General features: G+C 38.8%; 1 long non-coding RNA gene across 2 annotated transcripts; it reads right to left on the minus strand.

Annotated features, from left to right (window-relative positions):
- Nucleotides 1-21,319: 21,319 nt before the first annotated feature.
- LOC139437963 (uncharacterized) lies at nucleotides 21,320-37,968 on the minus strand. Of its 2 annotated transcripts, none has more exons than XR_011647831.1 (3): nucleotides 37,779-37,968; nucleotides 34,548-34,621; nucleotides 21,320-21,958 (listed from the first exon to the last, which is right to left on the minus strand). It is a non-coding gene; the product is annotated as an uncharacterized lncRNA (long non-coding RNA). The 2 variants fall into 2 exon arrangements; XR_011647832.1 differs by lacking the exon at nucleotides 37,779-37,968 and adding an exon at nucleotides 36,110-36,272.
- Between the last annotated feature and the right edge of the window lie 34,121 nt (nucleotides 37,969-72,089).

Genomic DNA, 72,089 nt, shown 5'->3' on the forward strand with positions numbered 1-72,089 from the left:
TTGAGCAGCCAAAGAACAAATAGATAAATGGGCCTTCCTCAAAATTAAAGCCTTCTGCACCTCAAAGAATTTTGTCAAGAAAATGAAAAAAGAGTCTACACATTGGGAGAAATTATTTGGTAACCATATATCTTACAGGAGAAATATCCTGCATTTATAAAGAATTCCTATATCTTGAAAATAAAAAGACAAGCAAATCATTTTAAAAATGGGAAAAAGATTTGAGCAGACACTTCTCAAAAGAAGTTATACAAATAGCTAAAAGGCACATGAAAAAATGCTCAAAATCACTAGCTACTAGGGAAATGCAAGTCAAAACACAATGAGATACCATCCTACTGCCATAAGACTGGCAGCTATCAAAAAATCAGAAGGCTACAGATGCTGGAGAGAATATGGAGGAATGGGAACTCTCATCCACTGCTGGTGGGAATGCAGAAGGACCCAGTCATTCTGGAGGACAGTTTGGTAGTTTCTCAAAAAACTAGATACAGATTTACCATATGAACCAGCAATTCCACTGCTGGGTATATACCCAGAAGATCTGAAAACAAGGACACAAACTGATATATGCACACCGAGGTTCATAGCAGCACTATTCACAGTTGGCAAAAGTTGGAATCAATCCAAATGCCATCAAGAGATGAATGGATAAATAAAATGTGGTGTATACATACAATGGAATACTACTCATCTCTAAGAACAAATACCCTACAAACACATGTGATAACATGGATGAATCTTGAGAACCTTATGTTGAGTGAAGCAACCCAGGCATTGAAGGACAAATACAACATGACCTCTCTGATAAGAAATAAGTAAACCAAGATGTTTCAGAGAGCTAAAGACTGGATGATATGCTTAAAGGAAGTTGGGGAGTAGAGAAAGGATGCAAGCTGACACCTACATGGGTGAAATCTATGATAAGCTGGAGATAAGTATCTCTACAGAGGAGGGATAAAATGGGGGCATAAGTATACCTTGGGGCAGGGCTTTGTGGGCATGAGGGGCCTGGAGATGAAAGGATGGATTAGATGACCCAATTTTTGGGGGGGACGGTAGGCAGAACATTTGAACATAGGAGACTGTCAGGTATGTGTTTGTAATTACAAATTAGAGAAAACTCTTTAGAAAATATACTATAAAAGGTTATCTGTTCAAGATGCTTAAAGGGGGAGGGCTTCTGACACATGGAAAGCTTCTAGGGAGAGTGTAAGGGTTCATTTTGTAATAATGGTTTATACTATTGGGTGGAGACCCATACAATGAGGGTGAAAGTATACCCACATCCTGGGGAGAACTGATGTTCTCAAATAGAGGAAATTTTATCTCTTGAGAGAATTGGTGGCTCCCAGTGGGTTAGGGCACTCGAGTATATCAAGCTCTCAACACTGTTGCAAGTATCTCTGAATATGGTCCTTCATGTAATGAAGATTGATTGTCACAGTGGGCCCTGAGGGGATGGGGAAAAAGGTGTTGAATAGATGGAATCTGTGTAACTGTGGGTCAATGGAAGTATTCCACAATATCATGCAATGATGGATATAGGATATGTTAAATTACACCAAAAATGTATTAAAGTCTATAGGCTAAAATATAAATGATAATGTAAAACATAATATAACTAAAAATTTAGAAAATTGTATAGTCTAAAATATAAACCATAATGGAAACTCAAATGGAATCATGTTTGAAAGCTATTGTTTCAATATCTGTACATGAGCTGCAGCAAATAGAATATGAACATGTAAAAAGATCATTGTGAAGGGACAAAGGGTTTGATGTTGGATATGTGGGAGTATCATATATTGTGTATGTGAATTACTGTAATCTAAAACTTATGTGAAAAGAAACTTAATAATTGGAAGAAAAAAAAAAGAAAGTATGTAGACATTGAGGAAGAAATTGAAGAAATTGCCTTGCCACGGTACATACAGGGCAACACATACAGCAGTGATGAAAAGCAAAATGTCAAAACAAAACTTTTTCAGTTTTTCATTTTTTGATACTCCAATTTATTCTTCCTTTATTTAATTTTTCTAAATTAGTATATATTCTATATCTCACCTTTAAACCCATCATTATATTCCATTTTGCTATTTATGTAATCTGGCAAAATATTAGTCTTCCTTTTTAAATAAGTTTTGGACTACAGAAGGGTTCAACTATGTCAGGGGAGGAACACTGGTGTGGTGTGTTATTGAAAGGGGGCACATGGTTGGGAGAGAGTACTCCAGGGTGTGTACACAGGGTACATGAAAATGTTTGGATATTTTCATAGTGGTTTCAGTTAAAAATGACAACTGAGGGAGTGTTAGTTCCTATCCAGGGGAGCTCTATCACATCCCCAATGAAACAGCAACAATACTCCAAGTGCAATGTCAAAGACCAATAAAGATGGACGGCCCAGCAATGAGCCCTTGATACTGATGGCTACAATTATGAGCTTGTGTGCCTGAAATATGAACTAGGTGTAGAGCTGCAGGGTGCCAAAGAGTTACCTCCTGAGGGCCTCCATTTTGCTCAAATGTGGTCATTAAGCCAGATTCAGCATTTAATGCATTACCTTCCCCCTGGCATTGAACATGACTTCTGAGGATGAACCTCCCTGGTGCCAAGGGATTACTACCAAGCACCAGTTGATGACGTAACTAGAAAAAGACCTTGAATAAAAGGGTCAGCTCATACCAGCAGAATATCTCAGCCTACATGTAATATCAAGTGTTAACAACTGCTTTTTGTCTTTGGATAAAAGGGGGAAATGGAAAGGACAAATGAGTTTATATGGCTATGAGTCCCCAAAAACAGTTGGGAGGTCATCAGAGCAGTAACGTTTATGCACATCTCAGCAGGGTCCCAGAGACAGCCAAAGTAGATAGAAACCCAGGTACTGGTTCTCCTGAGGGCTGCAGAGACGCTATGTTCATAGCAGATGGCTCTGGAATTCAGTGCCATGCCAGTTGGCCCTACTTTGAGTTTCTGTTGCTGAGTGAGATGGAGATGGACTCAGATGTGATCTTTCTACACATGCCTCTTCTGTTACTTTTACCAGACCTGTAGTTGACTTTGGGTTTCGGGTATACTCAGGAGACCTGAATCTCTGGACTGTCCATGTGACAGTCAGGCCCTGAGCCTCAGCAGGCTTGCAACTCCTACCCTCTGGTTTATTGCTCTTATCCTGGCCAGCTAACAGGAAGGTGAAGAAGATTAACCACCACACCAGGGAGCCACGAGTGCCTACAATTGCAAGCAGGAGAATTGCATCCATCATCCTTGTGGAATGTAAGCCCCTTCTTGATGTAGATGTGGACTGTACAGAACCTTCCCAGGGTCTACAGGATGGAGGAATAGGATATAGATTAGAGTTGACTTACTGGTGTTCTACCGGGGAACTATTGTGATTAGTAAGGGAAGAAATTGTGGTAGTGATGTGAAGAAAGTGGTCACGGTAGCTGCTGATGTTAGGGAGAAGGAAGAAAAGATATGATGTGGGTGCATTTTCAGGATTTGGAGTTGTCCTGGGTGATGCTGCAGGGACAGATGCTGGACATTGTGTGTCCTGCCATGGCCCACTGGGTGGACTGGAGGAGTGTAGACTACTATGTAGACCACTATACATGTGGTGCTGCAGTGCTCCAAAATGTATTCACCAGGTGCAGTGAATGTGCCACGATGATGCAAGAGGTTGTTGTTGTGGAAGGAGTGGGGTCAGGGTGGTGGGAGGTATATAGGGACCTGTTATTTTTTTAATGTAACATTTAAAAGAAAATAAAGAAAAAAAACTTCTACATATATTAAGCATCTATATTTCTTCTCAAAACTCCTTTTATCTCCTAATAACATATACAATTCCATGTGTTTATTATTTGTATTTAGTTTATATTAATGAGACCATGCAATATTTGTCCTTTTGTGTCTGGCTTACTTCACTTAGTATAATTTCTTCAAGACTCATCCATGTTATCACATATGTCCCAATTTCATTTCTTCTTACTGCAGCATAATATTCCATTGTTTGTATAGACCACATTTGTTTATCCATTCAATCATGAAGGGACACTTGAGTTGTTTCCATCTTTTGGCAATTGTGAACAACTTCGCTATGAACATTGGTGTGCAGGTGTCTGTTCATGGCCTAGTTTTTAGTTCTTCTGGATATATTCCTTGTAGAGGAATTGCTGGATCATGTGACAGTTCTATATTTAGCTTCCTCAGGAACCTCCAAACTGTATTCCATGAAGGCTGCACCATTTTACACTCCCACCAACAGTGTAGGAATGTTCCTGTTTCTCCACATCCTCTCCAGCACATATTGTTGTCTGTTGTTTTTTTTTTTTTTAAATAATGGCCATTCTATGTGGTGGTAGATGATATATTGCTGTTTTAATTTGCATTTCCCTAATAGCTAGTGATATGAAACATTTATTCATGTGCTTTTTGGCCATTTGTATTTCCTCTTTGGAGAAATGTCTATTTAAATCCTTGTTCCATTTTTAAATTTATTGCTTGGTTTTTATTGTTGTGTTGTATGATCTCTTTATGTAGCATGGAAATCAAACCCTTATCAGATAACTGGTTTCCAAATATTTTCTCCCACTGACTTGGTGCCTTTTCACCTTCTTGATGAAGTCCTTTGAATCATAGAAATGTTTAAGTTTGAGAAGGTCCCATTTACCCATGTTTTTTTTTTTGTTGCTCGTGATTTTGGTGTAAGGTTTATGAATCCATCACCTACCACCAGATCTTGAAGATGTTTCCCTACATATTCTTCTAGAAGCTTTATTGTACTTCCTTTTATATTCAGGTCTTTGATCCACTTCGAGTTTATTTTTGTATAATATGTGAGATAGGGGTCTTCTTTCTTTTGGCTATGGATATCCTGTTCTCCCAACAAAAATTTTTGAATAAACTTTTCTTCCCCAACTGGGAGGGCTTGACAGGATTGTCAAAAATCACTTGGCCATAGATGTGTCTGTTTATGAACCATCAATTTGGTTCCATGGGTCTATGTGTCTATCTTTATGACCATACCATGTTGTTTTTACCACTGTAGCTAGGTAATATGATTTAAAGTCTGTAAGTGAGAGTCCTCCAACTTCCCTTTTCCTTTTGAAAATGTTTCTGGCCATTTGGAGACTCTTACACTTCCAGATAGACTTGATAATTGTGTTTTCCATTTGCTAAAAAAAATACTGGTGAAATTTTTATTTGTATTGCATTGAATCTGTATCTCAATTTGGGTAGAATTGACATCTTAATGATATTTAGTCTTCCAATCCATGAGCAAGAAATGTTATTCCAATTATTTAGGTCTTTCAAAATTCCTTTTTGCAATGCATTATAGTTTTCTGAATACAAGTGTTTTGCATCCTTGGTTAAGTTTATTCCTAAATATTTGATTCTTTTTGTTGCTATTGTAAATAGAGTGTTTTTCTTGACTTCCTCCTCAGATTGTGCATTATTCATGTAAAGAAACACTACTGATTTTTGCTTATTGATCTTATATCCTGACTCTCTACTGAAATAATTTATTAGCTCTAGCAGCTTTGTTGTAGATTTTTCAGGACTTTCTAGATATATAATCATCATCTGCGAATAGTGAAAATTTTAATTCTTCTTTTCCAATTTGGATGCCTTTTATTTCTTTTTCTTGCCTGATTGCTTTAGCTAGAAACTCTACCACTACATTGAAGAACAATGGGGTTAGTAAGCATCCTTGTCCTTTCCCTGATCTCAATCAGAAAGTTTTCAGTCTTTCACCATTGAATACAATGTTAGCTGTGGGTTTTTCTTTTATGGCTTTTATCATGTTGAGAAGTTTCCTTCAATTCCTATTTTTTTGTAGTATTTTTCTCAAGAAAGGATACTGTATTTTGTCAGATGCCTTTTCTGTGTCATTGATAAGATCATATGATTTTTCTTCTGTGATTTATTAATGTGGTATATTATGCTGATTTTCTTGTGTTGAACCAGCCTTACATGACTTGTATACAATCCACTTGATCAAGAAGGATAATTCTTTTAATGTGTTGTTGGATTTGATTAGCAAGTATCTTATTGAGGATTTTTGCATCTGTATTCATTAGAGAAATGGGTCTATAACTTTATTTTTCTGTAATAGCTTTATTTGGCTTTAGCGTGAGGGTGATATTGGTTTCATAGAATGAGTTTTGTAGCATTCCTTCTTGTTCAATTTTTTGGAAGAGCTTGAGTCACATTGGTATTAAATCTTCTTTGAATGCTTGGTAGAACTCACCTGTGAAACTGTCTGGTCAAGGGCATTTCATTGTGGGGAACTTTTTAATGACTGTTTCAATCTCTTTACTTGTGATTGGTTTAATGAATCTTCTATTTCTTTGAGCATCAGTAGGTTGTACATTCTTAGGAATTTTTCTATTTTATCTACATTGTCTAGTTTTTTAGCATAAAATTAGCATAAAATTGTTCATACTCCCCCTAAAATGAACTACAAATTCTAAACAGTCTGACTCATGCCTATCTATTCTCACTTCTCCCTCCTTATTGGAATCCAGAGCCTCTGTCTTCTTCAATGCACCTGTCAAATTTGGGGTCTATGCTCAGCTTGTCCCCATTCTTGTAAAATCATTTTCTACATCTATGTCCCCTTTCCCTTCCTAATCTCAATTCCTGCTCCTCCTCGAGGTATCTTCTCTAATTTCCTTACCATGGAAGGGTTTTTCTTATTGCCACATCCAGATTAGGGCATCCCATTCTATGTTCTCCTTGCATCCTGAATCGCCCTTCAAAGTCCAATGCCAACAATTGAACTATTCGATTAGACTAATGAGGACAGTTTCTGGCTCTATGGTATTCAATTTTGTATCTTCATGGAATAAATACTTAAGATGTATTAATGCAGACATGTTAAATGAATGAACATACACACACAAATGAAATGCACACATAGTATCACAATTTTATACATTCTCAAATGTATTCAATTAACATATTGATGTCTAGTGTGCACAAGGTGTTGTGCACAGGAAACATTTCCTCTGAAGACTTAAAGAGTAAAACTCATAATGCCATTTCATGTAGGGGTAAATTCATGTCCAGTAATCCAGTACTAGTGACTATAAATTGTACAGGTTAAATGTGATTCAGAAGTAGAGTGATTAAAAATCTGATCTCATCTTCCACTTTATTACTTCTAGTAAGCAAGTATATTGATTTTTAATGCATTCAGGTGAGAGAGGGGTACAAAAAATGGATTAATATGATACCTAAAATGACTGGACAAGAGCTATACAATGGTCCAATCCACCATTCATACACCACGTGGTTTTCACACCTGGTCTGTGCTATTTCCTCAATGAACTACTTGTTTCTGCCTGCCATTGTTTCTGCAGCCTCTAGTGATGGAAAAATGCTGTGTTTCTTGGTACAGAAGTCAGTTAAAGTTTATGTATCAGCTTGGTCTCCATGTCTTGACTGCGAGCACCTCTAGGGCTAGGGGCAACAGGGTATTCATCTGTGCATTTTTTGCACTGCAAACTATTCTGATGTTGGGGAATTATTGGTTTCTGAGTCCAAAAGCTGGAATCTCAGAAACCAAAGTTATGGACACCCAGTGTCCTACAGTTGTGGCCTGATCAAAGCTTTGCTCATTATTCAATCAAGTAAAAGTGAAACCTCTGAATTAATTTAATCTAATATGCCCAGAGGAGCTGACCAGTTCACAAACAAAATCTAACATCTATTTTTGGAATTCATAATCAATATCAAACTGCTACAATGTGTCCTGAAACAGAGCTTATATGTAGGTATTTATTATCCTCAAAATATAGCAATTCACATATGTGGAAAAATAAGGAATATTGCCAAAATGTTGTTGGATCTTTGCGATAACCACAGACAGAAGAAAGGAGGGAAACTTTTATCATGCCTTCCAGGATAATTAGGAAAAGGAAATTTATAAACAAAAAACTGAAAACCAAAGTGGAAGTCTATTCAAATGTATTTCAAACCTATAAAATTAACTACAATATGAGTATTCAATGTTATATTTAATGTAATGAAAAAGGACAAAAAAATGTAATTTAATGTTGAAAAGTTGGATAATGTGACTGTCATTCTCCTGCCATTATTAGAGAAAAAATGTGATTCACTTCTTTTTTTTATTGACTTTGTAATAATATTACATTAAAAATATATATATGAGGTCCCATTCAACCCCACCCCCCCACCCCACTTCTTAATTGGTGAAGGAAAATGCAAACGTGGTGTTGATTTTCTTCATGCCTTCTATTTACTGCAGGACAATATTCAGTTACAACTTAAGAAGTCTTAATGTCCACAGAATATGTTCTATACCATAATCCATGGTGAGTGTTCCTATCTGGTCTTAATAAAATAATATAGCACCTTGGAGCAAAGATGTAGCCTAGTAATGCAGCACTGGAAGCCAAGCTGGAGAAGATTTCAATGGCTGTCATGACCTTCCCCTTGGTGCTGTGGTAGACAGAGAGGAAACTGACCCAAACCCTTCAGAACACCAACAAAGGGGTCAGGCAGGTTCCTGGCCATGAAAGCTACATTGAAGCTGCAGAGGGCCAAGCAGCCCAGGAATCCCAGGACACAGTAGAAGGCAGTAGCTGAGCCCTTAAGACACTCAATGGTAATATAACCATGCTCATTGTGTGTATCTTTATCAATGAATGGGGGAGAGGTTCTGTACCAGATTCCACAGAGTATCATCTGGATTAGGGAGCAAATGGAAATAGCAAAGTTAGGTGCCCCTGATACCAAACACTGCCACATCCTTCTCCCTAGAGCAAGGACCTTGAATTCCAGAACCACAGTGATTGTTTTGGCCAAAACAGTGGGCACAGCCACTGCAAAAACAATTCCAAATGTGATTTGTCAGAAGATGCAGATGGCTGTGTTGAGATAATTGATGAAGAGCAAGGAGCATAGGAAACACAGGGTAAGGGAGATGAGCAGGATGTAGCTGAGGATCCTGTTATTGGCCTTGACAATGGGAGTGTCTTGGTGCTTCACAAAGACCCCAAGAATAACAGTAGCAAGGAAAGAGAAGCAAAGAGCTGTGCAGACCAGAGTCTACCCCAAAGGGTCTTTTAGAGGGAATGAGGTCTCTCATTGTTTGCATTCTGATGATCTGGACACTTCACACAGTGTTCTATATCTGGTGAGAAATGCAAAGTGTCATCAGCCCATGTTCAGTAATTCTCACTTATTCACGGGACCCAAAAGAATAACATTGGACAATTTCAGCCAAATTTGTCCAGCTTGTGATGATTTTAAATAACCATGTGCTTTAATGTGCTTGTTTTTCTTTCCCTAAACTTTCTCTTAGACCTCTGGCTTTCTTTTAAACATTCAGTCCATCAATTTGTTAACAGTGTAATTTATTTACTGTTGAGCTTCCAATCTTTTCTTGTCCACACATCGTATTTTTTCTAGTGGATTTTCTGCTTATCTTGTTTCTGTAGACAGTCCCTGTATACTCTTGATGTAATTCATTATTGACTAGATCTTTGTTAAATAATTTCTTCCAGATGTGGCTTGACCATTCATTGCCTAACAGAAAATAGCTGTATTAGTGTAATTAACATTCATTAAACTTTTCCTTTAAGGTTGATGATATATGATGATATATGTCTTATTTAAGAAATTTTCTCCTTTGAAAATGAAAACATTCTTCTCCTTTTTGTTTCTTTAAGGTTTTTATTTTTACATTTAGAATTACAATTTTCCTGATATTGATGAATTTGTATGTGACCAATTTGTTTTTAGATATGTCATTTGGTTCATTTTATTTCCTTTTCTATCCTTATGATGAAACAACATTATTGTGACTTAAAAAAAGAAACAAGTAGAATATGCACTCCCATTTCACTCTCTGTCTTGAAGTTTGTCTTAGCAAAGATTTTGCATTTGATTTCATAGGAATGATTTAATAAGTTGTCATAGCCCCATAAAGTTGTGATTGTGATAACAATTGCATTGACTCAGTCAATCAATTTGGAGAATAATGATATCATTACAATATTGAGTCCTTTCAACTATGAACATGGTTCATCCCTCCATTTATTTAGTTTTCTTTAAATTTTTCTCGATAACTTTATTATACAGAAGTCTTTCCAAACTTTCCTAAATATTATTTTCAGGCATTTAATACTTTCAAGATATTGCAAATATCATCTTTGTAAGATTCATTTTAGAAAGCCCTATGACTTGCATATTTAAGAAGCTTTTATATTACCCCTGTATTCAGACCATTAAACTGAGTTTATAAAATCTTCCAGATCTTCAACTTATGCAATAAAATCCTTTCCAAATTATGTCAATTTTACTTTATCCTTCCAAATAATTATTCCTTCCAATCTTTTTCCTTCCAATATTGTATTGGGAAGGATCTCCAGTGCATTGTTAGATGTGTTAATATTGAAGATTTTTGTTTCATTATTGATCTCCCAGTCATGAAATACTTCAATATGGTGTGAAATTTATGTTAGTTTTCAGGAAGTATCTTTTAAGAGATGAAGATGGTTCTCTTCTATTTCTACTTGATAAGGTATGCTTTTGTTGTTTGTTCTAAAATCACTGGTGGGCATTGAATTTTATTAAATATTTTCCTTCATTCACTGAGATGACGGTTTCTACTTTTCAGGGGGCACATATACTGAATTACTTTGCTTTGTCATGATAAATCCTCTTTGTAAAATATTGCTGGAATTAGAGTGCAGATTATTTTTTTATTATATATGAGCTTATGTTTAAAAAAGCTAGAAACCTGAAATTTCTTATTTTTTTATGGCCTTATAAGATTTTGATACAAATGTTAAGCCGTAATCATAAATGAATAGAGATGTTTTCCCATTTTTGTCCTATTCCTTGGAAGAGTTTGAGTAAATAAGTATTCTTTTTTCCTTGAAAGTTTGGTGGAATTCCCCAGTAAGGCCATTGGTCAATTTGAAAATTTATGAGAATGTTTTAAGCTATGGATTTAATAACTAAATAAGATACGAAACTTTTCAGATTTGTAATTTTGGGGGCATATTTTTTGGCAACTTTTATTTTTCTAGGAATAGGTGAATATCATTCATAATTTCAAATGTTTGGGCCTGTAATTATTTATGCTAAGTTTTATGGTGCAAAATTCTGCACAGAGGGCACATTCTTAAGTCCTGGTATTATTTTGCAATTTTTTGTTTATTCTTAATGTACCATTCTAGGGATTATTAATATTTTTTTCTAAATCTGCTGTTCACTTTGACATTTTTATCCTACGTGTATTGTCCTTTATTAAATTTCCTTCTTATATTTATTACTTTCTATCTTCTCTTTTCTTTAGGTTTTATTTGCTCTTATTAATTTTTCAATGAATAGTTAGTTCAGCTTTTTCATTTAAATATATGTACTAAATAATTTAAAAATTATATATTCTAGGATTATACATATTTTCTCCAAAGACAGCCTTAACTCTATCCCATAATAAGACTTTAAATGTAGCATTTTCAATTTCAAAAGATTTTTATAAAAACTTTTATATTATCTAAATTAAACAATAAGTTGTTGAAAATTATATTTCTTAATCTCCAAGCATGTGGGAGCTGCAGTTCATGGTTACAGTATTCTTTATATGCACATGTAGAACATATACTTGAACTTATCTTGTACTGATGTGTACATGGATCATTTTCCCAAATTGATTCACTGCAAGGTTATATCATTAATCTCAACACATCTTTAAAAAATGAAATAATAGTATTTTAGAAAATTAAACCACATATTAATCAAGAAATGAAAATAAGAAATTTCCCACAATAGATGTTATTCCAGTATGTAATATCATGAATATGCATGTAGTATCAGGAATATGTTGAATTTCAGAAATTATATTATGAAAGAAACATGGCATAAGATTTTCTCTTCCATTTCTATATCATGTCTCAGTCTCCATTCCCAATATTCTCTGTGAGCTAGTCACAGTGAACCTTTGTTTTCCAGTTCTCTGAATCTCTGAATACTACATTCAGTGGTGATTTACTTTTTGTCATTAATAATTCTGCCAAGAATTTATTGCCTTTCATTCATCTTACATAATACTAATGCTACTGTCTCTATGAAAAGCTCTGTGGAACCACTCAAACCTATGAATTTGCTGCCCCATAAGTTTCTGTACATGCACAAATTACAGTTTTAAGGATGGATACAAAGTGTCCCTATGTTTTGTCTCCTCAATCAGTTGTAAAATATGAGAGAACAGAAACTGAAACCCATTCATTGTGGGTGCATTATATTGTCCTCATGTGGCACACTTTAGAAATACACATTTCTAAAAATCATCACAAACTTTCTGAGCATCTGTTCTTCATCTCAGTGTAAGTCATGAAAATTGTTAAGATCCAAGCTTTTGATAAAATTTAAATATCCTTTCAAACAGGATGAAAAGCAGATACTTATAATACAATGTATTAGTTACAATATAAGGATGAAACATAGTTTACTATTATGGAGTCAAGAAAAGTGTTTCTTAGAGATGACTTTGCCAGCAATGGGTATAAAGCTTATCAAATAAGCTAGATAAGTGCAGAGAAGGGGTATCATATCAATGGAAAATACTATTGATTATAAAATTAAATTGCTAAATAAAGGAAAGATGAATTTTGACTCTGCAGTTTCCTAAATAATTTTAAATATCTTGTATGAGTGGGAGATATAAAGGAGAAGTGGAGACTTTCTTCTGGGCATAAACTTATCTGTCTCATTGGAAATCTCATTCTCTGGGCACACAGTACGAAGAGCAGGAGGCAGGCTTTACCTCCTGAGAGGTTTTCATGAATCCAGAAACACACTTCTCACTGCATTCTGAGTGGGGAGTCCAGGGAGAAAATCAAATACGTCTTAGTAACTGTGACTTTAACTCTCCAATAACTACAGTGTTAGGGGTATAGAATTATTCACAAATTTAAATTTTAAATACATAAATCAGTTTATTTGATAGGATACCATTTTCATTGTACATGTGAAATAAATAATATTTCATAAATATATTTTTGAATAAATGTGTTTTTTTCCATCCATTTGACAATGGGTAAGAAAAATTTTCAAATTGAAAGGTAAGTTGTTGAATACCCAGATGTGGCCATTTACTGAGCAGTAAGGAGGAAGTAACCCCCCATAAAGAGATTTTCTTTATGCATAAACTATGATGATTTGGTCATACTCACCTCTGAAAATCCTGCGTTCCACTCTATCATCTCCTCAGATACAAAATATTGTTGATTTTGTGACACATCTAAGGCAAATTGTCCTACCTTAGCTTTAAGACCAAAACCTTCTGGAAATTTCCAAAAGTTAATAATGTCAAACCAGGCATCCAATTTCCTTGCCTCATCCAAATTCATTTGCTCACCAGCAGGATTTTTAAATTGCATGTTCTTTAGAAATAGGTGCAGCTGAAAGAGACATCATTTTGTGAGGAAGTTTGTCCAAAGATTAAAGACAGAATATCCAAATTAGGGAGCATCCATGAACCTATGTGAACCCTGCTTCATAACACGATTTTATTATTAGCATCCAATAAAATAAAGAAATAAAAGTGAATGGAGGATAGATAGGGCAATATGGTGGCAAAATAAGGAGCTCCAAGTGTCAGCTTGTCCTACAGAACAGTTAGTAATAACGCAGAACTATCTAAGGCTTCTGTTTGGGGATCCCTGGAGACCTGTGGAGCATCTTGCAACATCTTTGAAAGAATGGAAGGAAACTGCTCATTATTAGATAAAGCAATAAAATAACAGGTAATAAAAAATGGAAAGAGCAATGAGCACAGTATTTTGCTGAGGATAAGATGGTTCAAATGGGAAATCCAAGAGAAAATGTGAATAGGAAATTTAATTGATAAGGCAGTTATCAAACAAATAAATACAACAGTCAATGGCTTTTCAATATTACAGAAATAGCTTATAAAAGCTTTTTGGGAAAATATGTATGATAGCAATAGATTTAAAATTTGTTGTGTCTCCTGTGAATAAGTTTATAAATCTCTATCAATGAATGCAAAAGTCTTAAAAACAGTATTGCAAAGATAGAACAAATCTATAAAATTTCTATAGAAGTTAACACAGGAGAAATATTGTATGATTGTGCTATTATGTTGTGCAAATTCATGGAGTTAATAATTAGAAAATGGAGTGACAGTACAGAATGAATAGTTGATGGTTAATCTTGGCAGAATTGTAAAAATGGTGCTTGTAAATTTTTGGAAATGAATAGAAATGGAGAATGCACATCATAGTGTTAGTAACTAGCAGAGTTATATGGATAAGATAAAGGACAAAAAGTAAAATATAGGAAAATGTATAATACTAGAGGATAGCTAAAAAAATTTAACATTGGGTTATAAAACATAGTAAAACCTCATGTGAAATATGAATATGGGTAACATTGCACGTATAAGACCATTTTTTACAAAATGTAAATATAAATAAACTGGATAGACAGAAATAGAAGAGCACCTAGGTATGGCATGGGAAGCATAGAAAGACTGAGAGGTGATGAGTTTTCCCATTATTTCCTTTTATTATTATTATTACAATTTCTGGAATAATGAAAATGCTCTAATAATTATTGAAGTGATAAACACACAACCATGTGATTATGCAAATATCATTGATTGTACCCTTTGGAATCGCATCAAAAACCTTTTTAAATTTTGAAACCTGTTCCCCTGAGGTTTTAATTTATCAGTTCATTAATTAGACCATTGGCTAAAGAAATGGCATTCACATAAATCTAAAAACCTAGTTAGCTTAAATACCTAAATGAATCAGAATCATGCTGGAGTGGAAAATGTCACACAGATCCTTCATCTTTTAAACTTGGCCTGTCTGGCAGCTCAAGGAGGCAGAGAGGATAACAAGCAGGTTATGATATAAAGATATTTCAAAGTATAACCAGCTGTCAACAGTAAGAAATCTGTCCATGCAAGTGAACCCCAGATATCTGTGGCATCTTTGTAGGAATATTAGCAATTATATCTAGGGGAAAGAATCATTAGCAGACCCTTACTTTGGGGAAGAGGTGCATTTTTCTATAACCTCCTAGCAAAGCCCTAATGTCAGTGGATTGTGTTTCTAAGAAATATAAATTCATCCACTGCTGGTGGCAGGTAAGGCCAGAGGAGAGGCAAGGAGAGGGGAGTTTGGTGGAGAAGGATATATCCCTTATGTTCCAGAATTGGAAAAGAGGAAGTCATGAGGGCTAAAATGAAGAAAAATAGAATAGTCTCACTTTCCTTTGAAAGGAAAAATCAGTCATAAGTTTAAGGACTAGCTGGGATGTGGGTGAGCAGGTAGGAAGGCATGGACAATAATGTGGAGCAGTTGATCCAGCCATCTGTAAATTGACTAGGCATCGCTCATCATAACAATGATGCAGAAAGTAATGAAAAAGGCACTTACTGTTGCAAATAGACTTCCTTGATAGGCTCAGCCAATCTAATGTATGTTAGAAATGTATAAAGGGGGAAAAGAAAACCCACAATAGTCAGATATTTATCCCTAAATACACTGGGTTTCTTTCTCTGGAAACAGGTAGGATCTGTTAATCTCCATGCAGAAAGGGAAGTTGCAGGAGCAGGAAATGAAAATCAATGGGTACATGTCAGGGGGATCTCTAAAACTTTTTGCCCTGGGGTTCTGCATCTGAGGTTCTGTGCCAAGGTGAAAAACAAGAGTTGGAAAATATGTTTTGGATTATCCTCCTTATACTTATGTGCTATGATTTCACCCAAGGCCATGGATAGTGAGGCCCCAGGGAACACCTTCTCTCCAGAAAGATTTAGTGCTATCCCTTGTCAATCAACCAGGCCCAATCAATAAACTGGTGCTCATTGCATCAGAAGGGTGTTCTGTCAAAAAGGGCTTATGTCAGTCAGGTTTTAGCTAAGGACATCCTGGAATCATGCACTCCATGGCCCAACAGAGGGATGGACAGCCTCACACAACTATGGTTCAGGTTAGGCAAACAACATGCCTCATAAGGTAAATAGAGATCTGCATACCATTCCTGTGATCAGAAACACCGATGATCCAATATCTCTCTGCCTGGGAAGCAGCAGTCTTGTGAAATTCAAAAATTAAAATTGGTAGCTTAAGGTAAATGCAAAAATGAAATTACATTTTTAATTCCTAAAATTTGACACCCTTATCTACTCCTTAGCCCCTGTAAACTATGTTAAAACCACAGATCAGCAAGTAATGCTGATTCATTTCTACACATACAGATAGTTTTCCCTAATATTTGCACTTGTATGGGAACATAGGGTTATGTCAGAAAAACTTAATTTTGTCACCCCAAAGCAGGGAACAGTAGTACCCCATAAACTCTTTACCATATCAAACATCAAAGACACAGGCAACACCTATAACTTTTTATTACCCTGGAGTGAAAAATGAAGTGCTTATGGCCACTAACTTGGAAGGGAATTTAAAGTTGTGCCCATCTCACAGACACATACACTTACAAGTTATTCAATTGTCAAGGCAGGAAGTTCTATGCTTTGGAAATACCACATCAAATGTACCTCCTCTGACTGTGGCCACTTAATGATCCTTGAGGCTGTTGATGGAGGGGTCCTATAACACTATAGAAATCAGAAAACATGGACAGACAAGTGGCTTTATCTCTCCGTCCCTGGTAGTAGTGAGGTTCATACATAACGCATGTTCCATTGTGGTTTTATTGCACTCATAGGTACTGGTAAGTTCATTACAATATTTGAGGGTATTGAGACAATTGTGTGGGGAGATGAATATTATGCTGAAGTTTATTGGGATGTATGTGATCCAAGTGATTTGAATTGGCAGAAAGAGCTCTCACAATGTAACTGTATTTTGCACCCTGCCAATGGGCCATACTTTGGAATTTATGCTCCCCAGTGAGACAGAGTTAGACTCATTTGTGGTTTCCCTACACATAGCTCTTCTGCCTTTTCTATTTGAACCTATAGTTAGTACTAAACTTGATAGGTGTATGTCCAAGAGACTTAAATCTTTGGGCTGTCCATGTGTCAGTTGTCCTTAAATCTCAACTGAGTTCCAGCACCTACTCTCCAGTTCATTGGACTCACCCAGGACGAGTATCAAGGAGATGATGATGGACCATATCCATCTCAGGGAACAGAGAGTATTTGAAACTGCTAGTCCTATTCATCAGCTCCATGGGATCTAAGACCCTTCCAATGAGAGGTGAGGTTAGCATCACCATCAGAGTATCCTCAGGATTGGGGAATGAAGATGGACTATAGAAGATTTATGGTTATTCCGCTATATATTTATTGTTATTATAGCAATGTAAGATCTTTTATCATTGAGGTGGAGACAATAGTCATCAGAGGCTCTGAGGGTAGGGAAAGGGAAAAACAGGTATAAGATGGAGCATTTTGTGGACATTGGAATTGTCCTGAATGACATTGCAGTGATGGATACAAGCCATTATATATTTTGTCATAACTTACTAAATTGTGTGGGACAGAGTGTAAGCTACAATTTAAAGTATAATCCACGCTTAATGGTAATGCTTCAATATGTGTTCATCAATTGTAACAAATCTACCATACTAACAAAGAATGTTGTTAATGTGGGAAAGTGTGGGAGGGGGAGGGAGTGAGACATATAGGAATCCCCTATATTTTTCATGGAACACGTATGTAATCTAAAATATTTTGAAAAAATAAAAAAAAATTTTAAATGTAACTAGTCATGCCCAACTGGCCCGCCCTTTGTTATATTTCAAGGATCAATGTCTCTTTATATAATTCATGATGAAACAAAGATGGCCATCTATGAAACTGAATTTCTTTCCTTTTAATTTTTGGATTGATGACTGAAATTTTGATTATTCTATTTTCCACCTAAGGTAGGAGTACGTGGAACCTTGTGGGATGAGGGATTGAAACTCCATGCATTGGCATGTGTCTGTAAAATATTGTATGCTTGTGGAGTAACTCATTTGGTCTGAGAGGGGATAAGTCTCAGAACTTGTGATGTAAATGTAACTCTTGAGGTCTCCTGAATTTGTTATGATTAAGGACAGGATTTTTTTAATGGAAAGGATGACTTCTGTTTCCATCCAGAATGGTTATCAAATTGTGATGGTTAGGCTAATGTGTCAACTCAGCCAGATAAATGTGCCAGGTTGTTTGGTCAAGCAAGCACTGGACAAATTGTAATACAAGGGCATTTATGGATTGTATTAGTCAGCCAAAGGTGTGCTGAAGCAAAATAGTAGAAATTGGTTGGCTTTTATAAAGGGTATTTATTTGGGGGTATTGGCTTACAGATACCAGGTCATAAGCATAAGTTACTTCCCTCAACAAGGCTATTTTCATGTGTTGGAGCAAGATGACTGCCAATGTCTGTGAGGGTTCAGGCTTCCTGGGTTCCTCACTTCCTAGGACTAGCTTCTCTCTAGGCTCAGAGTTCCTCTCTTCCTGGGGTTTGCTTCTGTTTCCTCTGTGAGCTTATATCCAGGGCTCCAGTGTAAGGCTTCAGTATTAAACTCCAACATCAAAACTCCAACATTGAAAACCCCCAACTCAGTCCTTTGTCATGCCTTTTATCTGTGAGTCCCCATCCACCAAGGGGTGGGGACTCAATACCTGAATGTCATAGCCCAAAGTCTTAATCATAACTTAATCATGTCTAGGTACAGACCAGATTGTAAACATAATCCAATATCTATTTTTGGAATTCATAACTTTGTCAAACTGCTACATGGACTTCAGTCTCTGGACTTTCATTGGAGCCCCTGGCTGCAGCCTGCCTGTGGAATCTGGACTTGTGCATACCTATAGTCATGTGAAAGACCCTTATAGAACCTCTACATTCAGCAAATATCTCTTGTTGATTCTGATTCCCTAGAGAACCCTGACTAATAGACACATCATTAACTAAACACCTGTGAAAAATCCTGAAATAATTCAAAGAAGGCACAGAGCAAATGAAAATATTTAGCCAGAGAAGCTTAAAATGAGAAAAATCCAAATATTTACATAGTTTCAATAAGTTATGAATAAGTTTCCAACACCAAACATCATTCTGACCAGTAACAACAGTCTTTTGTGAAAAAACCTATGGTATAAGCTGATTCCAAGTCTTCCATGATAAAAATAACATTGAAAAAATTTTCCTCCAAAAATGCTCTTTATACCATGGGATTCAATGTAAGTATTTCATATATAACAAACCAGTAGTTGTGATATTTGTAGATGGATGGTTACTTCCAAAGAAAAAGATGTACTCTTATAAAATGTTTGTAAAAATAGCAAAGTAGGTTATAAAATTCTACCCACAGAGTGGGAATAAAACTTGTTCCACATCAATCTGAATATCAAAGCCTTCCAATGTCAACTTACTTCAAAAGCCAATCATCACTAACAGTAATATAATGTAGGGGTCACTTCACTGTGCCCCAGTTACATATTGACCGTACAGTGTAACAAAGGGGTTGAACACATCAGTAAGCATTATGATGCCCATTTCTCATTTATTCAAAAGAGATGTTTTTTTAATCATTATTAAACTAATTGAAATCATCAATGACATGCAGATACACTAAATCCCAGCAAGGAACCTACTATGTTGGGAAATAAAGAGGTCATGCTTCAAACAGATACAGTGTTTGAAATACATTTTCTGGTCAGACAATTTACTTCAGAGGTCATTTGTAAATGAGGACAGATTTTGAACTTGGTTTCTAAATGAAACTTTTTTCAATTGTGCATAATATTGGTGAGATAAAGATAATTGTTCTTATTCACTTCTTTATGTTCTTCCAGAGGACAATCATATTGAATAAAGGGCCAGCAAAATGGGTACTCATTGCTTTCAAAAGTACTACAAAAATATGAAATAGTCTAATGACCAGGAGTTGATTGAAAGATAACATCAAAAACCTACTGTTGGGAAGTGGACTTGGCCCAGTGGATAGGGCATCCATCTACTACATGAGAGGTCCATGGTTCAAACCCCGGGCCTCCTTGACCCGTGTGGAGTGGGTCCACATGCAGTACTGATATGCACAAAGAGTGCCCTGCCATACAGGGGTGTCCCTGCATAGGGGAGCCCCACTCACAAGGAGTGTGCCCCCATTAAGGAGAGCCACCCAGCATGAAAGAAAGTGCAGCCTGCCCAGGAATGGCACCACACACACAGAGAGCTGACACAACAAGATGACACAACAAAAAGAAACAGGGATTCCCATGCCACTGACAAGAACAGAAGCAGACAAAGAAGACACAGCAAATAGACACAGAGAACAGACAACTGGGGCAGGGGGAGGGGAGAGAAATAAATAAATAAACCTTTCTTTAAAAAACCTACTGTTTCAGATTTTTAAAAAAAGAAATTTTCAATCTCTTACTTGAATTAAGTTCATAAGTAAAGAAATAATGGGGAAAACAAGGGATTCTAAAACATGCAAGACACTTATGAGAATAAAATAAATGATCTCCTTCTCTTACTCAGCTGTGATATATAGGTGTGAGTTTATATCTAATAGAGGTATGGTTTTATCATTATCCATTTTAGTTGCATAAATCACAAAAAGACTTCCAGCCAAGATGGCTGATAAGTATAACACAAACTCCAGAAATGATTTTTAGCAAAACCTGCTTCAGTATTTTCCAATGTGACAAAAAATTACTTGGGAAATGAATCTTTCTTTTTCTTTCTTTCTTTTTTTAAATGTCACACTAAAAAAACATGAGATTCCCATATACCCCTTGCTCCCCCTCACCCCACTCCTCCCACATCAACAATCTCTTTCATCATTATGGCACATTCATTGCATTTGGTGACGATATTTTGGGGCACTGCTGCACCACATGGATAATGGTTTACATTGCAGTTTACACTCCCCCCCGTCCATTCAGTGGGTTATGGCAGGATATATAATGTCCTGCATCTGTCCCTGCAATATCATTTAGGACAACTCCAAGTCCCAAATGCCCCCACAACACATCTCTTCCTCCCTCTCCCTACCCTCAGCAACTACCATGGCCACTCTCACCACATCAATGCCACAATTTCTTCCATTTCTAGCCACAAGAGTTCCACAGTAGAATATCAGCAAGTGCACTCTAATCCATATTTTATTCCTCCATCATGTGACCCTGGGAAGGTGATGTCTGCTACAGAACTGTTCAAGTAAATGAAGATTTTACGATCTTCAGCAACCAACTGTAATTACCTTAAAAATTCCTCTTTTCACTAGAGAAGATGCTTAATTCAAAACTAACTTCAAAAATCTACATGAGGCTTCCAGGTCAACGAAAAACAGTCAATGTGATTTTATTGCTCTGCTCCTTTAGCATGGGGACTAATGTGGAATGGCTTATTCCCATGGTGGATAGGCCATTCATTGCTACAATGAGATCTCAATTAAATAACAATTTAAAATTCCATCATAATAAGCAGGAATTCCAAGGATGATAGTTAAAAGGAAGAAAGGCTGATCGGTGTGGCATTCTTCATATTTACCAACAATACTAAGGCCCCTACATCCCAAATAGCTTTCTCTTAAAACTGTATCATGGCAATCATGCAGGTTTCTTGGAAGGCCAAGCAACATGATGGGGACCACCTGGCATGGAATTCATTCTCACTGAAAACACTTGGTGTTCTTCCATGGCCTGGGGTGGCTCCTCCAAAGTCTGGATCTCCAGTGCTTTAAGGGTGACAGCTGGGGAAGCAGCTCTGGCTTTCAGAATAGCCACCACCTCATTGGGATTTAAATTGGTCAAGTCTAGAGCATGGATAGTCAGCAGCTCATCACCACTCTTGATCCTGTCATCTCATGCAAGATGGCCATGAGGTGGCCCACTACTCACAAAGATGGGCAGTTCAGCACTCTTACTTTCTTGCCTCCAGCAACTGTCTTTCCAAAGGAATTCTGTGGCTCCTACCTGTGAAAGATCAGAATTTTAAAAACTATTCTTAAATATTTATGAATATCCTATCACTTGTTAGAGGTTCCTGTGTGCTGATTGAAGTAGAGAGGAGTGAGCATGGAAGGAGAGAGAAAGATATGAGGAAAACTGTTAGTAATTGATACTGCTCAGCCTGCAAAAAATGGGAGATGCATTCACTCAACAGAAAATAGAACCAAAAGGTGAATCTCAGAATGAATTTAAATGAAGTATATTGAGGTGGGGCAAGATGGCATCCAAGTGAGTACACCCTTGTCAACTCTCCTGCAATAAAACAGCCAAGTGGGGACAGAATTCTGCCAAGAGAGCTGTTTTGGAAATCCACAAGGCAGGATGTTTCTGGACATCAATCTGGAGAGAGTGCAACAAAAGGAGTGCTTGCTCAAGGTTTAAGTGTGGGTTTCTGACTGTTGAGCCCGAAGCTGTGGGAAATCTAAACCCTTCCCCTAAGGCTGCTAGCCACAGCATTCCCTGAACACCCCTGGTTGCATGACAGTGTTCCCAAGCTTCTTGTTCCACATACCCATGATCCCCAAACTTGCATTCCCAGAAGCTCGCATTCCCCAAACTCTGTGTTTCCATAACCTGTGTTTCCTGACCCTGTGTTCCTCAAGCCCACATTCACCCAAGCCCACATTCCTGGAACCCAGCACCCCCCAAAACTCCAGCATTCCCCTTTCCCACCAGTATCAGACAAACTCTGAGAGTGGGAGGGTTCTGCTGTGGTGCAGAGGGGCCTGAGGAATGCAGATTCAATTGTCTAACACCTCCTGCCCCTTTTTTTAGTGGAGCATGCCAGCTGTCTTGGGGAGATGCTAGGAAGAGAGGAGAGTTGAATCTGCTGAGAGAGGCTGATTTATCTAAACACCCTGGGATAAGGGAAATTCCTCTGGGAGAAGGCAGATTAAGGCAATTAACTAGAACTGTGCACAAACCTAAGGTAGGGGAAAAGTAGGAAATGCTTGGTAGGCTTCCAATAACATATTTAGGGTTCCCAGCAAGGTGTGGGTGCTCTCTGTCAAAGAGACTAGGAGTCATTATTTCCTGTGGTGATTTGGTTCACTAGGGTCCCATTTGAATCTCAGAAGGGAGCTCTCACATGGCCCTTCTGCTGCTCTGGGACGGAGGGAAGTGAGGAAGGGAGAAGGGGGGAAGGATAGACTACTAAGCAGTTTATTCAATTGCAAAGATGACTCCTTGCTTGAAGCCTTGTCTGGTCCTTTTTGCTCATTTGTTTCATTGACTTTCCTTCCTCTTTATCCCCCCCCCCCCCACCTTTTATTTTTATTTTTCCTTTTTTCTTCCTTTTTTCCTTTTTTCTTCTTTTTTGTATTAGGTGTTGCAGGCAGTGCTTCCTGTTTGCTGTGCTTCCTCATCCTTGATTTCCTCTTTTCTGTGGGTACTGATTTTGGCTACCAACACTATTCCCCTTCCTTTACATCTTTCTATCTTCCATTTCTGTTGTTTCTCTTAAATTCCATCTCTCTTTGTTTAGCTCCAGATTTTTCTGAGTTTTTATTTCTAGCACCTTTATTCTGTTTTCTATCACTCTTTATGTTATTGTCCTTTCTTTTCTCTTTCCCTCTCCTAACAACACAGACCAGATCTGAACATAGTAATCAAGAGATTAGAATTTGTCATAGAACTGTGGAATTTACCAAGAATTCAGAATATATTGAAAAAGTGAAAAATACAAAAGAAAATGTGTTTTATTGAGATCTTGAGTGCTCCAATCACTAAAAAAGTTTCAGAAAGAAAGAATACAGTGAATAACAAAAAAGTCCAAATTAGAAGAAATAATGGGGGAGAAATTTCCAAAATGTAAGCTTGATATTTTTCACTTGAAATGACCAATATGAGCTACTTTGTAACATAAATAAAAATCAGTCCACCTGTAGATACACTGGAATGTATTTGCAGTCTATGAAGATTTATCTTATCTTTTTTTTTTTTTACATCAAACACAGAGATCAGAATACCTACAAAGTACCAAAAGATTTTTTTAAAAATTTAAAAAGCTGGCTTTGGATTCAGTATTCAGGCAATGGAAAGAAACACTTAATTTCTAAGTAACATAGAAGGAGACAATGATGACAATGGGTACATCTTAAATGCCAGAAGTAATACAGTGTGGGAATTGTCACTTGTCTGTCACTAGCCCTTCCTCTCAATGAGGTTTGCATAAATTTCATATCCACTTTTGCTGTTGCTTAATTTGACTTTCCTCTATTCCCCTGCTGCTCTTGATACTGCCCTGTTTCCCACCTGCCCCTGTTCTGCTATCATGCATTTTGGAATTCAAGTGAAGTTGATATCCTGAAGTAGCTGCCCAATTTCAGACAAACATTTGCTCTACACCAGGTTTCTGATCACCCAGATCGCCTTCTCTTTCCTTTGCCTTGACCATTTGTGCCTGAGTTCATCCTGCTTTAAACCACCCATTGGACCCTGATGAAGGACATGACAATGACTTTCAGTAGAAATACTTTAGTCCTAGGCCAACATTAAAACTCCTTCAAGTTCTGACCCAACCAAACCCCTCTTTTCCTTTGCATGGGGCTCAAGAGTTAATAAAAATGTCTTCACAACCCATGTTATACAAATCCTTGGAGAGTCATCCTTAATTCAGTCATAAAATCTCAGTCATCTAATCTATTATCGATTCATCCTGCATTCATACAGTACTTTCCAAAGTCTAATTCACCATCTTGTGTTCTTTCTGTGTTTCTCTTCAACTACTCTTGCTCCTTCCTCATTCTTTCTTCACACAGCAGCTATGATAATCTTTCAGAAATGTAAATTGCCTCACAATATCACCCTGCTAAAACAATTCAGTACCTCTCCATTTCTTTGGGTATAAATTTAATAGTTAACGTAACCAATAACACCCTGTCCTTCCTGCAATCTTGTCCCATCCTTCTCCCACTTCATTCCAGCACTTCAAATGGATGGGTCTTATTTCAGCTTTCCATCCACTCCAAGATATTTCTTAGAAGGATCTTTTGCATAAGCTTTCCATCAGCCTCAAGTATTTTTTACCTTTTTCATCTAGGTAATTCATGTTCATCCTTTCCAACTCAGCTTAAATTTTCCAGAGTCTTTATCTGATTCCATTAAAAGAATAGTTAACTACTGTTATTTTCTTTTCAGGAAATTAATATTTAACCTCCCAACCTTAAGATTTTGAAGCAAATATAGTTAAGACATCACTAAAGTCTAAAGAAATCTGCTAATTTAATGTAATCCCATCAATATTTTTTATTTTTCAGAAATAGAAAAGGTGAAAGTCAAATTTATATAGAATTACAAAATGTCCCAAATTTGACAAAATCTCTTGAAAAATAAGAACTAATTTGGAAGACTGAGAGTTACTAATTTCCATACTTTACAAATATACAATCATGTAAAAATTTTGGACTGTTAGAGGGATGGATATTTAAACCAATGCAATAGGATTGAAATTTCAGAAATTAACCCATGTTTCTATAGACAATTGATTTTAGACAAAGTTGCAAAATTTCTAAAGAAAAAGGTAACTACCTACATAGGCATGGATTTTATTTTTAATTCATTTTTAATACTTTTTTATTTTTAAACAAGCTTTTGATTGCCTAAATTTTACATAAAAATATAGGGGATTCTGAAACACCACATCTCCTTCCCCTCCCACATCTTCCCATATTAACAACAGCTTTCATCAGTGTGATACATTCGTTACAATTGATGAACACATTTTGAAGCATTGCTACAATTGTGAGAGACAAAGAAGGATAATACATATTAGTGGAAGGGATATCTCTCAAGAAGAATGAACAATCATAAATATTTATGCTCCTAACAAAGGTGCCTCCAAATACATGAGGAAAACACTGGAAAAACTAAGAGAAAGAATAGATGCCTCTAAGATTATAATGGGAGATTTTAATACACCACTATCAACTTTGGACAGAACATCTCAAAACAGAATCACTAAAGAAACAAAATATTTGAACAGTATATTAGAGGAGCTGGATCTAATAGACATATACAGATCATTACACGAGAATACAGCAGGATACATATTTTTCTCAAGTGCACATGAATCATTCTCCAAGACAGACCATATGCTAGGCCACAAAGAAAGGCTTAATGAATTCAGAAAGATTGAAATCATACAAAATCATTTCTCTGACCACAGTGGAGTGAAGCTGGAAATCTGAAAGGGCCAGAGGCCCAGATTTCACACCAAGATATGGAAATTAAACAGCACACTCTTAGAAAACAGTGGGTAAAAGAGGAAATCTCAAAAGAACATAATAACTACCTTGAAACTAATGATAATGATAACACAACATACCAAAATTTATGGGATGCAGCAAAAGCAGTACTGATGGAAATTTATACCCATAAATTCATACATCAAAAGAGAAGAAAGAGCAAAAATTGAAGAACTAACTGCACATTTGGAGGAATTAGATAACAACAACAAAGTAACCCCACAGGAAGAAGAAAGAAAGAACAAAGATAAGTGTAGAACTAAATGAAATAGAAAATAAGAAAGCACTTGAATAGATAAAAAAGACCAAGAGCTGGTTCTTTGAGAAGATCAATAAAAATGACAAACCCTTAGCTAGACTAAGAAAGAAAAAAAGAGAGAAGAAGCAAATACACAAAATAAGAAATGACAAAGGAGATATCACCAATGGCCCCACAGAAATAAAGACTATCATAAGAGGATACTTTGAAAAAATTTATTCCAACAAAAATGACAATTCAGAGGAAATGGAGAAATTCATAGAAACACATAAGCAGCCTATACTGATGAAAGAAGAAATTGGTGATCTCAACAAACCAATCACAAGTAAAGAGATAGAATCAGTCATTAAAAATCTCCCAACTAAGAAGAGCCCAGGGCCAGAGGGCTTCACAGGTGAATTATACAAAAGATTCCAGAAAGAACTAACACCAATCTTGCTAAAACTCTTCCAAAAAACCAAAACAGAAGGAACATTTTAGAACTCATTCTATGAGGCCAACAATACCCTAGTACCAAAGCCAAACAAAGACACCACAAGAAGGAAAATTACAGATCAAATTCTCTAATGAACCTACACACAAAAATACTCAACAAAATACTTGCTAACCCTATTCAACAACACATTAAACGAATTATACACCGTGACCAAGTGGGATTCATTCCAGGTATTCAAGGATGGTTCAACATAAGAAAATCAATCAATGTAATACACCATATAAACAGATTGAATGAAAAAAATGACATGATCATATCTATAGATGCAGAAAAAGCATTTGACAAAATACAGCACCCTCTCATGATAAAAACACTCCAAAAGATTGGAATACAAGGAAATTTTTTGAACATGATAAAGAGTATATATGAAACCCCATAGTCAACATCGTTTGCAATGGTGAAGTCCTAAAATCCTTCCCTCTAAGATCAGGAAAAAGACAAGGATGCCCACTATCACCTCTTCTATTGAACATTGTCTTAGAAGGACTTGCTCAAGGACTGAGGCAAGAACCAAGAAAAAAAGGCATTCAAATTTGAAAGGAAGAAGTCAAAATTTCAATATTTGCAGATGACATGATCCTATACATAGAAAACTCTGAGAGGTCTACAACAAAGCTTCTAGAACGCATAAATGAGTTTAGTATAGTCGCAGGTTATAAGATCAATGAGGAAAAATCAGTAGCATTTCTGTACACCAATAAAGAGCAAACTCAGGAGGAAATCAAGAAACAAATACCATTTACAATAGACAATTGAAAAATCAAATACCTAGGAATAAATTTAACTAAAGAGGTAAAGAACTTATACACAGAGAACTACACAAGATTGTTCAAGGAAATCAAAGAAAACCTAAGTAAATGGAAGAATATTCCCTGTTCATGGATAGGAGACTGAATATTATTAAGATGTCTATCCTACCAAAACTGATCTACACATTCAATACAATCCCAATAAAAATCAACACAGCATTTTTTAAGGAACTAGAAAAACTAACTATGAAATTTTTTTGGAAAGGAAAGAGGCCCTGAATAGCCAAAGACATTTTGAAAAAGAAAAATGAAATTGGAGGAATCACACTACCTGACTTCAAAACATACTACCAAGCTACAGTAGTGAAAACAGCATGGTATTGGCATAAGGAGAGACACACAGACCAAAGGAACCAAATTGAAAGTTTGACATAGATCCTCATATATATACCCATATAATATTTGATGAAGCCACCATTCCCTCTAACTGGGAGAGAATGGCCTATTCAACAAATGGTGCCTGGAGAACTGGATATCCATATGTAAAAGAATGAAAGAGGATTAACATTTCACACCTTATACAAAGATCAACTCAAGATGGATCAAATACCTAAATATAAGAGTCAAGTAATAGGAAATGGCTTCATGAACTTCACACCAAAAGCACGAGGAGCAAAAGAACAAATAGATAACTGGGGCTTCCTCAAAATTAAAGCCTTCTGCACCTCAAAGGAGTTTGTCAAGAAAGTAAAAAGGGAGCCTATACAATGGGAGAAAATATTTGGTAACCATATATTGGATAGGAGACTTATAACTTGCATATATAAAGAACACCCATATCTTGAAAATAAAAAGATAAACAACCCATTTAAAAAATGGGGGAAAGGTTTAAACAGACACTTCTTCAAAGAAGAAATACAAATGGCTAAAAAGCACATGAAAAAATTCTCCAAATCTCTAGCTATCAGGGAAATGCAAATCAAAACTACAATGAGATACCATCTTGCTCCCATAAGATTGGCAGCTATGAAACAAACAGAAGAATACAAATGCTGGAGAGGATGTGGAGGAATGGGAACACTCATCCACTGCTGGTGGGAATGCAGAAGGATCCAACCATTCTGGAGGACAGTTTGGCTGTTTCTCAAAAACTATCCATAGATTTGCCATATGACTCAGCAATTCCACTGCTGGGTATATACCGAGCAGAACTGAAAACAAGGACACAAACTGATAGATGCACACCAATGTTCATAGCAGCATTGTTCACTATCGCCAAAAGTTGGAATCAACCCAAATGCCCATCAACAGATGAGTGGATCAATAAAATGTGGTATATACACACAATGGAATACTACTCGGCTGTAAGAACAAACACACTACAAACACATGTGATAACATGGATGAATCTTGAGAACCTTATGTTGAGTGAAGCAACCCAGACATTGAAGGACAAATACTACATGACCTCAATGATATGAAATAACCAAGCTGCCCTAGATAGCAAGAGACTGAACGATAGGCTTACAGGAAATCAGAGGGTGGAGGAAGGATGTGAGCCGATGTCTGCAGGGGTGGAATTTAAGACGAGATGGTGGTAAGTATGAACACAAAGAAGAGAAAGAAGGGGGGCAAGGGGTTGCCTTTGGTTGGGGCTTTGCAGGTTTGAGGGTGGCTGGGGAGGGATGGGTGGGTAACACTGCCCAAAAGTGGGGGGAGGGAGGGGTAGCATACGAACACAGGAGAGGGTCAGGTGTTGGTGGAGAGTAAAATGCCGAGAAAATCATATCAAAATATAATAAAGAGGGTTACCTGTTTAGAATGCTCGGAGGGGAGTGTCTGATGCAGGACGGGCTCCTGGGGAATGTCTAAATGCTCATTCTGCCAGAGTGGGTGACACCATGGGGTAGAAACCCAAGTAGTGAGAGTGGGGGTGGACCCACATCCTGGGGAGGACTAATGCCATAGAATAGAGGGAACTGTATCCCTCGAGAGAAAGGGTGGCTCCCAGGCATTGGGGCAGTTGAGCAAGTTAGGCCCTGAACACTATTCCATCTATCTCTGGAAGTGGCTCCTTGGGAAATGGAGGTTGGCTGTCACTGTGGGCACCAAGGTGGAAGGGAAAATGGACGTTAAATGTGTGGAACCAAGGTATATGGGGGGTAAGAGAGGAGTTTCTTGAGAGTACACAAGGATGGATATAAAACATGTAATATTACACCATAACATATAGGAGATGACAGACTGATAATGTAAACCATAATGTAAAACATAGGATAACTAAGAATGTAAAAAACTGTGTATCCTCAAGTATGCACCACAATGTAAGCACAGATGTCACCTTGTTAGAAAGCTACTGTCTCAGACTCTGTACATCACGTTAAGTAAATATGATGTGAATAGGGTGTAAGAGTATCGATGTGGAAGGGAAAAGGTTTTGTGGTGGTTGTATGGGAGTACTGTATATTATATATATGCATTGCTGTGGTCTAGGACTCCTGTGAAGAGAAGCTCAATAATTAGGGGGGAAAAAAAAAGAAAAGAAAAGAAAAAGATAGGATGTAGAATTTTTTTCCATGCCAACAGTTGGAATCAACCCAAATGCCCATCAACAGATGAATGGATAAATAAAATGTGGTATATACATACAATGGAATACTACTCAGCTTTAAGAACAAATACACTACAAACACACGTGATAACATGGATGAATCTTGAGAAGCTTATGTTGAGTGAAGCAACCCAGGCATTGAAGGACAAATACTACATGACATCAATAATATGAAATAAGTAAACACAATATGCCTCGGAGAGCTAGAGACTGGATGATAGGCTTACAGGAAATCGTGGGGTAGAAGAAGGATGTAAGCTGACATCTACATGGATGAAATCTATGATAAGCTGGAGGTAAATATGTGTACCTGGAAGGGATAAAATTGGGGCATAGGGTTAACTTTGGGTGGGGCATTGTGGGCTTAAGGGGGGCTAGGGATGGGTGGATGGGTAATATTGCCAAGAAATTAGGGGAAGGTTGGGGCAACATACGAACATAGGAGATTGTCAGGTATTTAGTTGAGAGTATAATGCTGAGAAAACCTTTTCAAAAATATAATAAGGGAAGTTACCTGTTTAAGATACTTAAAGGGGATAATCTGATGCAGGAGAGACTCCTAGGGAATATGTGAATTCTCATTTTGCCAGAGAGGGTTATATCATTGGGTAGAGACCCATATAATGAGAGTGAAGGTACACCCACATCCTGGGGAGGACTGATGCCATCAAATAGAGGGAACTGTATCTCTCAAGAGAAATGTTGGCTCCCAGGGCATTAGGGCAGTTGAGCATGTCTAGCCCTCAACACTGTTACAAGTATCTCTGAACATGGCTCTTCAAGAAATGAAGATTGACTGTCACTGTAGGCCCCAAGGGGAGGGGGAAATAGGTATTGAATAGATGGAACCAACGTAATTGTGAGGGCAATAGAGTACGGAAGGATGGATATAAGACATGTAAAATTACACCAAAAATATATAGGGGCTGATAGGCTAAAATGTAAACCATAATGTAAAACATAAGATAACTAAAAATTTAGAAAATCATATAGCCTAAAGTATAAACCACAAAGTAAACACAAATGTTACCTTGTTTGAAAACTATTGTCTCAATATCTGTACATCAGTTTCAGTAAATATGGTACGAATATGTTAAAAGATTTTTGCTGTGGCAGGGAAAAGGTTTTATGTTGGATATGTGGGAATACTGCATATTGTATATATGAATTACTGTGACCTAAAACTCTTGTGAAGATAAGCTTAATAACTAGAAGAAAGAAAAGAAAAAGATAAGATGTAGAATTTTTCCAAATTAATATGTATTCTATATCTAACCTTTAAACTCATTGCTATATTCCATTTTACTATTAAGGGAACCTGGCAATATACTGGGCTTCACTTTTCAGGAAATTTTGGATCACAGAGGGGTTCAACAATGGCAGCAGAGGAATGGTGGTATGGTATGTTATTGTCAGGGGACATATGGTTCACAGGGAGTTCTACAGGGCATATATGTTTGGATATTTTCTTAGTGGAAACAATTAAAAACAACAACTGAGGGAGTGCTGAATTCCTAGCCAGGGGAGCTCTATCATAGTCCCTAAGGGAACAGCAACAATCCCCCAAGTGCAACGGCAAAGACCAAAAAGGAATGAAGTTCCAACAATGAGCTCCTGATACTAATGACTATGCTTGTGAGCCTGTGCACCTGAAATAAGAGCAAGGCCTAGAGCAGTAGTGTGCCTAAGAGTTACCTCCTGAGAGCCTCCATGTTGCTCAAATGTGGCAAGTCTCAAAGCCAAACTCAGCATATACATGCATTGCCTTCCCCACCAGTGTGGGACATGACTCCTGGAGATGAGCCTCCCTGTTGCTGAGGGATCACTATCAAGTACTAGCTGATGACGTAACTAGACAATGACCTTGAATAAATGGTTCAACTCGGACCAGCAGAATATCCCTGTCTACATATAATAACAGGAGTTAAAAATGCCTTTTGACCTAAATCAAGGGGGAATTGGAAAGGACAAATGAGTTTATATGGTTATGAGTCTCTAAAAAAGAGCTCTCTAAAGTTTATATGGCTATCAGTCTCTAAAAAAGTTATCAGAGGGGTTGTCGTTATGCACACCTGAGCAGAGTCTCAGAGACAGATAAAGTAGATACAACCCCAGGTATTGGTTCTTCTGAGGGCTACAAAGACCCACAGGTCTTATGGTCATGGCAGATGAAGTTCAGTGCAATGTCAGTTGGCCCTTCTTTGGAGTTTGTGTTACTGTGTGATAGACCTGGACTCAGATGTGATCTCTTTTCACAAGCCTTTCCTGTTACTTTATTAGAATTGTAGTTGGTGCTGGGGTTTAAGATATATCTAGGGTATCTGAATCTCTGGACTGACCATGTGATAGTCAGACCCTAAGCCTCAACAGACTTCAGCTCCTACACTCTGGTTTATTGGACTTACCCCACTCAGCTAACATGGAGGTGAAGAATGTCAACCACCACGCCATGGAGCCAAGAATGTCTACAACTGAAAGCAGGAGAATTGCATCCAACATCCATGTGGAACCTAAGCCCCCTGTTGTCATAGATGTGGAATGGACTCAACCAATCTAAGGTCCATAGGATGGAGGAATAGAATATGGATTAGAGTGGACCTACTGATATACTATTCATGAACTATTGTGGTTAGTATTCGAAGAAAATGTGGCACTGGTGTGGAAAAAAGAGGCCATGGTGGCTACTGGGTGTGGGGAATGGGAGGAAGAGATGAGATGTGGAGGCATTTTCGGGACTTGGAGTTGTCCTGGGTGGTGCTGCAGGGACAATCACTGCACATTGTAGATCCTCCCATGGCCCACTGGGTGGAACGTGGGAGAGTGTGGGCTATGATGTGGACCATTGACCATGAGGTGCAGCGATGCTCAGAGATGTATTCACCAAATGCAATGAATGTGTCATGATGATGAAGGAGAATTTTGCTATAGGGGGAGTAGGGGGGTTAGGGGGATGGGGGGTACATGTGGACCTCATATTTTTTTAATGTAATATTTTAACAAATGAATTTAAAAAAATAAAACACAAAGCAAAACAAACCACATTTACCTTTCTCTCTTGATATCCATTTGGCCCTTTGTGTTTTGAGTATTGTTGAAATTTAGTGTTTCCTGATACTGGTTTGCCCTTGTTGTCTACCATCAGTTTTCCCTCAGGAAATAGCTGAGGTGTGAACAAAGTGGAGGGTGACACAGAAGGAGGGTTGCTGAGGTTGTTGGTGCTGGGGGTAGGAAATGGACGTGACAGTGGAGGAGAGCTTGCTATTGCAGATAGAGCTGCTGGCTGAGAAAGGGCACTTGGTAGGAGAAGCAAGGACTTTCCAACAGTGGGAAATGGAGCCAGAGACCCAACCCTGGAGGGCTCTTCAGGATCAGCTGAGTGGCAGACGGAAACAATAGCCAATTCTCCTCCACTCCCGGCCACCCACAGGATTAACCGTCCCTGCTCCTCTGCTAGGTGCTTGCATGTGACCAAGGAGCCATGTGTGACTCTTCAGGCAGAAGCATGTAAGCACCCATGGCCAGGAGCTCCAGAGACTTGACACTGAAAGGACCACAGCCTGATTGTTGACCCTCCCTCCACCTGGGTTCCTGAGACTGGACTGAGCAGAGCCTCCCTGCCACACACACACACACACACACACACACACACCTTGGCATGGGAAGTCTATCTTTACTTTTAGCCACTGTCTCAGTTTGCCAGGGTTAGTCTGACAATGCCCCAGAACCACTCATTTAAGCCCCCAGGTTGAAGGTTCTATCATGTGCCTCTCTGACAGTGATCAGATCAGGAAGGAAAGGCTTGCCCCTGTGGACCCAATCCTTAGCAAAAGGGCACTGACCATCACTAGCCAAAGCCAATTAGTCTATGGGGTGTAGCAGTGCTCCAAAATGTATTCACCAAATACAATGAATGTGCCACCCTAATGAAAGAGGTTGTTGATGTGGGAGGAGTGGAGTGAGGGGGGTGGGGTATATGGTAACCTCATATTTTTTGAATGTAACATTTTTTGTGATCTATGTATCTTTAAAAAATACAACTAAAATATTGATGGGGTGGAGTGTGGAGTATATGGGAACCTCTTATGTTTTTTAATGTAAAGTTTTGTGTGATCTATTAACTTTAAAAAAAGATAATTAGAAAATTAAAAATTAAAAACAAAACAGTAATTAGAGCTCCACCGACCCAGGGCTTACCGTGAGCCACTGTATGCGGACTAAGTACATTCATTCTCATAAGTGGCGATGAGGTCGGTTCTGTTTGATCTGTCCTAGAATGGCAAAGTGAGACAGAGAGGCTGTGACTTGTGAAGGCTCCACAGCTAGTCACCATAGAGCTGATACTTCGACCCAGGACTGCTCAGCCTGGGCTGCTAACCAACACACTGACTACTGTTAACTGTGCTCCAAGGAAATTGACTTAGGAAGTAATCTGATCAGCTTTGTTAGGGGCTGAAAGTACCTGCAATGAATTTTGGGGCAGTTTGGTCCTTCAGCAAACCTGTAGTACAGAATTCACACTCTTTATGACCAATGACCCCAAGGTCAGAGAAACTGCTCCTGGAGCCCTGGAGTTGATCAGATACCAGTGCCCATAATCCCAATACGATGGTGTGAACATTGGTACAAATGGACTTTGAAATGCCTTTTGCTGTTCTTGTTGCTTTTAAGATTCTTTTCTTTAGATTTTAATTAATATTTATTTCAGTTGCATCATTTCCTTTTGGCATACACAGAGCCCCAGGACTTGAATTTGCCTGTAATCCCAGCTAATCAAAACTGCCCTTAAATGCTTTAAACACATAAAATCCCATTTGAATGAATGTATTCTAAAGACAATTCCCATTTTCCAGGCGGCAGTAAGGCATTGGAGCAGGAGTCAGCGACTTTCTCTGTGAAGGGCCAGGTGGGAACTTTCCTGCCCCAGGGGCTCTGTCGCTATCACTCAACCCCAACATCCTACACAGGGAGGATAGAGAAATGAATGGGTGTGGCTATGTTCTAATAAAACTTTATCAAAACTGGATGGGGGCCAGGTTTGGCCCACGGGCCTTAGTGTGCCGACCCTGTCATATAGAAAGGTGTGCTTATGGCTCATTCCTGATTTCCCTCCAAGGGGCAGAGCCCCAGTCACTTCCTACCTTGGGGCTGCTCTCTGGCCCTTGTTCAGTCAGCCCTGGAAGGTGGGACTGCTTATAAGACCGGCAAATTCAAGAAGGAGACACTGAGTCTTCAGGCTCACTCTGTCCTTCTCCCTCTTGGGCCTGGCCTGCAGTGGGCAGGGGTTCTGCTCTGCTTTTCCACCACATTCAAGCTTCAGAAGCCACAAGCCCCACTGTGCAGTCCTCAGCAGTACTTTCTATCAGTGACACCCCATCAAGGAGCAATCTACAGTCCACCTTAGGGTGCTGTGGAAAGGGACTCCTCAAAGGTACAAACTAAACGGTGTAGTGTGAACTCTCTTTGTTATTCTGAAAATCCAGATGAATTTAATATTCTCTCGATAAAGAAGCATTGAGCAACTTCATACACCAAGAGTCCTGGCTTTTTGACTATTATCTCATGATGGCCACCAACTCACTGGAAGTATCATAGGTACTGTAGACTCAAAATGTAAACCCCACTTAAGTGAAACTATTTACAGTTGTTCAAAACCTATTGCTCTCAGGAAGAAAACAGATGAGGCGTGTGTTGGCTGAAGGTCAGGTACACTTCCGTTCCATCCCCCTCCTGTTTTAAGGGCCAGCAGAGACAGTTACCTTGTCAGACGGCCCCAGAAGTCCCCTTCCTCCATCCAGTCCTTCCACACGCTAGAAGCCAGGCAGAGGGGTACGTCAGATGCAAGAGACATCCCGGGGGGCAGGCTGAGGGCCATGCTTGCTTCAACTGGAAACCACACTTCTGTGTGTGAAGTGAAGCTCATGAGACTCAAGAGGCCTCCCACCAGTACTCCAGCGAGAGTTGACCAGAACTGGGGACTCACCTGGGCACCACTGATTGTGGGTGGTTAGGAGAAGAGGAAGGAGGCATTTTGTGGAATTATTTTATACACCATTAACTTTCTTTCCAAGGGAATCTGTGTTCCACATTATGGGTTGAGCTTTGTACCCAAAAAGATACCCTGAAGTCCTAATCCCGCGTACCTGGCAACACAAACTTTTTGCAAAAGCGTTATTGCAAGCAGAATGATTTAAATTGAATGAGGCCAACTGCAGTGGGTGGACCCTTCGTCCAGGATGGCTGGTGTCTTTAGAAGGGGGGTGTGGGCACAGGCAGAAGGGGAGTGGGTTCCTTGGGAAGAGAGACAGAGCAGGCCATAGGGTGACTGAAGAGACACTGAAAACCCAAGCCTTGCTGGCCAAGGGACAGGCATCCCAGAGGCCAGGATGGACCCACCAGCACAGCCCACGCACTTGTGGCTTCAGCCTGCAGAGCTGAGAGAGCGGTTCCTGGTGTTTTTAGCCACCCAGTTCATGGCACTTGTGACAGCAGCCTGAGAAAAGTGAGGTGTCCCTCTTCTGGCAGTCCCATGCCTCCAGGATGCCTGAGGGATAGCCCAGGTGCCCAGCTGTCCACCAGGCTGAGGCTCCCCAACCAAGGCTTTTATCTAATCAGATGCCCTGAGGAACACCCTGGGGACTGACAGAAACAATGTTGAAAAGAAAGGAATGGGTGACCTGGACAACTCTGAACACCCTTCTCTTCCTTCCGCCTTCTCTTGGGGGCTTTGGCTGCTTAGACCCCCTAGTTCTTCCCACCACGCACACCTTCCCAGAGGGGCCGGCTCAGATGGTGCGACCTATTCCTGGTTCTTGGTGGGTGGGAAGGCGGCCCGAGGGTTCCCGGGGCCCAGGACTGTCCATCAGCCTGGCTGCTTATTCACAGCCCCGGGAACCACCGCACATACTGCTCAGGGGGCCGCACCCCGCACCCTGGATAGCCTCGCGGCTCCCCTTCTAGACTGTCCGAGCACCCCTGGATTGCCGCGAGGCCCCTCCAGCTCCGGGGGGAGGGGTGCCTCTGTGACTCCCAGACTAAGAGCTCTGCTCTTCGGGGTCCCGGCGCCCGTCCCACCGACCCCGACCCCGCCGAGCAGCCCCTGTCCCCTCCACCCCCGGGCGCCCCATGGAGTCTTCCTCCCTGGTGAGCACTCCCTCCTTGCCGCCCCCCCCCCACCGCCACTTGGCCTTCCCGGTAGCCCTTTCCCACTATGATGTCCTGCTCCCACCCCCACAGAAGCATCCCCCACTCTGCCCGGGCCCCGCCTCCACGCCCTGCTTGGTCCCCAGACCCCTTCCACGCGGTGCCGCTGGGTCTCCTGTCCCCGCTGCGGGTGGCAGAGCCCCGCCCCAGCCCCTCCCTAGCAGGTGACCCCTGCCCCCAGCCCCGCCTCACCCCCGCCGCGCGGTGCCGCCCGTCCCGCCTCACCTGGGGCCTGGCGGGAGAAGTAGCTGCGCTCCTTGGTGTCCAGGCGCCGCGGCGGGACGTAGCTGAAGGCGGACAGCGCCGAGATGGGCGGCGGCCGGGGCTTGCCCCGCAGCGTGGCGGCGGTGATCTCCTCCTCGTTCCGCAGACCGCCCGCGTCCACCCTCTCCGCCGAGGCCATGTCGGTCCCACCAGGCCGGGGGCCCCGACCGAGTCCGCCTGCCTGGCTGCCCGGCGCCAGCGTTCGGCAGTTGCCGGGAAACCGCAGCCTCGCGTCACAAAGCTGGGCGGGGAGCGCAGGGCGGGGGACACAGGGCAGGGGGCGCAGAGCTGGGGCGCAGGGCCAGGGGCGCAGGGCTGAGTGCGCAGCCGGGAAGGGAATGGGACCGTGCCCTCCTGTCCCACTGCGGGTCTCTGGAGGGCCCACTTGGGACGCGAGGAGCCGGGTCAGCTGGACTGGGGGCCTCCGCCTGCTTGCTCTTGTGCTTGCCCTTGCTCTTGCCCTTGCGCTCGCCGAGGGATCCAAGCGGGCTGTCCGGCAGAAGTGCAGGCCACGGCTGCGCGGCATCTGAAACCCTCCAGGAGCCACAGAACAGAAGTGGAAGACTCGGGTGGAATTCATTGCCATCGTTTATTAACTCAGTGTGACCGCAGCAGCATCGTGTCATCGTGCAACGAGTCGGTTTTCAGCGCCTCGGTGAACGCCAGGTGCCACCGCTCACGGTACTGGCAAGTGCGGGTGTGCAGCGGCACGAATCGAATCCAGCCAAGTGGTATCTGGGAAAACTGAGCTGTTCCGCAGCGCTCTGTTGTTTCTTGAGTCAAATGCTGGTTCAAGAGGTGCGTTCCTTTTGTCGAAAATTCACTTAACTCTAAAGGCTAGGATGTGTGTGTGTATCAATAAAAAGGAGAAGGGGAACAGGACAGGCTTTGGGAATACTTTAACCAGGGCGGCTCTAGGAAGGCTGGCTTGAAACATAAATGATAATGAGGAGCCAGACTTGTGAAATCTGGGGAATAGTCGGTCATTCCAGGCAGAGGGAAGAGCATCTGTGGTGGCCCTGAGGCTTAGCCTATTGATGTGCAGGCGGCAGAAAGGGAGGACAAGGACAGTGCAGCTTTCAGAAGGGGAAGGCAGTAGGGAGTGCAGGTGGACAGGCAGGCAGGGGAGGGGTCACTCTCAGGCCAGGACCAACCAGCACCCCTCTCAGGGGCCTTCTTGCCTGCAGGTCCTGATGCTGTAGCTCGCCCCCTCAGTCCAGGCACCTCTCTACTGAGGTGGCCTTGGGGGTCCAGAAGTCCTGTGGGCAGGATTTCAGACAGCACTGTGCAGCACTCATCCGGCCACGTGATTTCCTGGAGAACCATGCCTCCATGTTCCCATGCTCCTGTGGACTCATCAATCTCAGGGAAAACTTGGAGACATTGTCCCTGGAGAATAGAGACATAGTTCCACCTCTCCTATGCATGAGGTGAAGGAGAAGAGTCTCATCCTTCCCCCATGGGCAGAGGACCTCCTGAAAGCATCAGCAAATGTTTTGTTTTCTCTAGGAAAAAAAATGCTTTTATAATCTCCAACCACCTCTCCAAACTATCTTAGAGACAGGCCTGGGGGTCACTAAGTGTCACAGATTGAATTGCATAGATGACTTGCTATCATATATGGGATTCTGGAAGTAAAGGGCACCAATTATCTAGAGAATTGAGCTGGAATTTGAGATTAAAGCATTTCTTTGGAAAAGAAAATAATTTAACATGCTATCATGCTGTGACATTGTAGCTTCAATTTCAGAAGGTGGCATTTTGTTCTGCACTCAGCTGGCAGTTCTGTGGGGCACAGTATATCTCTGTTATCGCTGATGGCTAGTCTGGCCTACAGTGGATACTTGGCTAATAGATGCTAAATACAAACACCACCGCCATGGCTGGGGCTCCTGCTGAAAGCTGTGGCTGAGATGAGTGCGGGGTTCTTGAACTTCCCTTGCGAGGTGTATTAGTTAGGCAAAAGTGCGCTGATGCAAAATACCAGAAATTGGTTGGTTTTTATGAAGGGTACTTATTTGGGGTAGGAGCTTAAAGATACCAGATCACAAGCATAAGTTAATTCCCTCACCAAAGTCTATTTTCCTATGCTGGAGCAAGATGGCTGCTGATAGTGTGAGGGTTCAGGCTTCCTGGGTTCCTCCCTTCCAAGCTTTTGCTTCTCTCTGGGTTCAAGGTTCATTTCTTCCCAGGGCTTTCTTCTCCTTGGAGTTGGCTTCTCTATTCTCCATGAGCTTACTTCCCAGGGCTCCAGCTTAAGGCTTTAGCATCAAACTCCAACCTCAAAACTCCAACATCAAAACCCTCAGCTCTGTCCTTTGCCATGACATGGCACAATCAAAGCCCTAATCATAACTTAATCACACCTAGGTATAGACCAGATTACAGACATAATCCAGTATCTTTTTTCGGAATTCATAACCTCATCAAACTGCTATACTCCCCCATCAGAATTCCAAAAAGACATGACAAAATTTGAAAAAACCTGAAATCAGTAAAAATACCAGTACTAAATCATATCACAATCAATTTAAAGAAATACAGTGTGTCTTGGGGCAAAGTCCTGTCTGCTATAGACCTCTGAAACTTACAAAATAATTTAATTGTTTCCAATACACAAATGGACAGACAAGATAAACATTTTCATTAAAATAAAGAGAAATTGGGTGGAAAACATGAGTCCTGGCTCCTCTGTAGTTCATTAAACCGGCAGGGCATCCTCCATTCTATTTCAGTCTGAGAGTCATTCTTAAGATGATGATATATTCTCCTTGGTTCCTTAGGGAAGCCCACACTTTCCACATGCTTTCCCATTGGCCATTTTCTTGGTTCCACTCTCATCAAGCATCTGGGTGTTGACCAAACTCCAGACCTCATCCTCCAAGAGTGTTGGGGTGATTGCCACACATTACTCCATCTTTGGGTTGGCCTCTTAGTACCCCTAGTACAATGATGTGAAGACAACATCCCCCCTAACCTTTGGCAAAAAAGCTCAACCCTCTCAGAGCAATGAGTTGACCACCTGACCTTCTCTAATCCATGGTGGACAGGTCCACCCCTCTCTGACCTGTGGGGTGCTGACCTTAACCACCATAGTCCTTGGGGTATATGCTCCACTCTCTCAATGCCCTGAGGTGGCAAAACTCTCTCAGAACATCAGATGGGAACATCTACCCTCTTCAACTCCTGGTGCAAACTCACCCTCTCTGTACACATGGGTGGGGTGCTCTCTTGGCCCAAGGTCATGTCTTAATTCCAGATCTTAGCTTCCATGGTTTTCCTCATGAAGTTGTTTCTCCTTCAATCTCTCCTTTACATGTCCCTTTTAGCCCAAGCTGACAGTGGTTTTGTTCATACACTTCTCTCAAAAACCTTGTTGCTTAGGACAGCAAGAGAAAACGATGCATAACATACAAGGCATACCCAATAAGATTAAGTGCTGATTTCTCACCAGAAACCATGGAGGCAAGAAGTGGTCTATTATATTTAAGACTACAAGAGAAAAACTTCCAGCCAAAAAGTTTATATCCAGTAAGACTGTCTTTCAAAAATGAGGGCAAGATTAGAACATTCACAGATAAACAGAAACTGAGAGAATTTCTAAACAAGGGACCAGATTTTCAGGAAATACTAAAGGGTATGCTAGATCCTGAAAAGAAAAAAACAGGAGAGAGAGGCCTGGAAGAAGCTCTAGAAATGAATATTATATCAATAAAAGTAACTAGAAGTGTCAACAGAGTGGTGAAAATAATATATGACAGGTAAAACTCAAGTAGTCAGGAATAAACTTAACCAATGATGTAAATCGCTTGTATTCAGAAAACTGCAACCCAATGTTAAAGGAAATCCAAAAAGTCCTAAATAACTGGAAGACTTTTGCTCATGGATCAGAAGACTAAATATCATTAAGATGCCAATTCTACTCAAGTTGATGCACAGATTCAATGCAACCCTGATAAAAATTCCACCAGCATTTAACAAAAATTGAAAACACAACTAGAAAATTTATTGGGAAGGGCAAGGGGTCCTGAATAACCAGAAACATCATAAATGGAAAAGCAAACCCTCATCTCTGGACTTGAAATCGTACTACCAAGCTATAGTGGTAAAAACAGCATGGTATTGGCATAAAGACAGATATATAGACAAAAGGAACCAAACTCATGGTTCAGAAACAGACCCTCACATATATGGTCAAGTGACTTTTGACTAGCCTGTCAAACCCACACAGCTTGGGCAGAACAGTCCATTCAACAAATGGTGCTGAAAGAACTGCATATCCATAGACAAAAGAAGGAAAGAGGACCCGTATCACACACCTTAACCAAAAATTAACTCAAAATGGATAAAAAATCTAAATATAAAAGCAAGAACCATAAAGCATCTAGAAGAAATTGTAGGAAAATATCTTCAAGCCCTGGTGGTAGGTGGTGATTCTTAAAGGAGATAAGAGGAGGACTGAGATGGACTACTGATGTTTAATGTATATAGAAGTTTTAATTAGCTTTAATGTAAAAGTGTGGAGATGTATAGAGTGGATGGTAACAAATCGTGAGTAACAGCTAGTTTATAAATGGGGATGTGGCTGAAAATGGTGGTCTAGGGATGTAAATGCCAATTGACAGAATGCTAGAGAATAATCCAGGCTGAATAGCACAGTAAACCAAAAGGTGGATGAGAATTGTGGTTGATGGTACAGATGAAAGAGTGTCCTTTGTGAGCTAGAGCAAATGTATATCACGACTGCAGGGTGTTGGGAATGCATGGGAAAAATACAACTGGAATGATGAATAGATTGTGGTTAGCAGTAATAATATAATATTCTTGCATCCATGCCAAAAAAAGTACTGTGTTGATAATGGGGCAGTATGGAAAATGTGAGCCTAATGTATACTATGGACATGGTAACAATCAGATGATATTATCTTATTTGTAATAAATGTTCCACCACAGTGTGGTGTGTTGTTAGAGGGGTGTTGCTTGGCAATTCTGCATATGTGCATGATTGTTTTGCAAATTTACAACTTCTGTCATAAAAAATATATTTAAAAAATAGTAATAAGGTATGTTGTTGGAAAACACACCAAATGTAAGATAGGACTATAATTATTAGTAATATTTTGGCAATATTCATTTGTAATTTGTAACAAACATCTCACACAATGCAAGGTGTTGGTGGAGGGTTGATGTGTGGGATTCCTGTATGATGTTATGCATGTTTGCTTTGTAAGTTCACAACTTTTATTATACACTTAATTGTTTTTGTATCTTCATAAATAAATGACATAAAGATAATAATTATAGGGATGGTTGGGGGAAAATACTTTGGTTAGTAGTAATATTTTGACAATGCTCTTTAATCCTTAGTCAAAAAAGTTTAAATACAATGTAAGTTGTTGGTGGTAGGGTGAGTTATGAGAGTCCTATAGTGTGTTATATACGTTTGTTTTGTAAGTTCACAACTATTACTATACACTTATTGTTTATTTATGTTTTTGTGTGGGTAATATATTTCAATAAACTAATTTTAAAAAGTCTTGTTGGTTTAGCATGCAAGAATCGGGTCCAATCCATAAAACATTAATACATTCCACAAGTCTTTCTGAGATAACTCCATCTTCAATTCTGATTTACAAGTTCCAAGTTTAGTTAAGTCCTCGAATGGGGCACTTTCATCTGGGAGCTTGATTTCCAGAGGCCTGGAATTTCCAGAATTAGTTTCTGTTTTCTTTGTGCTTGACAGTTCAGTCCTCGGTATATCTCTCTCTCTCTCATCTAGCATTTTTCTATAAGCTGCAAGCAGAAGCCAAGCCACATTCTCTGGGTTTACTTTGGAAATTTCTTCAACTAAACGCCCTGGTTCACCATTTTCAAATTCTGCCTTCCCATAAAACATCAGGAGTTAACCTTCCTAAGTTCTCTGTAACTTTAATTATGGATTGCCAGTCCTCCAGTTTCCAATAATAGTTTCATCATTTACATCTAAGGCATCATAAAAATCTTTTTGGCATCCATATTGTTATCAACAATCTCTTTAAAGCACTGTAGATCTTTTCTCCCAGGCATCTCACAATTCCTCCAAAAATTACCCCTTACCCATTTATAAAACTCTTCCAGCATTTTGGTAATTGCAAAAGCACTTCCCCACTCCTCAGTACCAAATTTTGTATTAGTGAGCCAAAAGGGTGCTGATGCAAAATACCGGAAATTGGTTGGTTTTCATCAATTATATTTATTTGGGGTAGGAGTTTAAAGATACCAGGTCATAAACATAAGTTAATTCCCTCACCAAAGTCTATTTTCACATGTTGGAGCAATATGGCTACTGATAGTGAGAGGGTTCAGGCTTCCTGGGTTCCTCCCTCCCAGGGTCTTGCTTCTCTCTGGGTTCAAGGTTCCTTTCTTCCCAGGGCTTGCTTCTTCCTGGGACTGGCTTCTCTTTTTTCCATGAGCTTATTTCCCAGGGCTCCAGTTTAAGGCTTTAGCATTAAATTCCAACTTCAAAACCCCAGCATCAAAATCCCTCAACTCTGTCCTTCGCCAAGCCTTTTTTCTGTGAGTCCCTGCCCACCAAGGGGTAGGGACTCAGTGCCCTAAGACATGGCCCAAACAAAGTCCTATGATAATTTAATCATGCCCAGGTACAGACCAGATTACAAACGTAATTAAATATCTATCTTTTTTTTCCTGAAAAATAACATAATACTTTAATTACTTTACAGTCTGGTAAACATTTGCCATCAGTTTTAAAGTGTTTTAAAACTGATAAAATTTCAAGCTTACAGAAATATTACAAGACTAGGAAAATCAATGCTTCATGCACTCCCTTTATATAGATTCACCTTTTTTTAATGTCTTTTTTTATTGATTTTGTAAAAATATTACATTAAAAAAAATATATGAGGACCTATTCAACCCCACCACCCCATCCCCACCACTCCCCCCCCCAGCAACACTCATTCCCATCATCATGACACATCCATTGCACCTGGTAAGCACATCTCTGGGCACCCCTGCACCTCATGGTCAATGGTCCACATCATGGCCCACACTCTCCCCCATTCCATCCAGTGGGCCCTGTGAGGACCTACAATGTCTGGTGATTGCCCCTGAAGCACCATCCAGGGCAGCTCCAAGTCCCAAAGACGCCTCCACATCTCGTCTCTTCCTGCCATTCCCCATACCCATTAGCCACCATGTCCACTTTTCCCACTCCAATGCCACCTTTTCTCTGTGGACATTGGATTGGTTGTGTCCATTGCACCTCTATGTCAAGAGGAGGCTCAGATTCCACATGGATACTGGATGCAATCCTCCCGCTTTCAGTTGTAGGCACTCTAGGCTCCATGGTGTGGTGGTTGTCCTTCTTCAACTCCATCTTAGCTGAGTGAGGTGAGTCCAATAAATCAGATTGTAGGTGCTGGAGAGCCAGACTCTTTATGTTATTTTCCTTTCTTTTCTCTTTCCCTCTCCTAACAACACAGACCTTTTAATTCATACTGTATTCTTCTCCATATTCAGTTTACCATCTCACTGTAGGTACTCCACTTTCTTATTGTTATAAATCTACACAGCTTATATAAGTTTAATATTCATTCTCTTAGGTCTCAGATGGTTCTGCTAACATTTACAATTAATACTGCCATTATACTTTTTCTATTATTACCTCTTTTGTTTTCCCTGGCTCTAAAATTTTCCTTCAAGGGAACTTGGACAACAACAAGGAAATAGAGTAAGAGGAATAAAGTGTAAAAGAAGACTTAACATACACACAAAAACAATATCTAAATAAACTCTGAGAGTAGGCAGAGAATCTAATCAAATGAATAAACCCAACATGATAAAATGATGACCTGACAGCAACAAAAAATTACAAACCATACCAATAATCAAGAAAACATGGCCCAATCCAAAGAGCAAATTAAAAATCAGGAAGAGGGGCAGAATATTAAACAATCAAAGCTCTCAAAACAAATGTTGTGTACCAATTTAATGAAGTGAAGGAAGAGATTAAGGATATTAAGAAAACACTTGGCAAGCATACAGAAGAAATTGAAATATATGCAAAAATATAACAGATATGTTGGTGATGAATGGCACAATCCAAGAAATCCAAAATATGCTCTCAGCAAAGAACAGCAGATTTGAAGTGGCAGAGGAAAGAATTCGTGATGTGGAAGACAGTGCATCTGAAATAAATGAAGTATATTTAAGCTCCTCAAAGAAGTAAGGAATATTATGTGTATTAACCCAGTGTGAAATAAATTGACATATGGAAATCAAAAACAGATAAGAAAAAGAAAAATCATAAATCAGAGAAAAATGTATAAACTAGTTGAAATAAATGATACAAATTTACTATTCAGAACACTTAGACCAGATCTGAACATAGTAATCAGAGATTAGAATTTGTCATAGAACTGTGGAATTTACCAAGAACTCAGAATAGATTGAAAAAGTGAAAAATACAAAAGAAAATGCATTTTATTGAAATCTTGAGTGCTCCAGTCACTAAAAAAGTTTCAGAAAGAAAGAATACAGTGAATAACAAAAAAGTCCAAATTAGAAGAAATAATGGGGGAGAAATTTCCAAAATGTAAGCTTGATATTTTTCACTTAAAATGACCAATATGAGCTACTTTGTAACATAAATATAAATCAGTCCACCTATAGATACATTGGAATGTATTTGCAGTCTATGAAGATTTATCTTTTTTTTTTTTTTTTTTTTTTTTACATCAAACACAGAGATCGGAATGCTTACAAACTACCAAAAGATTTTTTAAAAATTTTAAAAAGCTGGCTTTGGATTCAGGATTCAGTCAATTGAAAGAAACACTTAATTTCTAAGGTAACATAGAAGGAGACAATCATAAGAATGGGTGAATCTTAAATGCCAGAAGTAATACAGTGTGGGAATTGTCACTTGTCTGGCACAAGAGCTTCCTCTCGATGAACTTTGCATAAATTTCATATCCACTTTTGCTGTTGCTTAATTCGACTTCCCTCTATTCCCCTGCTGCGCTTGATAATACCGTTTCCCACCTGCCCCTTTTCTGCTATCATGCATTTTGGACTTCAAGTGAAGTTGATATCCTGAAGTAGCTGCCCAATTTCAGACAAATATTTGCTCTACACCAGGCTTCTGATCGCCCAGATAACCTTCTCTTTCCTTTGCCTTGCCCATTTGTGCCTGAGCTCATCCTGCTTTAAACCATCCACTGGAACCTGATGAAGGACATGACAATGACTTTCAGTAGAAATACTTTAGTCCTAGAACAACATTAAAACTCCTTCAAGTTCTGACCCAACAAAGCCCCTCTTTTCCTTTGCATGGGTCTCAAGGGTTAATAAAAATGTCTTCATGACCCATGTTATATAAATCTTTGGAGAGTCATCCTTAATTCAGTCATAAATCTCAGTCATCTAATCTATTATCAATTCATCATGCATGATACATACTTTCCAAAGCCTAATTCACCATCTTGTGTTCTTTCTGCGTTTCTCTTTAACTACTCTTGCTTCTTCCTCATTCTTTCTTCACACAGCAGCTATGACAATCTTTCAGAAATGTAAATTGCCTCACAATATCACCCTGCTAAAAACAATTAATTGCCTCTCCCATTCTTTGGATATAAATGTAATAGTTAACCTAACCAATAACACCCTTTCCTTCCTGCAATCTTGTCCATCCTTCTCCCACTTCATTCCTGCACTTCAAATGGATGGGTCTTATTTCAGTTTTCCATCCACTCCAAGTATTTCTTAGCAGGACCTTTTGCATAAGCTTTCCATCAGCCTCAAGTATTTTTTACCTTTTCACCTAGGTAATTCATGTTCATCCTTTCCAGCTCAGCTTAAATTTTCCAGAGTCTTTATCTGATTCCATTAAAAGAACAGTTAACTATTGTTATTTTCTTTTCAGGAAATTATTATTTAACCTCACAACCTTAAGATTTTGAAGAGAATATAGTTAAGACATCACTAAAGTCCAAAGAAATCTGCTGATTTAATGTAATCCCATTAATTTTTTTATTTTTCAGAAATAGAAAAGGTGAAAATCAAATTAGAGTTACAAAATGTCCCAAGTTTGTCAAAATACTCTTGAAAAATAAGAACTAGTTTGGAAGACTGACAGTTACTAATTTCCAAACTTTACAAATATACAATCATGTAAAAATTTTGGACTGTTAGAGGGATAGATATTTAAACCAATGCAATAGGATTGAGATTTCAGAAATTAACCCATGCGTCTGTAGACAATTGATTTTAGACAAAGTTGCAAAATTTCTAAAGAAAAAGGTAACTACCTACATAGGCATGGATTTTATATTTAATTCATTTTTAATACTTTTTTATTTTTAAAGAAGCTTTAGATTGCCTAAATTTTACAAAAAAATACCTCCTTCCCCCCCTCCCATCTTCCCATATTAACATCTTTCATTAGTGTGGTACATTTGTTACAATTAATGAACACATTTTGAAGCATTGCTACAAACCATGGACTATGGTTTATATTATAGTTTACGCCACACTGCATAATTTTGTAAGTTATGAAAAAATATATGATGGTTTGTATCCTTCATTGCAATGTCATGCAGGAGAATTACCATGGATTTTGTAAGATCTTTCTAAGCATGGCATGAACCCCAAAAGACATATATGTCAAAATAAGTGAAATTGATTCCCCATAAATACTAAAGATTTCCTTTGCCAGAAATGCCCTTGATAAAAGAATAAATAATTTGCATCTTGATAAAAAAATAAAATGTCTAATATTAAAGGTAAACTATGATAGACATTATGTTTTTTATAAACTCTTATAAATCAATAAGAACAAGTTAAATACTCCAATAGCAATTAGAAAAAGAGGAATATAACTGGTTTGTATTGGTTTACTAGGTTTAAAAACAGATATAATATAATGGCATGGGTTAAGAAGAAATTTATGGGCTCATGATTTCAGAGGTTAAGGACTGCTTAATCCAAAGATCAGTATCACTTGGTTTACAGGCTGGCAACATTTGCAGTTTCTGGCTTTTCTGTGATATGGAAATGCACATAACAATATATTTTCCTTCCTCCCCTGTGTTCTGTTGATTTCCTTTATCTGATTGCTCCCAATGACTTTCAATTATTTTTACATCTAAGGCCACCAGCCATATTGGATTAAGGCTCCTCTCATTCAAATTGGGCTCAGCTTAACTAATAGCTTCTTCAAAGGCTCTGTTTTCAAATGGGTTCAGATACCCAGGACCAGGGTTTGGGACCAGTACATGCCTTTTTGGGGGTCATGATTCAATACCCAATACTTGCCTATATAAAAACACATCCAGCCTTGAATCAATGCACTCCTCAACCATTTTGCAATAGTGAAAACAATAATAATCTCTCATAGAGAAAGGATGTGGAAATAGTTACTATAGTTCATTCATAATAGTATATAAATAGAGTAACAATTTTGGAAGATAAGTTGGAAATATTTTTCAGGAATCTTAAAATACGCATACGTTTAAATTCCACAAGCTTGGTGCACAGCGTCTCTAGTAAATGAAACAGAGTGAGTATGGAGGTAATGCCAAAGAATCTGCAGTTGGCAGAGCCAAAGTAATATAATGGACCAACATATTTCCATCTATTTCAAGAGCATGACCAGGAGATGTGGTAGATACCTTTATTGTTTTAGGGGTCATAGAGACCAATCGAGCTAATAACTGAAATTGGGAGGTACCATGCACAGCACTAGGGGCCTGGTTTAAATGCACAAGAGAATCTTATGGCACTGAAGTCAAACTTTAAAAATTTTTATACACTTTCTAATCACTACCAATTGTAATTTGTAGTATATCAAATGAACTTAACTATTTTTTGTACTTTACTTTTAATATTGTGAAAGAACAAATATTTTGAAATCATTTGAAATAAAAAGAATTTTCAGAATTTGCCTTTGAGAAAGCAAAATGTTTAAAGTTGTTACTTGGACATTATGGGTTTAAAGTGAGAGGACTGTTTTCCCTTAAACCAAGGACACAATGAGTTAAAGCACAAAAAGCTATTTTGACAAAACAGACTTTCTGCTTTGTTTACTGCTTATTCAGAAGGAAAAAATCAATGAAATTTTATTGAACCATACTAATGATTTAAGCAACTTTGTCATGATAACAGAGAAAAAACAAATTTTATTTTTGCATGAGTATACTATTTGATGGTAAGGCTTTTTAATACTATAAATAGACCCATCATATCTTTATCTAAGTTTGATGATAAAAGAAATTTTTCTGTATTCTGAATTTTCTATATCATTTAGATTTTGTACCACATTTTCTTCTTTCTTTATTACCAGTCATTTCATTTTCTTAGAAGAAAATTAATTTCTTTTTCTTTAATTAAAAAAATGACTTTCTATATACAATAGTTACTTAAACTACCATAATGTCTTTGGAAACTGTCTCCAAGCAAGCTCTTATAACACACAATTACTATTAACACTAAGTAAATTTGCCAGAATAATGATTCAATTTGGTAATATGGAAACATAACTTCATTTCCAATACTACTAGAACATAGATAGCTCATGGGTAGTTTACTGTTTTATCAGTATTGTAGAGAGCTGTATTGAGAAAACTTACAAGGACACATTTCTGAACAATTTTCTATAGCCACATTGTCAATGCTAAGTCATGGTAAAATTGCAGGCTTAGAAAAGCGGCTAACATTTTTTCTATTTTTTCCTCCCTCTTTTACTTTCATAGAGTTGTCTAGTTCAAAAGTTACTGAACTTTAACAATGCAAATGTTATTAATGTGGCTATACAGATTCCATTAGAATTAAAATGGAAACAAAACTGAGAACATCAATGTTGCTAAGGCTTTCTGCTTCTCCAGCAGTTAAACCAATTCCACTGGTGATTTCTTTTACAAAACAAATTTAATTGCAAGAAAGTATTGAAATTTAAAAGCTCATTTAAATGTTACTTTACACCATCATTTATACTGTGGCCAGACAATGTTGAAATAGAAGAACATTTTCTTTTTTTTAAAGGGTCTTTTCCAAATACAGACCAATTTTCCAAAACACATCCCAGATGAGATATAGCTGCACACACAAGCACCAACAGGAATAATAAACAGAACATCAATATCAGGGACTCCTCAAAGTCAACAGTTTCTCACATCAAAGCAAAAATGCAATGACAAAATCAACAGTTGGACCCCAAATCTGAGATCATGGATAATGGGATGGAAACCCACCAAGTCCATATAAATCAGTTCAGATCAACTAAAAATTCAACAGTCCCCGTTATCACGAGCAGACCCACAGTGGCAATCCAATGGTCCCTTCAGTATTAGCAGGCCATCAAAACCAATCCTACACTCTTCTTGGCAGGAGCAGAATGAGAAAGTCAAGTAAGCACAAATCAGGGAGAAGAATGTATTTCACAATCTTATCTAACACAGAGAAAATCCAGCATCAAAATCACCTTCACTCAAAGCACCCAGTGCCAATGAACAGCAGAAAACCCAATGAGATCCTCCAGTTTCTGACCTCAAGGGAAATCCCTGGGCAGCTGCTAGATATAGAACTAAGGGTTCCAGAGAAACCCTGCGGTAGTCAAAAAATTGCACAGGAATGCTACAGGGACTGCCTCCAAGAAAAACATTACTCTAGACTCTGATCTCCAAAATTGTTACCCTAAGTGCAGTTACAAAATAATAGAGGCAACTGCCCCATCTGGCACCACAAAGGAGAAACAGGTCTCTCAGTGAGAATGTGATTTATTACAGGTGTGCCAGGAAATAATTGGGTCAATCTTACCTAAAGAGTTGAGAATGAAATTGAGAGCTAGGATTTTTATAGGCAAAAAAAAAGGAAAAGAGGAAAGGAGAAAAAAGAGAAAAGGAGAGAAAAGAGAAAAGGGAAAAGGAAAAAGGGGAGAAGAGGAGAGGAGAGGAGAGGGGAGGGGAGGGGAAGGGGGAGGGGAAGGAAGGGGAAGAGGGAGAGGAGGGGAGAGGAGAGGAGAGGAGAGGAGAGGAGAGGAGAGGAGAGGAGAGGAGAGGAGAGGAGAGGAGAGGGGTAGGTCAGAAGAAAAACAAGTAAAAAAAAAAGCAAATGATGCTGGGGTCTTGAGGTGAGGACATGTGCAATTTTGCAGTCCTGCATTGTTTCAAGCACCTTCAACCTGTCCTTGACTTCAGCAGCTAGTAAACCATTCTTTTGATATAGTTGTGCCAAATGCTTAAGGATATCAAGCTTTGTGTCTCTGAGAAAATTCAGATTTACTGGTTCGTAATGTGCTCCTGACACCATTCTGTCTCCTTTTGCTTTTAAACTTTATCTTATTCCTGTAAGCACACTGAGAAGGTCTGGTAAATATCCTTCAGGGAACTAAGTGCAAAGATTAAACTTCTAAAATTAGGTTAATAGAAATCTAGCTTTATTAGTGTATTAGAATTTTCAGAGCTTCTTAAGTAAATATCTAGGAAAATATGCACTCAAACATTTAGAGAATATCTAAACTTACAGTTGATTTAATTTTAGTTTTTTTCTTTGTTTACTTGCTTTCCTAGTAAAATAATATGATATTTGTAATAAGGACAATTTACACTGACTTTTATAACTAGATCAAATCTCCAAGCTTTCTGAAATACATGAGGGAAGACAAGGGACTCTACAAGTCCTTGAATTCTGTCAGGAAACATCTTTTAAAACAGTAGCAACAAGTTGGGTCTTGATTTTCTGGGGTATGTTTAAATAGTTTATTTTCCTGCCAGATACAAAAAAAGTATTTTATGTAGTCAAGCATTCAGATGACTTGTTGAGCCTCACTTAGGAGACCTCTCTTCATATTACTGCTAAAGTCTTCCTCTTCTTTGGTCTCCTAAATTTTGGCATAGCTATATCCAACTGCATATTCCTGACAACTTGTTTTTGGTTGTTGTTAGTAGTGGTGAGTGCATGTTGGTTGTTGTGGGGTAGAGGGTGAGGGGGATAAAGGGTCAAAGTAATAATTACAAGATAAAATCAGAAAATCAAAGCTTGACACATACTAGCCATTCATCTCTAATTTGACATTAAATTTAAAATATTTTATAATTAAAGTGTGGCACTGGTGGTAATCCCAATTAAATATTGCCGAGATAATTGACTAGTGTATTATGAGTTTCCTACCACATTTTAAAGGTTTTAGAGTTTGAGAACTTTCACTTCTGCCAACAGCCTCTTCATCACCTCAATTGTGTTCCCCAGTTGTAATTTCACACTTTTAAAATGTTCTCTCCACCAAAGATATTTGAAAGACCGTTGGATAGAAACAACATCTTACAGTCATGCCAGTGCCATTACTTCATTTACTTACCTGAAGTAATTGGTATACCTTGCACTTCTATGACAGAGTATTTTCAACACAGGTTTACAATCATTTCGTGGTAAGAAAGGCAAAGATATTTGTTAACATGTTTGGATAGAGAAAGGGGAAAAAAGAGATAGAAATGGAGCTTCTCCTATTATGTGCAGAAGAACAGCCAAAGATATTTTATTTGGAATCAGAAAATTTGTCTTTGAATCTCTTCTCCAACAGTTGCCAGAAAATGAATTTGGGTTATTTCAGAACCACTTTCAGTTGTTTTATTTTCAATTTTCAATTGGAATAATGGTATTTATACTGTATATCTATTATAAGGAAACACAAGAAAATAATGTCATCATCTGATGATGATATTTTATGGTGCATGTTATCTGAGAAATGCTCATTAATGTTGCCATTGTTTTAATCATAACTTCATTGAAGTACATTCTGAATTGTTAAATGGTTGAGAAGGCAGAACACTTGACTACTTTATGTCATTCCACCTCCTTACCAAAATAATATAAAACTACATTGACTTGTGTATTACTTCGATATTTTTAAGGAATAATATTTGTTTTGGATACTCATTCCATTTGACAAATGATATAATAATTCCATTTTTTATTTAATTCCTGTGGCCATAAGCAGCTTCCTGTGAATTAAAAAGCTAAAATCATGCAGTATTTTTAAAATATATGACTATTTTTTTAGTTGAATACACTTCTTTCTTGTCCACAAAGCATATCAATCAAATGAGTATGTATAGATTTTCTTTGGAAAGTAAATATAGTAAACATTTTGAATGGATTTTACAGAACAGGCCAAAATGGAAATTTTGAAGATTTGCAACGGGTTTAAATTCAAGAATGATTTGGATTAAAATTTGTTCAGAGAAAACAAGAGGGTAGAAAATCATTTTATAAGATCAGAAAATTACATGGAATGTACAGTAGAATTATTAATCAGCTATGTCCCCTGGGGAAAGCCATGGAGGAAGTATTTATTCACCCTTATGTTTAAGAGGACTGCACCTACATGTCTCCTAAAAGGTGTTTATTAAGTCCTACTGAAGCAAATTCCTTTTCTTTCCTATGAATATGAAAAGGCAGTGTCACTCAGGTTTATTGCTCATCCATTTAACATACATTTATGTGGTGACAAACACACACACACACACAGTGCCATGTTCAGCTCTGTAGGAAACTGACTCATAAGAACACTCATATCACAAATTCTGAAAGGGCAGAAAGTGAACATAGTGATGCCACATCCTGAACTAAATTCTTGTTCTTTTTCTGATTTCAACAGTTCCTGTCACCTGTGGAATTATCTCCACTCCTTGTCCCCTAAATTCAACTTGCAATAGCACTTTTCTTTTAGTATAGGATTTATGTCAAGTTATGGAAGATGGTATTTTATGAACAATACAGAGTAATGTATTGGTGAGCAAAATTAAGCATTTTCTTGAAGAAAATAAGAATGGAGTTAGGGGCACCAAAACTGAACTAGTTCTATAGAAAGAGACATGAGATTCTAAAAAAAGGTCTTAATAGAGTACACAAAGATACCAGGAAATAGAACTGTAATTTGAATGCATACATCTGACTTCACTCTTTTATTTAAATCTTCTAATAATGACAGCGAATGTTAAGATCATTCTGCATCTTATGATTTTAATCATTACTGCTAATTCACACTTAGAAATGTTTCTAAGCAAAGAGAACATCCTTCATGCATTATTATCAAAAGCAAAGGCTAGGAATATGTGTGAATCATATAGCTAGATGCTGAATTTTCTCTACTTTTCCACATTCTGTCACCAAGGTTTACCAGTGTATTAATGGTGTGGTTTTCTCTTCTCATCTGACAGTGAGAGAAATCTTGGGAGTTATCAGTGTAACACTAATCCCACTTTTACTTCTAAGAGAAAACACCCTGTGATTTTTTCTCTAGCCCTTGGTAACTTAGGAAACTTCTTATCTTCTTAGCCTAGCCATCCTTACTGACAGACCCCCAAAAAATATATGATGAATGAACTCACATGGTGTGTCTTTGTGAAAAAAAAATTACATTCTGAGTCCTGACCTTTTAAATTCTGATTTACTGAGTTTGAGAGAAGACTGTGAATCTATATTTTCAATAAGTGCTTCTAAATAATTATGTTATTAGACCACAGATTAACCTTGGAGACAAGCTTACATAGACAGATGGAATATGTATTTGCCTACTTGGCTGGTTTGATAATGAACTATTTACTCCATTCTGGAGATTTGGATGAATGCCAAAAGTGCACTGCCTGCACACCCCCTATGACTTATACCATTATAATAGAAAGCTACTTTTGCAATGGGTTTGCACCAAGTAATGGAACACCAGTTTTCACAAATCAAGAATGTAGCTGGGAGTATTAATAAAGTGTAGTATGTACAGATCACCTGGAAGACACCTTTATTAAACGAAGTTAGGTTTGCTAGCTTGACCCATGAGGAAGCATGGAACTTGTCCATAAAAGGGAGTTAGAGTAGGCTTGCTTTATGGTTTTTCCTTATGCTGGATATCTTTAAGGAGGGCTTAAGAAAGCAGGGCTTATTTTCTATATGGCTGATGAAGAAATGGGGAAATTTAATGACTATCAAGACTTTTAGCTAGGAAATGGGAGGAGTCAAGTGGCATTAAAGTTGTCCTTTGTAAAGAATCATGGCCATACATTAACCAAGAGAGAGCAATGTCAGAGGAATTGTTGAAATCAAGATTATCAAGCACCACCTCAGACCTAAAAAAAATTACAGTTTGGGCAGTAATCTGTAGAAACTCTTCCAGGATATGCTGATATACCCAGAGATTGAGAATCACAGTCTTAGTCTAATCTCGAATAGTCAAAAACAGGCACAGAAAACTCCACCAACATAATATTAAGAATTGTCTTCCCCACTAGTTCTGGTGAATGGTTTCACTTTTCATTTGATATAAAAAAGAGACTATTTCTTCTCTAAGGTCTAGACTACAGAGATGACATAAGGCTTTGTGGAGAAATGTGGAAGAATTTCAAAGGCAACTAACTGTGTTACTATTATTCCATCTCATTGGATCATCAACTTTTTGAGGGGGAAGAAGGATAGAAAACATGATCCTATGTGATTTTGAGATACTTGATACAATAGTACTTTGAAAAGGAATATGGGGAGAATTTTTCTTTTCATTTCTTTAGGTCAAATCACCTCTACTCTTGAAAAACAACTCTCATTCTTAACTCTCTTCAACTTTCCATTCTTAAAATCAATCCTCTTTGTTCGTAACTTGGTGAAGATACTTTCTCAAGAGACTGTAAATTTGAAGAAAGTTTTATACCATCAGAATTATTTGTAATGGGCATGGAAAAGAACAATAATAAAATATACCTAAGTGTTGGGAGCGGTCAATACGAGTATACACTGAGTTCAGCAATTCCAGTAACATGGCAGCCAGAGCGGAGCCCACTTCCTTATTCTTCCTCCCTACTCCTTTGTTCTCCATTTCCTGCCACTGCCCAGACTGATAAGATAATACGCAGGCGCAAGACGTGAAACTGAGGTCCGCCTTCTACCACAGCAACAGAAGTAGCCAATCCCTAGCTTCCACCTCCACCCACCGCCCCTCCCCTCCCCAAGAGTATAAATGCTTTGTTCTCACAATAAAATTTTGCAGCTTGATCCTCACCCTGTCTCGCTGTCATTCCTCGTGTCTCCTGTCTCACCATTCTCCTCCACGCAACCACGAGCCCCCGTCCCATGCCCCGCTGGCTGGGGCAATTACACTAATGACATTTGGCGCCCGACGTGGGGCTTTTGGCTTGCGTGTGAGAAGGAACCGCCGCCCTCACCAAGATAGAGAGCTCTCTTCACTACGGCCGATGCAGAGGCGAAACTAGCGGCGCAGAAGTCCAGGCATCCGGGAAGGATCCTGTCCAGGAGGGAGTCCTGGGAAGACCTACTTAAGGTAAAATTTCTTCTAGTCTCTTTATTCTCTTTACTTTTCTAAAACTAAAGCTTTTCTTATCATGGGACAGGAACAATCTCAACACGATCTATTTCTTAATCAAATAAAGAAAGCACTCAAGGCGCGAGGAATTGTGGTAAAAAAGAAGGGTCCCCCGTCACCGCCTTTAGCTACTGGCGGCTAATACAAGATGTACCAGGAATCACCCCCACCCTCCTGATATAAAGAATTTAGTTACAGAAGGGGAGACTGCTTTAAAATTAGGTTCTCAACCCCCTTCGAGTTGCAGTAAAAAGTCTGAGCATCACTCGCAACCCCATAACTTACATTCAAACTTACCCCTCAGTTTAATTTCCTTTGATAACAAACCCTCCACTCCTTCTACCCCCTCCCCCGAGGTTGAGGCCTGTGAAAATAACCCAGAAACTCCCAATGAAGATGTAAGTTGTAATCTTAAACTGCTCTCACTTCTGCCTTGCCTCCTCCCTCACTAATATTAAGCAGGGGCCAGAATAACCCTTTTTCAAAGTTTGTAGGCAAATTGTGCACGGCTGCAGAAAAACTGTTTGGCTATACCAACACAGAAACAGACTTTTAAAGCAAATTGCCTTTGTAAATGCAAATGCAGCTTATCAGGCAGCAGTTAGACCTTACAGAAAGTGGGAGAACTTGTCTGGTTACTTCAGGCTTTGTTCTGAAATTAGCCCTGCCTCGGGCACTGGCTGGGGGGAGCACTGCAGGGCGGCAGGCGGCACTTGGCCCAAGCCTTCCTGGCCGTGGCACCCTCCCTGAGCTCCGCGGGCACGGGCGTAGGTGCCTGCTGATTGAAGCCCGCCAAAATCCGCGCCACCACAAAGAGCAAGGCACTGCCCCTGCTTCCCATTAGGGAAGTGGGAAACAAAGGCAGCCACAAGCCCCAAAATCCAAACAAACTTTACGAGGCAATCAACTTTATCCAGGCAAACACTAGCCCACTTTCACAACTTTTCAAACTCCCTGCTGTCTACATGACAATGTAGCTCTAGACTAGTGAAGGCTAATATAGTTACTCCATTGGAATCAAGGTCTAAAGGAAGTTTCCAGTTTTAAATCAATAGTTTTCTCCAGAACTTCAAGTCTCAGTTTAATCTTACAGTAATAATCCAAAAATGTGTGTTAATAGTCTGTTTAAACTGCAAAATGAAAACTTAACTACACTTATGCTGCTCAAGTTATTTTAACTGATTGCTGATAACTAATAAAAATGTTTCCAAGCACAAGATTTCATATTACAGGCAACATGAAGTCCAGAAGAAATCTTCAAGGGTATAATCTATGATATGCTATATAACAGAAGATTTAAAAGCAGCTATACCAAGAAAGTAAGAATTATGAGTCAATTGTAAATAAATTATATATTTCTGTTAATGTGTTGTAATTGTTCTGTGTTTGTCTGTCTGTTCGTTCAATGTCAATGTATATTGTAATACCTCCGGATGGTAAATATAAATTACTAGAAATTTTTAAAAGAGCTCTATTCAAATGGCCAAAAATTAAATAAGCGCTTATATTAATACTTAAGTTTATTATATTAATACATAAGTTTAAATGTTAATAAGATATCTACAATAATAAAAATTGTAAATCTTAATTAACAAAATTAACTGTACATCTTCATAAAAAGTTGTTCTTGCCTAGATTAAAATGAATAACTTATTTTTCTTCACAGAATAATATAAAGAATGTAAAACTTAAATGAATATTAAAAAGGTTAAAAGTTTGTGAAAATGCTAACTGAAATGTAATAAGTTTTGCAAAAAGGCGTATTTTGTCCTAAAGTAGAATGGCTAATTTTTCATAAACTCTTGAAACTTAATTTGCATGTGGCAAGTTGTAAAAGGTATTGTGATAATTTTAAGTAAGGGAATGTGTTCTGTAAAGATAAAAGTTGTCTTCAATAGTCTATATGGTTATAAATAAAAGGTTTAATAAAGCATTGTTTACATTAAGGTATTAAATGGCTAATTCCAAAAGGTCATTCTTAAATATATATAAAATTGATGATGATAATAATAAAAGGTAATTTTATAACAGGAAAGATTAACAGCAACCAACCTCCCCTGCCAACTTGCTTTTAGGAAACTCTTTCTAATATTGCATGCTACTAAGTATTTAAAGAAAAATTCATTATTTTAACAAGCTTGTTTAATGTTCACAGTATTGTTATAAGAGGTTTGCTTGATAACTTTGATGTAGGCTATATGGAATGTGTTTTTATTATTAAGGAAACAGAAGATGATTTTGTCCTGAGATAAAATGATTGATTATTGGAAAGAGTAGAGTGTGGGACAAAACCTGACTGAATACTGAAAGTGCAGAAGGTTGGTGGAAAAGGAATTTTTACAGTTAAAGTTAAATAAAATTTAATGGGTCTATCTATAAAATTTTACAGGCTTTGGTGTCAGGTAGTATGCTGTTGCAAAGTTGAAAATTTTTGTTCTTTCTCAAGGCCTCTCACCATTAACCTGTTTTACTAAAAGTTCTTATCCTCAGTCGGTATACAAAGAAAGTCTATCTAATGTTTCTTGTGCTTATCGTTTCCTCGGTGTTCCAAGAAAGAAAGCTTTATCTCTTAAAGGAACATAACGTTCAAAACTGCTTTCTCAAGACCTAATCCTGAACAGTGGCCTTTTGTTCCAAACTAATTATAAGAGATTTGTTCTTTTACCTTGAAAGAAAAATTAAAGTAATAATTAAGTTCATTTAATATGTTATAAGCTAAATAAAGGTGTTTTACAGTGTTATAAAATTAACAACTTTTTCTTCCCTTAAATCCTCTATTAATTAAAGTCGTATGGATAAAAAGTTTCTATGAATGCTTAAAAGTGTATAAAGTTACCAATATTTCAGCATAATATTAAAGAAAAGTACAATATGGTTAATTATAGTTTTAATTATTATAAAAGAATGTATGTCAACATCTCATCATCAAGTTAAAACAGCATCCTATTTACATTATTCATATATCTCTCATGCCTCTTTGCCTAGTCCTATGACATCAAATAATGCTTGAGCTGATTTATTAGTAAGGTGTTTACAAAGTGCTCACAATTGCCATGCTTTAACTCATATTAATGCTAAAGGCCTGTGAAATAAATATCAAAAGTTAATAAGACTACAGGCACAAAGAATTATCTGTACCTGTCCCACCTGTGGACCCTTAACTACTCAGTGTCTTTTCAGGCTGGGACTAATCCCAGAGGCCTGACTCCTAATCAATTATGGCAAATAGATGTTACTCACATACCATCCCTTAGTAAACTACAATCTGTTCACGTTTATATTGACACTTATTCTCATTTTATGTGGGCTACTGCTCAAAGTGGGGAACAGTTTCATCATGTTCACTCACACCTCTGGTCTGCTTTTGCTGTAATGGGATGCCCTCTGAAAATTAAAACTGATAATGGACCTTCTTACATTAGTAAATCCTTTGAATCTTTCTGTTTAAAATATGGTATTGAACATGATACCAGCATTCCTTATAATCCTACAGGTCAAGCCATAATTGAATGCAGCCATCATACCCTAAAAACTATGCTTTTAAAACAAAAAGGGGGAGATGATGGTATTATAACACCAAAAGATCAATTAGCTAAAGCTTTATTTACTTTACACTTTCTTAATGTTTATAATTCATTAACACCTGTGGAATGTCACTCTGGAAAATGTCAAACATCTACAGTAGATACAGGAAATGAAGATCAACCAATATTCTAGAAAGATATTTTAAGCAATGTATGGGAAAAAAGGCAGGATTAAAGTAAGGGGGCAAGGCTATGCTTATCATTTCAGAAAATGGAGAACAAATTTGGCTACCTGCAAAGAGGATTAAACCCCAGAATGAAGAGATGGAGTCTTCTACAACTTCTGATGATGGTGATCATAAGTAATAAGGAAGTTGCCAGTAATTACACTTATTAGGCCTTTATACCTAAACCCCCATTACTTAGAGTGTTAACCTGGAAAAGTCCATTCTTTAATATATATCTGAATAAAACCCATATATTCCCTATACCAATTGATAATCGATTGCCAATTAAACCCTATTAAGAAAAAGAATTGATAATCTCATATTACCATTTGATTATCAATGCTTATGCATTGGTAATCATCCTTCCTGTATGTATGTTAAAAATCGGGCCATAGCTATCTTCAAAAATAATAATACTCAGTTTATTGTGACTTTATTTCCCTCTTACGATTTAATCATGACTAAAAATCCTGCTTATAATTGTCCACAAAAAGACGGTAGGGATAAAGAAGGATGACAAGAATGCCATATAGGAAGAGGATCTGTCATTTTTAATGATTCCTATGGAATAGTGTGGGAAAGTGCCCCTATGGGTAGTCCCATTGAATATAATGACAGATTTATTTGGCATGGTCTAAATAGTAAAGGACAACAAAAAATAATTTTTACTAAAAATAATAGTGTTTGGAAACAGAAAGGGAAATGAATCCCTTCTCCATGGTGTAATATCACATCTATACACAAGCAGAAGTATCTGTGGAAAGTTTTTCTAGGAATAGTTCCTACTATAGAATGGATTGGGAATAATAGTAAGAATAGTCAATATCTGCATTTAAATCAAATTCATCTTCAGGCATGTGTAAGAGATCCTTATGTGTTTGTGGTTGGAAAATTAACTATAACCCAAAAATGTTCTATAAAAATGAGGCCTTACATCCTAGTAGCCATTACCCCACAACTAACATACTATGGAGAAGGCAAACTAAAAAATTTTACTATCCCCATCCATGTCAAAGAGAGCTGCCTTCCTTCCTATATTGGTAAAAAAAAAAAAAATTAGCCTCACAGGTTCAGTCGCTGCAGCTGCCACAGCACGTGGTGCTCTTGGTCATGGCCTCATCAGCTTGCAATACTTTGAACAACAATGACAAATTAGCCTGGAATCCAGTGCACAGTCTCTTAACTCTATGCAGCAGCAACTAACATCCCTCGCCCAAATAGCTTTACAAAACCGCAAGGCCCTTGACTTACAGCTGAAAAAGGGGGAACCTGCCTTTTCCCCAGGAAGAATGTTGCTACTATATAAATCTAGTATTGTTGAGCAAAATGTTAAAATACGAGAATTGCGCGAAGGGATACTGCCCTCCCAGTCATCCTCCTCTCCGATGTTAGTGTTTTTTTTTTTTAATTGACTTTGTAATAATATTACATTAAAAATATATATGTGAGGTCCCATTCAACCCCACCCCCCCACCCCCCCTCTCCCCCCCCCCAACAACACTCATTCCCATCATCATGACATATCCATTGGATTTGGTAAGTACATCTTTGGGCACCTCTGCACCTCATATACATTGGTTCACATCATGGCCCATACTCTCCTCTATTCCATCAAGTAGGCCCTGTGAGGATTTACAATGTCCGGTGATTACCTCTGAAGCACCATCCAGGGCAGCTCCATGTCCCGAAGACGCCTCCACCTCTCATCTCTTCCTGCCTTTCCCCATACCCTTTGTCCATTATGTCCACTTTTCCCAATCCAATGTCACCTCTTCTATGTGGACATTGGATTGGTTGAGTCCATTGCACCTTTATGTCAAGAGGAGGCTCAGATTCCACCTGGATGCTGGATGCAATCCTCCCATTTTCAGTTGTAATCACTCTAGGCTCCATGGTGTGGTGGTTGTCCTTCTTCACCTCCATCTTAGCTGAGTGTGGTAAGTCCAATAAATCAGATTGTAGGTGCTGGAGTCTGTTGAGGCTCAGGATCTGGCTATCACATTGTCAGTCCAGAGATTCAAATCCCCTAAATATATCTTAAACCCCAAGATTAACTGCACCTCCAGCACATTAGCATGAAAGTCTTATGAAGGGAGATCCCATCTGAGTCCAGATTCATCACACATAAACACCATTTCCAAAGAGGGGCCATCTGCCCTGGTAGTTAACCCCATCGGCCATGACCAAAACTCCCATGGGTTTCTTTAGCCCTCAAAGGAACCAATATCTGGGGGTTGTATCTGCTTTATCTGTCTCTCTGACTCTGCTCAGTTGTGCATGAGGGCAAACCTTCTGCCAGCCTCCAGACTCTTTTTTAGAAACTCGTAGCCATATAAACTCATTTCTCCTTTCCATTTCCCCCTTACTTTAGGTCAAACAGCATTTTAAAGTCATGGTATTTTATGTAGACATGGATATTCTGCTGATCCGCATTGAACCTTCCGTATAAGGTCATTTTCCAGTTGCATCATCAGTTGGTAGTTGATAGTGGTCCCTCGTTGCCAGGGAGGCTCATCCCCGGGTGTCATGTCCCACGCTGGGGGGAAGGCATTGCATTTACATGCTGAGTTTGGCTTCGAGACTGGCCACATTTGAGTAACATGAAGGCTGACAGAAGGAAATTCCCAGGCACAAAGTTGCTCTAGGCCTTGTTCTTATTTTGGGTTTATCAGCTCACAAGCATAGTCATTAGTATCAGGGGCTCACTGTTGAACCCTCACTCCCTCCCGGTCCCCACCACTGTACCTGGGAGACTGTCGCTGCTCCCCTAGGGACCACGACAGAGCACCACTGGCCAGGAACCCTGTACCCCCCCTACTGTGGTTTTTAATTGTTGCCACTATGAGTATATCCAAACATTACCATGCACCCTGGACATTTGTTCTGTACAGCTCCCTGTCAATCATATATCACCTGTCATTGGTATCCCATACCAGTATCCCTCCATTGCCATTGTTGAAACACTCTGTGATCCAGAACTCCCCGAAATTTGAAGCCCAATATAATGTCATGGTCCCTTACTAGGGAATGGCATATAGCGATGAGTTTAAAGGATAGATAAAGAACTTGGATAAAGTTAGACAAAGAACTTAGATAAAGAATGTTGACTTGAAAAAATTCCACATCCTATTTTTTTCTTTTTTTTTTTTTTTCCCCCCCCCCCTAATTATTCAGCTTTTCTTCACAGGAGTCCTAGACCACAGCAATGTATATATATAATATACAGCACTCCCACACATCCACCAGAAAACCTTTTCCCTTCCACAGTGATACTCTTACGCCCTATTCATATCATATTTACTTAAAGTGATGTACAGAGTCTGAGACATTAGCTTTCTAACAAGGTGACATCTGTGCTTACATTATGGTGCATACTTTAGGATACACAGTTCTTTACATTTTTAGTTATCCTATGTTTTACATTATGGTTTACATTATCAGTCTGTCATCTCCTATATGTTATGGTGTAATATTACATGTTTTATATCCATCCTTGTGTACTCTCAAGAAACTCCTCTCTTACCCCCCATTTACTTTGGCTCCACACATTTAACGTCCATTTTCCCTTCCACCTTGGTGCCCTCAGTGATAGCCAACCTCCGTTTCCTGAGGAGCCACTTCCAGAGATAGATGGAATAGTGTTCAGGGCCTAACTTGCTCAACTGCCCCAATGCCCTGGGAGCCACCCTTTCTCTCGAGGGATACAGTTCCCTCTATTGGATGGCATTAGTCCTCCCCAGGATGTGGGTCCACCCCCACTCTCACTACTTGGGTTTCTACCCCATGGTGTCACCCACTCTGGCAGAATGAGCATTTAGACATTCCCCAGGAGCCCGTCCTGCATCAGACCCTCCCCTCCGAGCATTCTAAACAGGTAACCCTCTTTATTATATTTTGATATGATTTTCTCGGCATTTTACTCTCCACCAACACCTGACCCTCTCCTGGTTCGTATGTTACCCCTCCCTCCCCCCACTTTTGGGCAACGTTACCCACCCGTCCCTCCCCAGCCACCCTCAAACCCGCAAAGCCCCAAGCAAAGGCAACCGCTTGCCCCCCTTTTATCTCTTCTTTGTGTTCATACTTACCACCATCTCGTCTTAAATTCCACCCCTGCAGACATCGGCTCATATCCTTCCTCCACCCTTCGATTTCCTGCAAGCCTATCGTTCAGTCTCTTGCTATCTAGGGCAGCTTGTTTATTTCATATCATTGAGGTCATGTAGTATTTGTCCTTCAATGTCTGGGTTGCTTCACTCAACATAAGGTTCTCAAGATTCATCCATGTTATCACATGTGTTTGTAGTGTGTTTGTTCTTACAGCCGAGTAGTATTCCATTGTGTGTATATACCACATTTTATTGATCCACTCGTCTGTTGATGGGCATTTGGGTTGATTCCAACTTTTGGCAATAGTGAACAATGCTGCTATGAACATTGGTGTACATATATTGGTTTGTGTTCTTGTTTTCAGTTCTGCTGGGTATATTCCCAGCAGTGGTATTGCTGGGTCATATGGCAAATCTATGGCTAGTTTTTTGAGAAACTGCCATACTGTTCTCCAGAATGGTTGGATCCTTCTGCATTCCCACCAGCAGTGGATGAGTGTTCCCCTTCCTTCACATCCTCTCCAGCACTTGTATTCTTCTGTTTTTTTCATAGCTGCCAATCTTATGGGTGTAAGATGGTATCTCATTGTGGTTTTGATTTGCATTTCCCTGATAGCTAGAGATTTGGAACATTTTTTCATGTGCTTTCTTGCCATTTGTATTTCTTCTTCGGAGAAGTGTCTGTTTAAGTCTTTTTCCCATTTTTTAAATGGATTGTTTATCTTTTTATTTTCAAGATGTAGGAGTTCTTTATATATGCAAGTTATAAGTTTCTTATCAGATATATGATTGCCAAATATTTTCTCCCACTGTGTGGGCTCCCTTTTTACTTTCTTGACAAACTCCTTTGAGGTGCAGAAGGCTTTAATTTTGAGGAAGTCCCATTTATCTATTAGTTCTTTTGCTGCTCGTGCTTTTGGTGAGATATTCATAAATCCATTACCTATTACAAGGTCCTGTAGATGTTTCCCTACACTGCTTTCTAAGGTTTTTATGGTCTTGGCTCTTATATTTAGGTCTTTGATCCATCTTGAGTTGATCTTTGTATAAGGTGTGAGATGGTAATCCTCTTTCATTCTTCTACATATGGCTATCCAGTTCTCCAGACACCATTTGTTGAATAGGCCACTCTCTCCCAGTTGAGAGGGTTTGGTGGCTTTATCGAATATTATGTGGTTGTATATGTGAGGTTCTATATCAGAGCTTTCAATTCGATTCCATTGGTCTATATGTCTCTCCTTATGCCAATACCATGCTGTTTTCACCACCGTAGCTTTATAGTATGTTTTGAAGTCAGGTAGTGTGATTCCTCCAATTTCGTTTTTCTTTTTCAGTATGTCTTTGGCTATTCGGGGTCTCTTTCCTTTCCAAATAAATTTCATAGTTAGTTTTTCTAGTTCCTTAAAGAAGGCTGCATTGATTTTTATTGGGATTGCATTGAATGTGTAGATCAATTTTGGTAGGATAGACATCTTAATAATGTTCAGTCTTCCTATCCATGAACAAGGAATAGTCTTCCATTTATTTAGGTCTTCTTTGATTTCCTTGAACAATCTTGTATAGTTCTCGGTGTATAAGTTCTTTACCTCTTTAGTTAGATTTATTCCTAAGTATTTGATTTTTTTATTTACTATTGTGAATGGTATTTGTTTCTTGATTTCCTCCTGATCTTGCTCATTATTGGTGTACAGAAATGCTACTGATTTTTGCGCATTGATCTTATAACCTGCGACTTTACTAAACTCATTTATGAGTTCTAGAATCTTCGTTGTATATCTCTCAGGGTTTTCTATGTATAGGATCATGTCATCTGCAAATAATGAAATTTTGACTTCTTCATTTCCAATTTGAATGCCTTTTATTTCTGGTTCTTGCCTCAGTGCTCGAGCAAGTACTTCTAAGACAATGTTAAATAGGAGCGGCGACAGTGGGCATCCTTGTCTTGTTCCTGAGTTTAGAGGGAAGGAGTCTAGGATTTCTCCATTGTAAACAATATTGGCTTTAGGTTTTTCATATATACTCTTTATCATGTTCAAAAAATTCCCTTGTATTCCAATCTTTTGGAGTGTTTTTATCAAGAAAGGGTGCTGTATTTTGTCAAATGCTTTTTCTGCATCAATAGATATAATCATGTGATTTTTTTCCTTCAATCTGTTTATATGGTGTATTACGTTAATTGATTTTCTTATGTTGAACCATCCTTGCATACCTGGGATGAATCCCACTTGGTCGTGGTGTATAATTCGTTTAATGTGTTGTTGAATACGATTAGCAAGTATTTTGTTAAGTATTTTTGCGTCTAGGTTCATTAGAGAAATTGGTCTGTAATTTTCCTTTCTTGTGATGTCTTTGTTTGGCTTTGGTACTAGGGTAATGTTGGCATCATAGAAGGAGTTGGGTAATGTTCTTTCTGTTTCGATGGTTTGGAATAGTTTCAGCAGGATTGGTGTCAGTTCTTTCCGGAATGTTTTATAGAATTCACCTGTGAAGCCATCTGGCCCTGGGCTCTTCTTAGTTGGGAGATTTTTAATAACTGATTCTATCTCTCTGCTTGTGATTGGTTTGTTAAGATCATCAATTTCTTCTTTTGTCAATATGGGCTGTTTATGTGTTTCTAGGAATTTGTCCATTTCCTCTAGATTGTCATTTTTGTTGGAATATAGTTTTTCAAAATATCCTCTTATGATAGTCTTTATTTCTGTGGGGTCAGTGGTGATATCGCCTTTCTCATTTCTTATTTTGTGTATTTGCATCTTCTCTCTTTTTTTCTTTGTTAGTGTTGCTAAAGGTTTGTCAATTTTGTTAATCTTCTCAAAAAACCAGCTCTTGGTCTTGTTTATCTGTTCAAGTGCTTTCTTATTTTCTATTTCATTTAGTTCTGCTCTTATCTTTGTTATTTCCTTCCTTCTTCTTCCTGTTGGGTTACTTTGTTGTTGTTTTTCTAATTCCTTCAAATGTGCAGTTAGTTCTTCAATTTTTGCTCTTTCTTCTTTTTTGATATATGAATTTATGGCTATAAACTTCCCTCTCAGTACTGCTTTTGCTGCATCCCATAAATTTTGGTATGTTGTGTTATCATTATCATTTGTTTCAAGGTAGTCATTGATTTCTTTTGAGATTTCCTCTTTGACCCACTGTTTTTCTAAGAGTGTGTTGTTTAATTTCCAAATCGTGGTGTGAAATCTGGGCTTCTTTCCCTTGCAAATCTCCAGCTTGACTCCACTGTGGTCAGAGATAATGTTTTGTATGATTTCAATCTTTCTGAATTCGTTCAGCCTTTCTTTGTGGCCTAGCATATGATCTATCTTGGAGAATGATCCATGTGCGCTTGAGAAAAATGTATATCCTGCTGTGTTTGGGTGTAGCGATCTATATATGTCTATTAGATCGAGCTCCTCTAATATACTATTCAGATGTTTTGTTTCTTTGGTGATTCTCTTTTGAGATGTTCTGTCCAGAGTTGATAGTGGTGTATTAAAATCCCCCACTATAATTGTAGATGTATCTATTCTTTCACTTAGTTTTTCCAGCGTTTGCCTGACGTATTTAGAGGCACCCTTGTTAGGGGCATAGATATTTATGATTGTTCGATCTTCTTGACAGATTTTCCCTTTGACTAAAATGTAGTATCCTTCTTTGTCTCTCACAATTGTTTCACATTTAAAGTCAATTTTGTCTGATATTAATATAGCTACTCCTGCCTTTTTTTGGTTATTGTTAGCTTGTATGATTGTTTTCCAGCCTTTCACTTTCAATCTCCATGCGTCTCTGGGTCTAAGATGTGTCTCTTGTAGACAGCATATGGATGGGTCATATTTCCTTATCCAATGTCCCAGTCTGAATCTTTTGATAGGTGAGTTTAATCCGTTGACATTCAGTGTTATTACTATCAAGGAATTATTTGTGTTAGCCATACTTTGATTGGATTTGTGTTTGTCATATTTTGTTTGTATATTTTTTTTTGTCTTTTTTGTTGTTGTTGTTGGTCTTATACTCTCCTCCAACTTTGCCTTTCCTGTTTTTTCCTTTCTTCCTGCAGCACTCCCTTTAGAATTTCTTGAAGGGGAGGTTTCTCGTTGGTATACTCTTTCAGTTTCTGTTTGTCTGCAAATATTTTGAACTCTCCATCATATTTGAATGCCAGTTTAGCTGGATAAAGTATTCTGGGTTGGAAATTTCTTTCCTTTAGTACCTTGACTATATCATACCACTGTTTTCTTGCCTCCATGGTTTCAGAAGAGAAATCAGCACTTAATCTAATTGAGCTTCCCTTGTATGTGATGGTTTTCTTTTCTCTTGCTGCTTTTAGGATTTTCTCTTTGTCTTGAGCATTGGATAATTTGACAAGTATATGTCTTGGGGTGGGCCTGTTGGGGTTTATGACTTGTGGAGTGCGCTGTGCTTCTTGGATATGTACATCTGTCTCTTTCAGTAGATTTGGGAAGTTTTCAGCCATTATTTCCTGCAACACTCTTTCTGACCCCTTTCCCTTCTCTTCACCTTCTGGAATGCCTATAATACGTATGTTTGAGCGTTTTGCATTGTCATTCAGGTCCCTAAATCCTAATTGGATTTTTTCTATCTTCTTATTGACCCCTTCTACTATCTGTTTGATTTCTGATGTACTGTCTTCCACATCACTAATTCTCTGCTCTGTCTCTTCTAGTCTGCTGATATTTGCTGCAAGTGTATTTTTAATTTCTTGAACTGTGGTGTTCATTCCCATCATATCTGTTATGTTTTTGCGTATGTCTGCAATTTCCCCTCCAAGTGATGTCTTCATGTTGTTAACCTCTTTCATTACTGCATCAAATTTGTCTGTGATAAATGTTCTGAGATCTTTCATTGCTTGTGCCAAGTTTTGCTCCCCTTCGTGATTATTGGTTTGTTGATTGGATTCAGCCATGTTTTCCTGATTATTGGTTTGGTTCGTAGATTTTTGTTGCTTTCTGGTCATCTCTTTATTTTGACGAATTTAATCAGTTCCTTAGCTTCTTTGTCTGCTCTTGGAAGTTAATTAGTTGTTATTTTTGCACAGGTGTTATATCTTCTCTTTGTCACTTTTTTTCTTCTTATTCTAGTTACTTGTTGTTGGTTAAGTTCACTTTAGAGGAAAGTATTAGTGTTGGGGAAAGGCAATTGTGTAAGCAAGGGAAAAGTGTAAAGTTGTATTGGTGATGTATGTTAATAAAGCAGGAATATGAGATCTGGAAGGATGGAGGTTAGATTCATGTAGATTGTATAGAGTTATAGCTGTAGGTAGAGTACCTTTTATGAAGTTGATGACTGAATTTGGGAGGAATATGGTATGAACTACACAGCTATTGTTTTCATAAGAGAGGGAAAAAGAAAAGTAAGGTAATAGTTTCAAGAGTGGATAATAGACAGAAAATAGAACAAAGGTATTAGAAATTAAGAGTTAGACACTTTGTGGATCAAAGAACGGGAGGTGGGGGGTGGAATATAGGAGAGACAGTAGATGATAGTGGATATCAAGATGCAGGGGAAGGGGGATAGTGTAGGTAGCCTAAATCAGTTCACACAGAAATGAGGCAGTGGAGGATGGGAAAACCCAGCAAATGTGAGGTGTTCCCTGTAGCACCTATTGTATACTTGAATTAAAGTAAAAATAAGTGGAAGATGAGGGACAAGAGGGAAAGAGAAAACCGAAAGAGAAAAAAAAAAAAACTAATTATAATAAAGAAAAAAGAAAGGCAAGAAGAAAGGAAGAAAGAAAAAGAGGATGGGCAAACGGTGGGGAACGGATAGGGAGAAGAGAGATACAGGTACACACGTGTCGCAATTGCAACACTATCTAAAACAACAACTTCCCCCCGCTTTGCCCTAAAACCCCCCGTCTGTCTGCCCAAATGGGTCTGCAAGCACCTCCCTTCCCACAAACCCCCAATAGGCCGCCCAGGGCCCACAAACTCCCCAGTACTGCAGATGCTCCAAAAAAAAAAAAAAAAAATTAAGTAAAATAAATTAAAAAAAAAAATTATAAAACAAACGAACAAAAAAAAAAACAAAAAAAACAAAACAGAAACCCCTCCGCAGGCCCGGCTCCGCCCGCCGCAGAGGCTTGGACCGGCTCTGCCCGGCTCCTCACGCCGCCTGGGCCTGGCCTGGCTCCGCCCAGCTCCGCTCGCTACAGCGGCCCAGCCGGCTCCGGCGTCCACCTCCCGCCACCGTGGCCTGGACCGGCCCTGCCCGGCTCCGTACCCGCCGCGGCCTGACCCGGCCCCGCCCGGCTCCAAACGCTACCGCGGCCCGCAGCCGGGGCCTGACCCGGCCCCGCCCGGCTCCAAACGCTACCGCGCCCGGCTCGGCCTGGCTCGGCCCCGCCCGGCCCCGCTCACCGCCGGCGCAGCGCGGCCCGACTCCGGCGTCCGCTGCTGCGGCCCGGCCTGGCTCAGCCCCACCGAGCGGGGCTAGATGCCTCGTCTCCGCCTACCCAAGGAGGGAATCTTCTACAGGTAGCTGAGATCTCCGTGTATATTTCACAGACGAATCCTCTCTGTTACCTTCCCTCCGAATCGATGTCCAGACACCTCCGGACCAGCAAAAATCCCGAAACAATCCGGTCCCAGAGAGTCTCCAACGCCGCCCAGCCGATTCCCTGCAGAAGACTCTAACAGGGATGTTCACTCAGCCGCCATCTTGCCCCCTCTCCTCCGATGTTAGTGTTATTAATAGAACTGAACCTGTACCTATCCCCAGCATGGACTACATTGCCGGCCACTCTAGAAGAGCTGTGCAACTTATCCCACTTTTTGTTACCTTAGGCATTTCTGGAGACCTAACCACTGGTACTGCGGGGTTAGGACTCTCTCTCTTACCCAATATACAAAATTATCTAAGCAATTAATTAATGATGTCCAGACTTTGTTGAGCACTATACAAGATATTCAATATCAAATAAACTCTCTAGCTGAGGTAGTGTTACAGAAGAGGGCTAAATCTGCTTACAGCAGAACGTGGAAGAATATATCTAGCTCTGCAGGAACAGTGCTGCTTTTATGCCAACAAGTCTGGCATTGTTCGAAATA

Source organism: Dasypus novemcinctus, chromosome 31 (assembly GCF_030445035.2).
Source record: "Dasypus novemcinctus isolate mDasNov1 chromosome 31, mDasNov1.1.hap2, whole genome shotgun sequence".
NCBI classification, from domain to species: domain Eukaryota; kingdom Metazoa; phylum Chordata; class Mammalia; order Cingulata; family Dasypodidae; genus Dasypus; species Dasypus novemcinctus.